Below are 60,948 nucleotides of genomic sequence, written 5' to 3'. Positions count from 1 at the left end.
AATGCCTCAGGCAGCAGATGCTGGGGTGCACAGTGGAAGGCATAACTGCATTTGCTACATAGCATCTCCTGACCCGCCCTCCAAACTAGCTTGCTGCTTCAAGTGTGGCGGAAGACACAACACCTTCATCAGTGTCAAATAAAGATTCAGCTGCCTGTCCAGTCAGCTTCTCTGTGTGGAAAAGCAAGAGTTAAAACCAACAATGCATAGACAAAGATTTCATTGCAATGTTCTGAATGAAAGCTTTGATGCATGAAGGAAGTATCAATGATAAGTGCACCTTCCTGAGTTTGCAGGGAGCCTGAAGTGGAGACAATTCGTGAGTTTGGAAAGGATATGAGGTGAAAGGGTATTGTTCCTGAATGTTCAGCCATTAGGTCCATTTTAAATATTTGTTTATTTTTATTTAACAGGATTTATACACTGTTTAATCATCAAAAGCTCTAGGTGGTTCATCGCTGCTTTTGTAGGCAGTGAGGGGGGCAGGACAGTGATAAGGAGGCAATTATGTACTCCTATTCGCGTGTCATTGTGGTCAGAAGAGGTTCATAAGTCCTTGTTTGCTAATGTGTCCAACAGCATGCCAGGGTATAATTCTCAACAGGGGCAGCATGTCCTGTTCTACTGCCTAAGGTGATCTCTCCCCCCCCCCCGGCCACTGCCCTCGCACTGCTCTACCCCGCTGCTACCTCCCTTACCTGAGAATTGTTGCAGTGCCTGTGAAGCAGTGATGCTACGGCCAATGGTTTCTAGTGAGATCTCATGAGATCTCACTGAAATCTCATGAGATCTCATGCACTCAAGGTCTCATGATATTTTGTTGAGATCTCACAAGATCTTACCAGAAGCCAGCATCACTGCCAGTGCCACTTTTCTGCCCATGATGGAAGAAGCTGGAAGGGTGGGGGCACTGCTTGATGGGCAGGCCAGCCCTGCTTCTCAGACATGTGTCAACTAGAGAGATGAGACGTGAGCACTGAAGATGGGTGGAAATATTTGCACCAGTATTTCAACCCACTTACGACTATTTCTTAGGAGTACTTTGACTTTCTGGTTATCAGAAGATATAAAAATGAAAATAATAGATGCTCTTAAAATACACTGCCTTGTTGAAAAAAATGTTAGTTTGGTACATTCGTAAGTTAGCCTTTGAATTTTCTTAAGTGAATCTCCCCTTGCAGATCCATAACTCTCATTATGCTTTCCTTCTAAAACCTGAATCAACATGTTCGGAAGCACAGCTATGAGAGGATGCAAAGCTCTGTTTTGTGCAAGTCTGGTAGCAGGTAAATTTTGATTTCCCTCTAACTTCCTTTCACTTTTTGTTATGGCTGCTGTGCTGCTAGATCTTTAGTTAGAGGTATGCTGATTCATTTCCTTATCTTACTATCTTGACAGCACTACTTCCTGGTTGTTGGGTTTCTTCTCATTTCCTGCAGATTTGCAGAAGAACAAGAAGAAAAAGATGAAGTGAAGCAAGCCAGAAAGCAAGTGACAGGATAGAAGTACCGGTAGCTGTTTCAAGAGACACAAACGTGCTGCCACTTTTCTCTCTCTTCACGCTGTTATCTATAGAGTGCAATGAAGCCCCATCAGAGACAGGAGAGACACAACTGTCAGAACAACTGCAGAGCAGGTAAAACATTTGCCATCTCTTAGAAACATTGAATCATAGGGTTGGGAGGGACCCAAGGGTCATCTAGTCCAACCCCCTGCTATGCAGGAATCCCAACTAAAGCATCCATGACAGGTGGCCATCCAATCTCTGCTTAAAAACCTCCGAGGAAGGAAAGTTGACAATGTTCCACTGTCAAGCACTTCTTAATGTCAGAAAGTTCTTCCTGATGTTCCATCAGAATCCCCTTTCTTGGACCTTGAATCCACTGGTCTGAGTCCTACCCTCCAGAGCAGGAGAAAACAAGCTTGCTCCATCTTCATGTGACAACCCTTAAGATATTTGAAGATGGCTATCACATCTCCTCTCATTCTCCTCTTTTCCAGGCTAAACATACCCAGCTCCTTCAACCGTTACTCATAAGGCTTGGTTTCCAGAAACCTTGATCATCTTGGTTGCCTTCCTCGGCACACGTTCCAGCTTGTCAACATCCTTCTTAAACTGTGGTGCCCAGAACTGGACACAATATTCCAAGTGTGGTCTGACTAAGGCAGAATAGAGTGGTACTATTACTTCCCTTGATCTGGACACAATACTTCTGTTGATGCAGCCTAGAATAGGGTTAGCTTTTTTGCTGCTGCATCACACTGTTGACTCATGTTAAGCTTGTGGTCCACCAAGACTTCACATGCACTACTAGTAAGCCAGGTGTCTCTCATCTTATATTTGTGCATCTGGGTCTTCCTACTTAAGTGCAGAACCTTACATTTGTCTCTATTGAAATTTATTTTGTTGGTTCACTTTTCCAATATGTTTAGGTCATATTGAATCCCGGTTTTTCTCTTCAGCTTTAGTTACCCCCTCCCAATCTGGCATCATCTGCAAACTTTATGAGCATCCCCTCAATTCCTTCATCCAGGCCCTTCATAAAGACGTTGAACAACAACGGGCCCAGGACAGAACCCTGCAGACCTCACTTGTCACTTTTTCTCAGGAGGGCGAGAAACCATTAATGAGCACTTTTTGGGTTCAGTCAGTCAACTAACTACAAATCCACCTAACAGTTACCTCATCCAACCCAGAGGCAACATGCTTCTTATACCAGTTGCTGGGGATCTCAAGTGGAGAAGGTGCTGTTGTGCTCATGTCTTGCTTGTGAGCTTCTCAATGACATCTGGTTGGCCATGGTGGAAATGAAATGCTGGACTAAATGGGCCATTGGTTAAATCCAGCAGGGCTCTTTTTATGTTCTCATGAGCAAGCAGGCTACAGCAGCCAATACTTTATTTAAAAAAGAGAAAGAAAGATAGTTTAAGGTTTCAGCAGCAGAGAAAATAAAGGAAAGGTCAGGATGGTGCTGGATGGTAGTGCCAGAGTTGCAGAAGTGGAAGAGCAGCTGAACGCCTAGTATCCCTCAGGGAAACAGCAGTGATTGAAAAAGGCAACAGCAGGCAGCTCAATATGGGTGGGTTTGTTTTCATTAGCAACAATCATGATAATATTTCTCTCCATGCTCCACTGCCTTTGTCCTTTTTTCTTCTTTTTTTTCCTAGAGTGAGCATTTGGAGTCAGTGTTTCTGCTATAACTAGGTCAGGGAGCCTAAGTAGGTCACGTTGTCTTTCTAAACGTGGTAAATCTGGAAGTGAAGCGAGGAGGAATGGCCTGTAAACAAAAGACAAAGGGCTGGGCTCATGAGTATATGTGCAGGCAGGAGGGCAAACCCAGAGAGATGTGTCATTGGAGCCTGCCATCATCTACAGCTTGGGATGTTATGGAGAGAATAGGGAAGATGGGAAAGGAGACAGAACATGGAAAGTGCTAAGGTGCCACGTGAGCGAATCAAGGGTAGTCGGGGCAGGAACACCATTTGCAAAGTCTGGGCCGCCTACATTGAGCCATCAAACGGAGATTTCATTCTCCATGCCCAAACTAGTAAGTCAAAGCCAATGGGAAATTGGGATCCAGATGCTGGTCATTGTCCACGGGGCAGTTGTGGAGATTGGGAAGGTACAGGGGGAAGACTGGTACTACTGACACCCAGGTGGGGTGAGCTCAGGGATGGCAGGAGCACAAGAGGTGAATAATTCACATTCAGGTCAGTATATTGGAGAGATAAAGCAGATGTCCAGAAAGGAAGGGTCATGGCTCAGTGGTAGAGAGCCTCTGCTTTGCATGCTTTGCATGCAGAAGGTCCCAGGTGCAGTTACCTGCATTTCCAGGTGGGCTGTGAGAAACCCCAGCCTGAAAATGGGCTGCGAATTAGTGTAGACAATACGTATTGCGCTGTATAGGCCAGTGGTCTGAATTGGTATAAGAAAGCTTCCTATGCATACAGAATAGCCATTGGAATGCTGGAATAAGAACAAAAGGACAGCAGTAGGAGCTTCAGGAGGAACAATGAGAGGACACCTAAAAACTATTATTCTGCAGTATTTATACTGGGAGCAGACAATCAGTGCCCATACTGCAGCCAGTTCTGTAGTGCTTTCTGTTCTCGCATCATATGCCTGTAAAGTAAAGTATGAGTAACATGCAACACTTCATGCAACACTGCATCTGATATGGACAAAGAGCTTGGTAACCAACCAAACTTTCTTTAAGGTTTTCATCAGGCAATCTCTAATGCTCCCAAAACTTTGGAAAACATTTAAAAACAACAGAAACGAGAAGCATTTCAGAACGCAATGTTGTATATGACTCCGAAAATATCCAGTCCAAGGGCTTCTGCTTGTTCCATGCTTTCTAGACATGGCCCGAGTGCTTTTCTGTTCCTCCTGCCACATTCCCCGGGAAAACCTGCTCTTTAGTGCTGATTTGGAGCAAACATCAGTCTGTGAAAAACCCGATTGATATTTTGATATTTGCTACAATTCAGCAGTAGTGAGTGGGTTTTCCCTTGGGAAAGTGGTGGGACAAGTGGAAGTCTGGATAAGTTACTGAAGTCCTGGCAACAATTGGCCTCACTGGGAAACAGGTGTGGGTAGGTGGGAGTATCTAAGGAGAGACCCAGCACTGGAATGTTCATTATACAATATACAGTGTATTGCCATTCTCAGCTAGGGAAAGGGGGAAGAGTCAATTCATATTTAAAGCTGAATCTACCTCATCTGCACTCATAGCTGTCAACGTTTTCCTCTTTTTAAGGGAAATTCCATTATTCCGAATAGGATTCCTCACAAGAAAAAGGAAAAGTTGACAGTTGTGTCTGCACTTTCAGAAACAATAAGCAATTTATTTATTTTTTTGCAATGCAGTTTTCCAGCCATTTAATGTGTACAAAATATGTACGGTATATTAAAGTAAAGCAGGGGTGGGGAAACTTTGGCTCCATGAGATAGATTATTATCAGGATTGGCCTTGCAGGACAAATTTGACAGGTGAGTGGGACCACGTGGTCTCTCAATGATATGATTTCATGTGATTGACAGAGGAATGTGGCTGCCCACCCGGCAAATGCACAGTATTCCAAATTTTCCTCTCGCCCTTTAAGCTCCCAATTGCAACATTTTAAAGGGAATGTGGGGAAACTTGTAAAGGCTTTATGACAGCCCCCATGCTCACATTTCAGCCTGAAATATGAGTGCAGGGACTGCCTTAACATTTTGCAAACATAATTGTGAAGGAAGTGGTTGATTCAAATAGTGTTTTTGAGAAGTACGGTACATTAAGGTAGCAACCCCACTGCCCTTTCAGCTGAAATGGAGTGCTGGGGATGCCTTAAAGCACTTCTCAAACATGATTCTCAAAAGAGGATGAGGCCAATCTTCCTTTGAGTGAGTAGGTGGCAGTGGGTGGGGTGGTCAAGATTCCCCAACCCCACAGCTGCAGTCCACTTACTTAAAGGGTGGGTGCTGTCTGAAGCAGCTACTCACTTCTCCTTGGGAAGTAGAGTGGGATGGATGCTTCAAAAAGCACTCCTGAGAACTGCTTTTAGGCAGCCCCAGTTCTTCTGTTTCAGCTGAAGCAGGATCATGGGCACTGCCTTACATCACTTCTCAAAAGCACTGTTTGAAACAGCTTGTGTGCTTCTTACACCCACTTGGTGAAGTGCACGGGCTGCTTTAAACAGCAATTCTGAGAAGCACTTTAATCCGCTCTCATCAAATGATGAGTGAGGATTGAATCCTGCTGCCTTGACTGTGTGATCCTGCTTGCTGCTGGGAACAGGTCATATAGCCAAGGCAGGATGAAACTGTGTTCTCCTGTTCATGGGCTCGTGTGTGGGTGGATGTAGTTTGGGGAACATGGCTCAAGCAGGTCAAGATAGGATAACATTGCATATAATACTGAAAATAACATTCAAAAATGTATTATATTAGAGAAAACATAAATATTAGGCAAAATAAGCTTTGCAAAAATGTGTAAGACAAAAATTGCATGCAACATTTGTATATTAGGACAAATTCACACTAAAAGGCTGATAAATTTTCATGTGGAATTTTTAAAAAAATCACAAACTGATGTGGAAATGTGGAGAACTGAACTTAAAATTGGAAAAATGACAAACTGAGAGAAAGTGAAATTGATAAGTTTGCCCATTCCTATTCTCAGCTATAAAAAATTCTTTATTTAGAGCACACACATATCCCAGTTTGCATGGCATGTGTACAATGTAGGCATGAACGGTAGTTTGTTTTAACACCAACTGCTGCAGTTTTTTTTATTACTTGTGTTAAGGTTGCGGGGTTTTTTTTGGCTTAGAGACAATACTTTAGAGGTGGATTCTGCTGACCATATGTGTCTAGGCTATCATTGTAAACTGTCAGAAGACGAAGAGCTAGAAGATGAACTAACAATCCAAAAGGAAGAAGGTGACAGGCTTTAACCAAAAAAAAAAAAAATTTTTTTGCATGTCCCACATTATAAGACAAACCATTCATTGTATCTGGAAAATTCATCCCCCACAATGTTTAATGCCTGCTGTTCGTTAGAGCTGACAGTGATTCCTGCCAGAAAGAAAGAGTTGTATGAGTCTGATGTGAAAAAATAGCTGCTTTGACACAAAGGGAGGGGTTTCTCCCACATTTATAGCATTTTTTTGTCTTGTGTCCCCATCTTCTATGTTTATGGCACATTAGGGCCTTGGCAAGTTGAAAATTATGCATAGGCCACCTCCTTTGACTGCCCTGAAGGAGCTCCTAAAACTAATGTTCCATGTAAATGATTCCCGTTGCTCCATCTGTGGCTCCTTGATGCTCCTATCACAATGACAGTTAATGACTCTCCTTTTCTGAGTGGCAAGGGGGCAAAAATGTTGCTTACTGTGCCAACAAATGTTATATTTATGCCCATGCTCTTCTTTTCGTACGACAACTCTAGAATTCTAGATGTCTTGGGGAAATGATTCTAACTTCTCCTTGGCAATGCATGAACCTCAGGTAATGGATTCATCAGCTGGATTCTAAAGCTTTGGGATGCATGCATTGGCCTGCACTGTTGCTGGTAAAAACCAGTGGTCTGCAGTGTTGTACACAAGCAGAATCTAAGAACTTGCACATTTGAGGAGCAAGTTCCCAGTCTCAGTGACCGCTGTAACAATGTTCACCCGAACATGCCCCTTCACACTTTCCTGCTCAGCATAAGAAACCTTTGTCTGAAAAGGTCAGTGCTGGATTAGGGCACCAGTAAAGTAAGGACACAAGAAAGAAAGAAAGAAAGAAAGAAAGAAAGAAAGAAAGAAAGAAAGAAAGAAAGAAAGAAGAAGGAAGGAAGGTAGGTAGGAAGGTAGGAAGGAAGGAAGGAAGGAAGGAAGGAAGGAAGGAAGGGGAAAGGATTTGACATTAAAAAAAATTGAAGCAGTCGCCATGGGAAAAATCAGGACTTTCTTACACACCAGTACATACTTTCCCCACATTTTGTGTTCTTCTTTTGTTGCTTATCCCCGCCTAAACCAGGGGCATCCTACTAATGTAGATTGAAATAATGTGAGAAAATCAGATCCTGCCAAGAGTCGCACATGATATATGTGTAGATGGATTTCATCATACATGTAAGTTTTATGTCATTTTGAAAAGTACATTCTTATTTTCTGGTTTTTGTTTTGAATTACACAAGAGGGGGCACACCATAATCTTTTCCTTACTTAGGGCCTCTAAAGGTCTTAATCCAGCCCTGAAGAAGATATCGTAAAATGCCCATCTGATCAGAAGTTGCATCAGATCACCCTTTACAAGGTGCCTCTAAACGCCTGACATGCCAAAAACACATACGATTTGGGAGATCTTTGATCAGATCATTTAAAATAACAATTTAAAAACAGCTAGGGGTGTTTAGGAATCAAATTGCCTCCTTGGGCAGTGTAGTTTCTGGGGCCTATGCAGTGCCTAGGGGCAGTTCATATAAGCTCTCCAGATATCCAAATAGGTATCCACATGAACTTGACAAATATGTTTGAATATAGCCAGGGCACTGAGGTCATCAGACCCTTGCATAAGCTATGGGAGGTATTTATCCTTCCAGGTTTGAAGTATAAGTCTCTTGGTCAGTATAAGGGCTCATAATGGCCACTTTAAAATTTTGCACTCACCACAAACTCCACTGGGATTGGTTCCACTGAGCAATTCCCAAGTGGAGCCAATCTCTGCTGAAAGTGGAGCTTGCAAGACCTGCTTTCGGCAGGAATCTTTGCAGCCCTGGCTTGGATTCAAACCATTTCTGGGGGTGGGGAGAAAGCATTGGGGGTGCCTATGATACTTCCTTTGATGATGAACCACCTGCCATCATATAACGTCAGATGATCAACAGGTGGATAGCCAAGCCCAGCTGAAAAACTGGTCCACAGAAGGTGGGTCAGTTCTGAATCGAGCCCACTGGTTGGATCCAGTCCGCCACCCTGTCTTATCCTAGGACGGCTAATTTTAGTCAGGGGTCTTTGGTGAGCGACCACCTGCTAACTACATACTTATTAACATTTGAACTCTAAAAGGTGAGTGAAACAAGACAGGGCTGACTGTAGGCAGATGGGTGACAGCTGCCATCCAAAATAATGTACCTTTTGCTTTGGCACTGCCCCTTCAGTTTCTTCCTTGTCCTTTCGTGGGTACAAGCACAGCCAGGTCCTGGTGAGTGACAACACAAGGTTTCCCCCCCCCCTCCAATGGTCAGATGCCTGAATTGCTTTAAAGGTCACATGAATGTGCTACGTGCCCTTGAGGCATCCCTGACTTTTTCAAACTTGAAAATTCCTGAGCCAATTGATTGCTCAGGAGCCAATGTATTGTTTTGTAAACTATATCCCCTTTCATTAAAAACCAAAAAAACCCCACACCAATTTTAGTCAATTGCAGCAATTGTCAAGATTAAGGGGAATAAGGGGTTAAATAATTGTCTTCTGAGCATACACGAACAACCACTGCCTTTGAACGCCCAGCTTAATGAATGCAGAGTGCGCAGGTGCAAAATTTGATGCATACATTTGTAATATCCTTGTCCTGAAGCTCTCCCTGGAATACATCTGGGCATTATGATCTGGGGAAATTGGTATTCTGAATTTGTCATTTTTGAACTTCATCAGGATCACCATGGGGAAGAACATCAGTAAAGAGGAAATTTGTGCTGCCCTTTTCTATACTTCGTAATTGTGGCATTAAGGCTTCAGGCCATTCATTCCATCAGCACTCAATCCACTTCATAAGGAAAGTTGCGCTCACCACTGCCATTGAACAGAAAGGAGAGTTGAAGGCAGAGTTGATAGAGAAATCATTTGATTTCATTCCTGATCACAGTAAGAAATGCTGAAGCTCATATGCCTCCGTCTCCACTGGCGCCGAGCACTCTCAGCCTTAATTAAAGTTAACGAAAGCTGAAAATGCTTGCCCTTTTTTGAAAACTGAGCAACAGCAAAGGTGTCCTGGCTGCTATTAAATATACTACGCTGGTGCCCTTCGGATGCTTTGGGTTACAGCTCCCATCAACCCCAGCTTGTATTTTCAATAGTCAAGGATGATGGGAGTTGTAGTCCAACAATATTTAGAGGGTGCTAAGTTTGGGGTGGCTATTCTTTGTATGAAAACCATAGGCATATCCACCTCACAAGGCTGATTAAGTTTATTTGAAGGTAATAGTTTAACTTCTGTAGTGTTAGAAGGAACCAACAGCTTTATGAGTCAGTTAATTCAACGACAGTAGAAATACAAAAAACAAAACAAAACAAAATATCAGTAGCATAAATTGAGACAACTGATAAAATTAAAACAACATAAGAGCAAGGAGGCTGTTTTGGTAAGAATCTGCTCTGATCAAGGATACATGTTCCAAGAAGCTACAAACACTCCTCATGGTCATACTGAGGCTTGAATGAGATGTCCTTTGAAATGTTGCACCAGCACACCAGCCTTTTAAAGGAATCTGGAAAGACCCATGCAATCAGCTCCACTTATATAATTGTGGGCCTTTATATCGGGGGGTGGGGGGGTGGGAGAGACAAGCTTTGGCCTCCCAGGTGCTGCTGGACCACAACTCCCATTGTCCCTGACCACCAGCGACAACTAGCTGGGAATGGTGGATATTGAGAGTCCAACAACTTCGGGAAGGTGGGGGACATTGCTTAGCCATGCCTTCTTTATATGCTCAGAAGTGCCTGGCACTGCCCAAGAGTTTGAAGAAACCAATAAATATTAAGATTTATAAATGGACAGTGTGGTCTGTTAGGTTTAGTCCTCTACACAGCTCTCTCCCAAACCAGAGCTCTGGCTGCCCTGTGGGAAACCTGACCTGATCTAGTCTCAAATAAATTTGGGGTGGGGCTGATGTTTAACTGGGTTTTGAAAAACCCTATATGGTCAGGAGTAGGGTGTGGGAAGGTGGCACTGCATCTCCCCACCCCCCTCACCACACTGCAGAGAGTAGGAGGGTTCAGTCTTGTTTGGTGTTGCCTGCAGGAAACATGCTGACAAAGCAGACCACAGCAGGTTCATCTCTCTTTCTCTCTCCCCAAAAGTCCTGGGGTTAAGTCTCCTCTTTCAGCCTTTGCAGACTTGGCCAACTCCTTTTCAATCTTGCTGGGATCTGCCTTCCCAACACATTTCCTGAAGGCATCACATGGTGAAGAAGACCCCTGCAGCTAGCCTTCTCAGTGACTGATCCCAGAGTTTGGAACTCCCATCCCAGGCATAGGCAAACTCGGCCCTTCAGTGTAGAGACACTGTGAGGAAATGGGTGGTTTTAAACAATGGCAGAGAGCCAGTGTGGTGTAATGGTTAGACTGTTGGATGGACTATGACCTGGGATACTAGGGTTCAAATCTCTGCTCAAGTTCATTGGGTGTTCATGGGCCATTTACCATACAGTGGTACCTCGGGTTACATATGCTTCAGGTTACATACGCTTCAGGTTACAGACTCCTCTAACCCAGAAATAGTACCTTGGGTTAAGAACTTTGCTTCAGGATGAGAACAGAAATCGTGCTCCAGCGGCGCGGTGGCAGCAGGAGGCCCCATTAGCTAAAGTGGTACCTCAGGTTAAGAACAGTTTCAGGTTAAGAACGGACCTCCGGAACGAATTAAATACTTAACCCGATGTATCACTGTATCTTAGCCTAGCCTACCTCACAGTGGTGTTGTGATGATGGAATGGGGAGAAGAACCATGAATGCCACCTTGCGCTCCTTGGAAGGTAAAGGTGGTATATAAATACAACAAATAAATAAATAAAATTTAAGTGGAGCAAGCAAGCACAGAGGGGGAAATGGTGGCTTTAAACAGCAGCAGAGGTTTGAGTAAAGCAGAGTTGGAGAGACACTGAAAGGAAAATAGTAGCAGTTTTAAACAATGGCAGAGGTTTGAGTAGAGTGAGCAGGATGAACTCTTGAGGCAGACAAAGTGCTGATTTAAAATAAGGATTGAGGGTGAGAAGAGAGTTGGGAAAGGCTCTGTTGTGTTAGCTTTTTGGTGTTAGCTTTTGTATTGTACTCATCTCTGGCATTTCTTCTTGTTACCCTCAGTGTTTCTCTCTTCTGAATCCATTCAGATCTCTCCTGTTGTTTTAATCACCACCTTCTGACTCTCCATGAATCTCCTTTCTCACCACCATGCCACAGCTGCTGCTGCTGTGAAACCTGCCTTCTCTTTTGCTCCCCTAGCTCACCCTGCAAACCCAGGATTGTGATGAGGCGTTACAAATCCTCCAACAGGGGGCTATGAGATGGCACCCTTACATCTTCATTATATGTAAGACTAGCGCTATGGAATCTGCCCATGGAAAAACCCCTCCACCAACATGGTTATCATGTTTAATGGATATTATTATTATTAATAATTAATTATTTATACCTCGCCTGTCTAGTTGGGTTTCCCCAGCCACTCTGGGCGGCTTCCAACAGAATATTAATAAAAAGGCAATAAAACATCAAACATTAAAAACTTCCCTAAATCTGAAGGGCTGCCTTCAGATGTCTTCTAAACATCAAATAGTTATTTCTTTGACATCTGATGGGAGGGTGTTCCACAGGGTGGGTGCCACTACTGAGAAGGCCCTCTGCCTGGTTCCCTGTAACCTCACTTCTCGCAATGAGGGAACCGCCAGAAGGTCCTCGGAGCTGGATCTCAGTGTCTGGGCTGAACGATGCTCCTTCAGGTATACTGGCCTGAGGCCATTTAGGCTTTAAAGGTCAGCACCAACACTTTGAATTGTGCTCAGAAACGTACTGGGAGCCAATGTAGGTCTTTCAGGACCAGTGTTATATGGTCTCAGTGGCCACTCCCAGTCACTAGTCTAGCTGCCGCATTCTGGATTAGTTGTTAAAGAAGTGCCTAGCTATACAGAAAACAATATAGGACAAAAGTTGTTACTGGATACTGCCTGACTTAATTTTATTTATTTATTCAACTTACCTGTTATCCAATAACAATAATTCTCTGGGAAATGCACAAAAAACAATTGAAGCAATTTTAAAACTCCAAAACCCACACAAGTAAAATTCTATACAGCAGCAGTAATGTTAAAAACAATCATTTTAAATCAGAGAAGAAATCTAAAAATCATGGCAAACAGCAATTAACCTAAGGCATAGGAAGTTCCACAGAACTAACTAACCATGTGAAAACACAGTGTGGAGAATTGCTGTGTATATGGCTGTCTGTTGACGTTTTGTGCTTTGAAACATATTTCTATGGCAATGTCAGAGCACAACTGTCAAAGTCCAAGGCCTTGTGCTGTTCATATGTTGCAAGACTGCTTAGTGGTGGCTTCTTGGTGACAGGTTCTGAAACAGGAGAAAGAGGCAATCACTTTTAATATTGATAGACAGGGTCGGGATCAGTAAATTTTGATTGGTCTGGGGAGCAGAAAAGACTCTGATTAGCTGTATATTCAAGCCAGTGAAGAACAGGCAGTTAACTGTCAGTTGGGAGATAACTGTCAGTTGGAAAACAAAGTTGGGGAAGTCAGTTGACGAGGGAGGTGTGAGGCAGAGGCCAGAGAAAGATGAGGTGAAAGTGGAAAGATGAGGCCCGAATATTAAGCTGTTTATTCCCAGTGTGCAAACAATACTTTGCTGGTAAAGATCTGAAAAAAGGAAGCAGGTGGCTGAGTTAGACTAGGAGGCTGCCCAGTGCAAATGTCTTACCACAACCAGATTTTTAAAATTGGCCAAACTGTACAAGCAGCCGGAAGTCCACCTAGAGAAGCAATGGGATCACAAGCAGACTGTCCTTAGTAGCTGCAATGGGTTGTAAGTTAATTCAGCTGTGGTTTAGAGAATTTGGCTTGAGGTAAAAGCTGTTTAGCTGTGGGAGGCAGTGGAAGACAGGAGTGCCTGGAGTGCTCTGGTCCATGGGGTCACGAAGAGTTGGACACGACTAAATGGCTAAACAACAACAAAAAGCTGTTTAGAGGCTGGTGTCGGCAACATTGTCTCTCAGTCTGTAGAAACTGCCATAAAGTGCATGCAAGACACCAGTTTAAATATCAGTGTTGCCTTAAATACACAAAACCCTTTAATAAACAATATTCTCAACAGGTCATACTATATCCAGTGCTGGTGTCCACCTTATGCTTAAGCCTATGAGGAGGATTTTAAAAGGAACGAGCAACTGTGGAAAAGGGTCACCTTGAGGAACTGAATTATTGTGGCAGGGAGTTCCATGGAACCCAAAATATAAAAATTAGAAAGCACGAATACCCAAACTTTATAAAAAGAAAGATAGTTTTCCTGTACATGGTGGGACTCGTCTCTCCCCCCTGATAATGCCAGAGATTTTAAAAGTGGGCCTTAAAAGATCAGTGAAACTGAAGAAACTCTTCTCAGGTACTAAAAGGGGGTGCCAGGCAAAACAGTCTGGAGGGAGCGTTCCATAAATGGGGGTCACTTCTTAAAAAAGCCTTTTGTCTTGTGGCCACCCATTTTATCTCAGCTTGTGAGAATCTTCTGTTGGTGATCTCAGGGTTCAAGTAGATTCGCCATGTTCCCAAGTTGTAAAAAAATCTTTAAAGGTCGGAATCAGCACCTTGAATTGGACAAGAAACATTGCAGGAGCCAATGAAGATGAAAAAATGCTGGCATAATATTATAGTGGTACCTCAGGTTAAGTACTTAATTCGTTCCGGAGGTCCGTACTTAACCTGAAACTGTTCTTAACCTGAAGCACCACTTTAGCTAATGGGGCCTCCTGCTGCTGCCGCGCCGCCGGAGCACGATTTCTGTTCTCATCCTGAAGCAAAGTTCTTCACCTGAAACACTATTTCTGGGTTAGCGGGGTCTGTAACCTGAAGCGTATGTAACCCCAGGTACCACTGTACTGGAGTGTCTAGTTCCACTTAGTACTCTTGAAGCCACATTCTATGCCAAATGAATTTTCTGGACCATTTTTAAAGATAGTCCCCACCTACAATGCTTTGCAACAAACTAACTGTAAAAAGTCTCCACTGTTCTTACATCATTTTACAGGTGCTTCTGGCCTATGATGAAAGCGGATTATGCGTTCTCCCTCTGCATCTCTGCTGCTTTGTTCACTGTCTCTCAACTATGCTTCTAGAGCAAAAGCACCAATTTGCACCACCAATCAAATGTGTTCCCTGAAAGGAAAGGCGCCAATGAGAAAGAACAGTTGCTTCCATTTTGATCCTGATCTCTGTGGAGCAATAATGGAGTAAATAAAATATGTTTCCCCACTCAGAGAAAAAGAGTTGTAAAGTAGAAAGCCAAAGTAAATATACTATACAGGGACAAATAAAAGGTGTCTGTGAGAAACAATTAATTGGCATGTTATTAGCACATGGGGATTTTAGTTCCAAATCTCTTCTTCATGTTTATATAGTCATTCTGATGCTAAACCTCACCTTCAAAAATCACGCCCAGAAGAGCTTAGATGCTAAATGTTACCTTCCATAATGACCAGCCTGGCTGGATGAGGCTCTCCAAATTGATATGCTGCAGAGGTTCACTTCATGGCGATCAGGAGAAGGGCCTTTTCTGTAGCTGCCCCCTTCCTGTGGAACCACTTCCCCCCATGAATTGAGGCAAACATATCCATTAAGGCAACAGTGCTTGCTGAGGCCTTTGCTGACCATTAATCCATGTTGCAGTCTTTAAATTACCTGTTGTTGACCTAGCGGTTACCTGCCATTGACTAGGTTTCAAGTTTGTGGGTGGAATATGACGTTGTGCTATTATAAATGTTCTGTATGCACAAGCATATCAGCTTGCCAGGTGGAATTATCTCCCCTTCCCCCTGTCCATGTGCTGTTCTGGGGATTCTCTCTCCCAAACCAATTTCGGGGGGGGGGGGCGGCACATTAGGCATGTGGAGGGAGGAAAATGGGGGGAAAGACCAATTGCAAAAGTTCTTGTGAATCTTGCTGATAGGGCTCATTAGTTGAACCCTGCCCGCTCTATTTTTCTTTTGGGAGACCACTATATGAAAGGTCAGTATTGTATATAAATATTTTTATAAATATAAAACTGACTGCATATTGGTTAACCCATGTTAAAGAGGTGCAAAGAGTTACATTCGGGGGAACATTGATTCAAGTCTTACTGAGACAGGAATTTGCTAAGAGGTCTCGGGCAATCCATTATCTCAGAGTTTATTTATTATGTATTTATTTATTAAAGGTCTACACCGCCCTTCATCCAAGGGTCACAGGGTGGTTTACAATATAGAAGCACAAAAATACATAATAAACAAAAACAATAGTGCCCCACCAGTTTAAAGGGCCATAGGTTGTTTAATTAGCTGATGCCTGGGAGGAGAGGAATGTTTTCACCTGGTGCCTAAATAGATGCAATGAAGGTGCCAGGCAAGCCTCCCTGTGGAGAGCATTCCGCAAATTGGGAGCCACCACAGAAAAGGCCAGTTCTCATGTTGCCACCCTCTGGACCTCTCAAGCACATGATGAAGGGTCTCAGATGATGATTTCAGGGTCTGTGTTGGTTCATATGTGGAGAGGTGATCCTTGAGGTTCCAGTTCTTCATCCATAAAATGGGAATAAAGACACCTATATCAGGATTATTGTGAGGAAGAAAGAAGTTATATACCAGCCTGTCAAGTAGAAGTGTTGAAATAATACAAAGAGGCAGGTCAGGTTTAGGTTACACAATTGTGGTTAATGTCAGGATACACCCTGGGGCCCAGGCAGCCCCCGGGATGAGATGAAACCTCTCTGGGCGTCCTCCTGGTGTCGCGCAGTTCTGGGATGTCCATAAATCATCAGTCCCGGCATGCTCCAGCGACACGCAGCAAATGTCTACGTGCACACTCAGTAGAGATCAGCAGAAACGAAGTGGAGAATTGTGTGCTCATTGTAAGCTTTTATTCAGCAATATTTACAGGACAGACGGTCAGGGCATTCTCTCACTTCAGCTCTGAGTGAGAACAGAAAGTAAAAAGTACACAAACACAGAAAGCGGAAGAGACAAGGCTAACTTCCGTTCTCAGGCTTTTCCAAGCCTAGAAAATAAACACAGGCAAGTGATGTAACAATCACACACACAGCAACGGAGGACTGATATACTAACAGTTCTATCACATGGAGAGTGATTGAGCTTTTATAAAGGTATGTCATGAGATGTGCCAGATTCTGCAACATATGAACTGTATTGTAGCATAATGAAAGTGTCCGCAATACAATTTGAGGAAAGAAAAGGGAATTACCTAGGATGGTGATTAATTAGAACATCAGCAGTGATAAATATTTATCAATTTTATTCACTGAGTTTCTAAAATCCAATTAAAGCCAAAACCCTGTTGATATTTTGTTCATCACCTTTTCTGTGGCTTTCAACTGCGTAACTTCAGAAATATTAACACAAATGTGACTGCATGGATATAGGTAATCTTCAATTCTAGAGGATTAGACCTTTTCTGAAGTATAAGAGCCCTTCAAATGCTGTGGCAACTTAGGAAAGCTTCAAAGTCACACATTTTCTAAATAGAAAGTAGGTACAGCAATGATTACTATATATAAGGGGTCCAGAGTGGCAATTGCAAACACATACACATTGCATATATGTATGGCTTTTCTGCCTGTAAATATGGTCTCTGTTCACTGGGAAGTGCCGTCCTATGAGCACACATGCACACAGTAAAACACACAAATTTGTGTGGGTGGGTGGATGACTGTTACACATGTTTCTTTATGTGCTTAGCAGAAAGTTCTTAACAGCCCAACTGGCCCTCATAGCCATATACCAGCCATGTATGTTGTCTTGTCAGTGGGACTGATAAACCGCCCATTTTTGCTACCTGGCTGGAACTGCAAAACCAGGGGTTTATCAAGAACAAGCCACATGGCTGGTAGGCAGATTTCAGCTCATATAACTCAAATTTATAACTTCTGAGTTGTCTTTCTTGCTCTTATAGCTTTAGAATGGAATTGTCATCAAGCGGAACCTTCTTTACAGTCTCGGTTTACCACTTGCGTACTTTATGAAGTATCTCCTGCTCTCCGATGTTTTTACTGATTCTTTTAGTAGGTCCTAAGGGTGGAATAACCGGGAATTTGCCAGGGTTTTAATACTGGAAAAGGACTCACCCCTCTGATAGTCCTTCACATCTTACTTTCCACAGATTCTCTAAGCAAGTCAGAAGGATATCAAGAGACCTCTCAGTTTGCACACTCCACCTTTTCCACATGGGGGTCTATTGGGCTAACCTATCTGAGGAACTCCCAAATCCTGGTTCTTGAACTGTCCTTTAGGGTGAGGAAAGAAATATGGCACTTTCTGCCGCCTCTATCAAATCTCTTGACATGGAAGATGCAGCCTGTTCATACTATGTCTGCTTGGGTTATGCTTTTATTTAGGATTAAGAAGAAAGGAGAGATATTCTATTGTGGTCCTCCATGCCAACATTTTAAAAGTCACTTATTTCCTTTTACTTTATTATTAAAAATGAAATTCCATGAAATGTATCTGCAACAATATTTTATAGCTCTATAACTATCCTGACAGTTTCCACAACCTCACCTATAATGCTATATTGGAATTTCCTTTTGCATATAAGCTTTACTATAGACCAGCCATTTTCATCCCCATATAATATTAGAGGTAGGTTGCAATTATCCTCCAGATTCTTTCTAATTTATGATGAATTACCTGTAGTTGGTCTGTCCAGTGAGCACATGTCAGTTCAACATCCACCAGTAAAGCATCTTTACATAGGTCTGGGGGAGACCCCTGCCTGAAACCCTGCAGAGTTGCTGCCAGTCAGTGTAGACAGTACTGAACTAGATAGACCAATGGTCTGGACTTGGTATATGGCAGCTTCCTATGAAACAGTTCACTCCTATGCAAAGTTAAGCACATCTAAGCTCATTGTTTTCAATGAGCTTTGGCATGTCTAACTGCCTAGGGCTGTAAAGGTTCCTGATCTCAAATTATCTCAGCACTGGACTAGCTAGCTTGCTTTAACCTGTTTGAAGAGAATATCCATGGCAACCTGTGTGATGTCATAAGTCTTTGTGCTGGAAACACCAAAGAAGGGCCTTGTCGAGTACACAGGCAACTGAAACAGGTGATGTCAATAAGCTGCCAATAGTTAAACTAAGGAAGGAATATTGCAGGTGAGCTAGATGGACCAGTGGTCTGGCTTAATATAAGTCATGTCCTATGCACCTATGGAACTTCAGCATAAGGACTTGCCAATTTACTTTAATGAAGGGAGAAGCTCCTGTCTCTCCATTCTGTGGCTACAAACGAGGAAGCCCTTGCAGACATAAGCATTTATTGTGTGCACTGGAACCCAGTAAATGGAAATAACTGTGGGACTGTGATGACTGATTCAATTACCTGTTGGTAACCAAAGGGAACATGTTGTTTGTATAAACACACAGGAAGCCTGCTGCTTGGGTTTACTTTTGTCCACAGATGTATTGCTATACCATGATTTAGCTAATATTAAAAATACACACATAGCAAAGTCTTAAAGAGGTCACAGATCAATTATGCCTCAATCTGCTTTCTTCTGAACTAAGTCAGGATGGGCAGGTAACCTGGATATGAGATAGAAATCTATACTAGGGGCTTAGGTTCCTATAGCGAACTAATGCAACAACATACTGCAGAGCCATTTACAATATCTCTGTGATGCAGCCGAGCCAGCATATAATGTGGAGTAAATGTTGTTTAGTAAAAGAATGAACACTGATAAATGTCTGGCCATTAAGGTCAGCCCATGGAGAATGAAACAAGAAACTGCTGTGAAGAGGGAAATAGAGGCGAGGGAGGAGGGAAAAGTTTAAAATTCAGCACCATGGACAGTAGCACTCACATTTTGGTATAATGGAGTTTGCACAAAGCTTAATTTTCAGTCTTACATGCTGAAGCACCATAATACAACAGTTATTTTAAGCCTCTTGGAGCTTTTCTAAACTCTTTGTGTGCCGAGTGCTTGCCACACGCCCACCTGTTTTCAATGATTTGGGCGGGGGGGGGGGGTAGAGAAATGGAAAGAATTCTTTGCAAGAGCACTCAACAAAATGACAGGTTTAATAATCTGCACTTAGATAGCACTTTTCATCCAAGGGTCTCGGAGATCTTTATAAATATTCATGCACTTTATACATATTTTCAGCCAATGTACCCTCCCTTTCCTCCATCCCAAACAAGTAAATATAGCCCGATTCCCCTTTTGCAGATCTGGAAAGGCAGACTCGAAATCCAGGGAAAGCAAAATTTAAAGGGCAACCCTCTGTATATCTACTGAGAAGTATGTCCCATTGAGTTCAGTGGGACACTTGCTCACAGGCAAATGTGTATAGGATTGCATCCTCAGAGTGACAAAGCAATTCTTCTGGAGTCACAAAAAAGGGTCAGCTATAAACAGAAACAGAAATAGGGTGAGAGATAAGAAAATAGACTTTTTCTTTTTACCAGTAGTTGGCAATCATTGGGACATAGGGTCATGTAGTGTGTAATATTGTGGCTTTTGTGTAATGTCAGCAATAAATGCACAGTTTTATCAGTAACTCTTTATAGCAGACTTTAATGTGCAGCTTTGAAATCTTGTAGTTCTAGGTTGCATAGGAAGCTGCTATATACAGGGTCAGATTATTTGTTCATCTAGCTCGGCATCTACTCTGACTGGCAGTGGCTCTACCAGGTTTCAGGCAGAGGTCTTTCTCATTTCTGCTCCCTGATCCTTTTAAACTGCATATATCATGGACTGAACTGGGCATGTTTTGCATGCAAAGTGTGTGCTCTGCCACTAAGCTGCCTTTCCCCATAGCTTCATTGCCTTCCAGTCTCTTTCCCAGCTCAATTCAAAGTGCTTTTCATTATTTTTAAATCCCTAAACAGCTTATAGCCAGGATACTTAAAGGACCATCACCTCCTACATTAGCCTGCTGGTCCACGCAATGAGCTAGGAGACCCTAATATATGCATTGCTGTCATCTGATGTTTCGGAGTTGGGAACACATGAAAGGGTATTCTCTGTTGTTGCACCCTTCCCTGGGGGATCCTTGGTGATTTATGTTTCATCAGGTCATTGACCTGATTGATAATTGACCCTGGCTCCTTTATGCACTGACTGATCCATTTATCTGTTATGCTTATGTTTTCTAAGAGGGCACTGCATAAGCGGTAAGACTGTCACACAATTAAATAGTTGGTTAAACACATTAGTCAAATTGATCAACAGATTAAACGTGTACAAATCTGCATGTGCATAAGTCCCATGATTTGTAAATAAAATGCTTTCTGAATCAATCTACTCAGAAGTAAGCTCAACTGATTTCAATGGGACTACAGGGTAATCTGCAGAACTGCAAGTATGCAAGTGCTCAGAGTGTTGCCTTCCCCTGGTGGTCAGACAGAATAATCACCAACTTTTCTCCTTTCCAGGCTGACTCCTCTACAAGCAAGACAAGGACCAGCAATGGCAGTTGCACACACAAAAGCTCTAAGCCTCCATGCCTGCAACTAAGTCATACTCCCAGTTCTGTCAAGCAACTGAGGAGTGGGCGGAAGAGAGAGGGAAATGGAAGATACCAAGATGAGAGTGGGGGAAATGGAAAAGGCTTCTTCTAAGAAGATATATCTAATTAATTTGGAGAGATTTGTAATCATTTCGAACAAGCAAAAGTAATCATTTAGACCAGATGTTTTGGACTGCAACTCCCATTAGCTCCAACCAGGATGTCTCTGCTCGCTGGGGATGATAGGAATTGTAGTCCAAGACATTTGGAGAGCATCAGGATGGCAAAGCCATTTGATCAATTGATTAAACATCACAGCCCTAATGATAATTTATCCCTTTCCTTTGCTGGTAATATTGTGATTAGGATATATCAATTCAGCACTAAGAAAAACCTGTTTAGACATGCACTCACTGCCTTGTTGACTTAATCCTAGAAATTCCTAAGAACAGATTATTATTAATTAGAAGTTATTGACAGCCTCTTTATTCCAAATGGTATCTTTAAATTAAGCCAGTTTCAGAATACCTAACTCACTGGGCTATATTTTCTATCTCCTTCAGTATCAGGATAAATTCCCAAGGGAGAAATATAATTGTTTCTTGCAATGAACAGGGTAGGAAAGGACGGCACTCAGAGACAGTGGCACTGTTTAATCAGATACAATAGACTTCTAACTTACTATGGAAAAGGTGCACAGCCTTGCACAATTCACTATCTCTAAAACCTTAGTTCCCCATCTGGAAAATGAGAGTAAAAGTGACCTGCATTACTATTTTGTTATAAAGTCAAGCAGGCCATAAGCCACTGGGAAATTGTTCTGCACAAGTCCCCTTCCAAAAACATTGTACGGTGACATTGTGCAGCTCCTATTTATTTCAATGAAATTTGCACAGAGGAGTCCCTGGTGGATTGTGCCCACGGGGTGTGTGTGTTATGCACATTGAAAAGTGTCATGGGCCTGGAAAAGATGTGAAAGCCACATAAATGCATCCTCGGGGCAAAATGGCAGAACAACGAAAGCTTTGATGGATTTATGCTGTGAAACAAACTCTTTAACATTCACTGTTCTTCACAAAAGCTACCCTTCAACGTGGACTTTGTCTCTGCTGCCTTGCCTAAGGCAGGCTGCCCAGCTTTTATCCATTGATGTTCATTGCAGAATCTCAACCCCTTTAAGAAGTGGCAGCGAGCTTGTAAATCCTGCCATCCGATGAGCTGTGCTGTTGCAGTGTGTCAACTCAATGTGTGGAAGGGAAAACAGATGTGCTAAGTAGAGGGTGGGTTTTCTCTCTCCTTGTTTACTGTGTGGTTTATCTCCTCTTCAGTCTTCCTCTTTCTGTTTAAATATTTGATGTCATTTTGTTTATTTCTGTGACAAATGATTTGGGGTTTCATTTCCAGAAACAGAAAAGTGTCAGCAATGCCAGCATTGCTGGGGCATCTGTTCCTTGCTATTAATTAGTCCCTTTCCCTGCTTGCTTGCCTCCTAAAAACAGAGATGCCTACGTCATGTAACTGTCATTTATTTGTAGCAGCAGATCCATTTCCTTGAGACTGTCTCTCTGGCTGCTTTTCAGTGCCTACTTCTGTCCAGTCTCAGTGAAAAGTTTGTGGAATTTGAAGCCACAAGATGTGATGGTGGTCACAAGCTTAAAAATGCACTTCGATAGATGCACAGAGGATAACCAAGCAATCTGCTGGTTGGGAATCTGAAGGCCCTGGGCTTCATCCCAGTCCACCAACAATAGTTCTGTAGCACCCAAACCATTGGAACATAGGAAGCTGCAGTGTACTGAGTGAGAATATTGGTCCACCTAACTCAGTGTCATTTTGTAGCAGCTCTCCAGTATTTCAGACAGGGACTCCCTCCCTGGCTTATGGATATTGAACCTGGGACTTTCTCAAAGCAAAGTAGATGCTCTATCACTTAAGTACAGCCCTTACCCAATTGTTTTTGGGAGGACACAAAAAGCATGTTAGGGGTTGTGATTATGTCCCTACTTCATTCCTTCCCACTGGAATTAATTAGAGGGAAATTACTTACACAAGGGCAGGCTCGTGGCATGTTTTGGGTGACGTCATGGAATGCAGAGCAGGTAGGATTTGATGTAGATGCGCTCCTCCCCTGTGCCATCCATGCCCACTCACAATGCTTCCCTATTTTCAGGGATTTGCAGGGTGGCCTAGCTGGCAGAGCCTTTGTGTAGCATACAGAGTCAATTCTACAGGTGGAATGGGTTTGAACTCCAAAAGTTCTCTGCCTCATCCTAACACCCTTCACTTGATTGAGCACTGAATGTAGGATTGCACCCTAAGGCCATCAATGACTACTAGCCATAATATAGAGCCTCCAGGTTTGGGTGAGGTATAGCCATCAATACAGCTTGCAACAGGAGAAGAAGGCAATTGTCTTCATGTCCAGCTTGTGAACTTTCTAGATGAATCTGACTGGCCAGTATCAGAAACAGGGTGCTGGATTAAATGGACCTTTAGTCCACCCTAGCAGGGTTCTTCTTATGTACAAATGAAAGTCATTACTGTAACTGGCTTTAAATAAGGCTGGAGCAGTGTTTTTTCAAAGGTTGATTTCTTGTTAATGATTAAAGTAATTACCTCAGTTTATGAACACTTCTAGGGCTTTCAGCTGGCAAGTGGTCATCATCTTGAAGATAATAAAACCCAATTTGTTTGCTTATTAAAAGCATTTATATCCTGTCTTTCCATTCCCAAAAGGGCTCTCCAGGCAACTAACAACCACCTTAAAATATACCATAAAATTAAAAAAAAGAAATCCAAAACAGTAGCATTAATACCAAATTATCAGCAACAGGCAAAATGTAAACAATTTAATATAAAATTATCCAGACTAATGCATGTCTGAGTAGCAGCATCTGTCCTCTAAAGCAGGGGTGGCAAACCATTTTACACTCAAGGGCTGAATTCCCTTCTGGAAAGCCTTCCAAAGGCCACACACCACAGGCAATAGTGAGAGTAATGAATGTAAATTTACCTTTGTGCAGTAGGGTAGTTTCTATCCACACGTACAAACCCCTTTCTCCTCATCCAGACAAGTAAGAGGCATTAACAGAGTTCAATGACACATTCTAGCCAGGCAAGAACACTTTGGGTTCCCTACCCCTACTCTAAAGACATCGAGAGAGAACATTAACTAGGCTTCCTGTGGCAAGGAACTGCATAGCTACCTGAAGTATTTCAGATGGTGAAACACAAAGCAGGGCTTCCACTAAGCCACTGACCTAAGCGGTCAGGTCAACTTAAAGTTATCAGCACCAGCATTTATTGACATCAGACAAGAATTCCATTCTATGGCCACATTGACACCACACCTTTAAAGCACTATGCTGCCACTTTAAGCAGTTGTGGCTTCCCCCAAAATAGTTCTGGGAGCTGTAGTTTATTAAGGGTGCTGAGAATAGTTAGGAGATACATTTTCCCTAAAAACCCTAATTCAGGATTGGGGAGCTTGGGTGTCACGGGACACCCAGTGTCACTGGACTACAACTCCCATAACCCCTAGCTATTGGCCATGGTGGCTGGAGTTTATGGGAGTTGTAGTCAAAAATGTCTGGCAGGCCATGTGTTCTCCAACCCTGCACAAAACAGACTGGGTTCTGGTTATGTTAAGGACAATTTTTTCTTATATGAAACTGCCTGACAACCCTGTCCTGCCATTTCTCTGCCCTTCTCAGCATGTAAGCACAAGAGACAGAGCCCTTTCTGCTATGACGCCCAAACAATGGAATAGTTTCCCCAAACAGGTACACCTAGCCCTGCCTTCCTCTTCTTTACAGACAGTGTGTTGCCTCAGCGAGCTCCTTAGAAATGCTGCCATGTCTGAATCTGCTGTAATTTATTATTTTATGTTGTTTTTACGGTGCTTGGACTGTGCATATTGTAACATACCTTGGGTATATTGTGTGCAGAAAGGTGAGATCCAAATCACTGGAAGGAAGGAACAATGGGTGGAGGCAAGGCAGTAGGACAGAGCTAGGTGAGAATCAGTATTACATCTTGTGTAAATGTCCCCCATTTCCCACCCTGGCCTTCAAGACCTTATTCGGCATCCAAACATGCAACCCAAATGTATTTTGTGGACCTTTTGCTTAAGGGGATTATAAAAATACCACTCAGGCCTTTTCAAGTGAGGCATCCTCTACTAACCAAGTGTGAGTTTCTTAGCTCTTTGTGGGGTATGGTAGGAACTATGCTACAAGCAAGCATTAGTCATATGGGATCCCTTCCTACTCTACCTACAGAGCAGATTTTACTGAGGGCTAGTAAAGACAATTGCACGTAAAGAAAAAGAACAAACCTTCTGGCATTAACAGCTGCAGAACTGAGTCAGTGGAATCACACAGAAACACCCTTTTTTAAAAAAAACAAACCACACAGTCCCACACTGTTATATAAGTTGCTGAAGGCTGCAAATGTTAACCAGAAAGTTGAGGGGCTCTAGGATATTACATTAAAATTCAAACTTTTATACTCGTGAGGACAAAGTATCTGATTAGGAGATGCCCATGTAGAAGATTCATTAATGACTAAGGGATTCATTTTACTAGGGTTCATCCACACTTCCACTTGTGCCCTGCCTAGAAAGCACTGGTCCGAGAGGCTTTCCTCTTGATGCACATTTTCTAGGCCTGAGTCCGAGTGGTTTTCCCTTTGCCCCACTCCTTTCCAAAGGAAAATCCATTCTTTAGTGATAGATCATAACAAATGGCCATCTGGGAGGAACCCAAATTGCTGCTTGCTCCAGTTAAGTGCTAAAGAGTGGTTTTCCCCAGAGGAGGACGTGGATGTCGCTGTGGTCTCAACCACTGAGCCGCTTGGGTTTGCCGATCAGAAAGTCGGCAGTTTAAATCCGCACAATGGGGTGACCTCTGTCCCAGCTTCTGATAACCTTGCTGTTTGAAAGCATACCAGTGCAGTGCAAGTAGATAAATAGGTACCGCTGAGGCGGGAAGGTAAACGGTGTTTCCGTGTACTCTGGCACTCATTACCTTGTTCCGTTGCACCAGTAGCAGCTTAGTCATGCTGGCCACATGACCCGGAAAGCTGTGGATAAATGCCAGTTCCCTCGGCCTGAAAAGTGAGATGAGTGCCGAACCCCATAGTTGCCTTTGACTGGACTTTACCGTCCAGCAGTCCTTTCCTTTTCCCTTTTCCCTTTCCCCAGGGGGGGGGGAAGCAGCAGAACAAGAGGAATAAGCACCTACTCTTAATAGCAGACTTGGAGAAGAGCAAGGCCAGAATAGATGATGGAGACCACATGGTTACTAACATACAAGCTATGTGTAATGTAGTCAGTGCCAGCCTTAGCCATTTTGCTGCCTGAGGAAAAGGACAAGACAATGTTCTCCCATTCCACAGAGGAGGCAGTATGTCTCTGAATACCAGTTGCTGGAAATCACAGTGAGAAGACTGCTTAGGTCTTGACTTTGGGCTCCCCATAGGCTGCTGGGAGAACAGAATGCTGGGCTAGGCGAGCCACTGGCCTGATCCAGAAAGGCTGCTCTTACATTCATATACGATTGCACTATATGTGACTATGTGGGCAAATGAGATCAAGAACAGTGAGAGCAAAGAGGAAGGGAAGATGTACAAAGAGGCCAAGTTCCAAAGAGTATCAAAGGAATACAGATATTTAGCAATATTACCATATTGCATGTGTTGCTGGGATGGGGCAGTAAATTGTTCGGCTGCACCATACATGCATTTCAAAGCAAATAATGTTTACACAAGATTCAAAGGCAATGAGACCAAGGACAAAATGAAGGCAAAGGAGGAGGGAAATAATTTTGAGAAGATCAAAGGAACACAATTGTGTCCATCAGAAATTGCAAGACTTAATAAAAATCGGGGATACGTTTGAACACAATATTAGGTCAGTTGTTTTGGCTCAACTTTATAAAAAAACTCATTATTTACTAGGTAAAGATTCATAGCATAAGTGGCTTAAATCTGCCATAAAGGCCATTGCAAGCTGATTTAGGGTGATATTCATTGCTAGTCTTACTTAGATCCCCTGAAATAAGTGGACATGGGCAAATTTAGGTTCATTAATTTCAGTGAGTCTACTCTGAGTAGGACTTAGTTGAATATCACCCATAATATTCCATGTCTGTGGATTTTATGCAAATTTAATAAAGTGTTTTGTTTAACAATGAAGATATCCGGATGCTAACTTCATCCACCCAGTTGGCAGATGGAAAACATAGCAAAGGAAATTTAAACTGGGCTGATTATTCAAAAAACTATCCTTTATGGATGGATGCATTTGTCAGTGTCAGTTTCTCTCGGTTTCTCATTTTTTCAGTCTTAAGTTTTTCCTCTCCTCCAATTTTTGCACACTTCGTTTTTTAAAACATGAAAATTCATGTGGGTGGCATGCAACTAAGCTTTCCTCAAAATAGATCCATCAATGGACATGATTAGGTTCATGAGATTAATTTCAGTGGGTCTACGCTGAGTAAAACTTAGTTGAAGGCTACCTTGTGCTTTTTTTTGTGTGCATTGCTCATTTTTTTGGTATGCATTTTTGCCAGTAATTTCCCTCTAATAAAATGCATCCCTATATGTTATTTTCATCAATGTGCAAAACTTTACATGCACTTTCCCCAGATATATAAGTTGTCATAGGTATGCTCTGACTGAAGAAGTGCACTGCAAAATTCAGAGAAGTGTGAATTTCAAAGGAGGGCGGTGTTCCGATTTGCATATTGGGTCAGGAAGTGTGAACTTGGTAGGTTTGCATTAAAATGCACACTGAACAAATGTATCCCCCCCCCATCTCTAAAACCCATCAGATTCAGCAGGTGACTGTGGAATAGCTCAAGAGGAAAGCCAGATTGTTTAGGGATTTAAAACGGATTCCGCAGCACTGCAGGAAGGAGCTCTGCATGACCATGTAGAACATGGACAAAACCTGAGGAGACAGATCTCCATTTAAGAAAACATGAATGAGGGGCCAGTTGCTCTTTCCTCTGATGCCACTGGTATTAAGGATAGTAAGGCAACTATAGGACCAAACTATATCTGGTTGTTTGTTTGTTTTTTAATTTAAGTGCTCTTCAAACATTTTTCTTTGATGGTTTCAGCTCTTCTGACTGTTCCACCATTTGGCAGGCTCACACTGACTGCTTTACAGATGCTGCAGTGACATTGTCCACGAATGCTTTGTAGACTCTATGGAAACATATCACTAGCCCTCAGCAATGGCAGCCATCAGCCAATCAGATTGTTATTGGAGCCCAATGTTCTCAGCCTTGAGGAGCATCTATTTATTGGACTGTTCCATCTGAGTGAAAGGAGGGGAACACATGTTTCATATTAATCTTCATTTCAACTAAGTTGTTTTAGCTCATGCTTTATTATGGCACTTTGTAACAATGCATCAGTAACAGCAGCCCCGGGGCAGTGCTTGCGTGCAGCAGGCTGAGTGTCTAAACTGCTCTCGAGACAGTCTCTAATCACACACAATGAGGCACTCCCTGGTGCACCATATGAATTTATAATAGCAATTTATATGATGCCCTGAAGCATGATTTGTATTTGGTCTGGGATGCTGGGGTTGGTTTGGGAGGGGAACTGCTTACATTGTCCTCTCTTTCACCACATTTATATGGTGCCTTTAAAGCACAGGGGGCAAAAACCTAAACATACACTCCTGCATTAGTTGGAATTTCGGTCAAGTCTTTTATTTCTAGTGTGTAAGCACCAAACTGGACAAAAAGCTATTTACACAATTAGCAATTGCAAGTAACAGATCTTTAAAAGATAAATGGCAGGTGTGGGGGATGGATCTGGACTGGTATCCTGAAGTGATTGGGGGCTTAATCCTTCCCCCTCCCTTGCTGCACTCCCAGTTCAAATCCAGTTTCCCAGCTCTCCTATTTGCGTTGGAGGAAAAGCTCCCATCTATGCCAATGGGAGCTTATCTTCCAATGGAAATAGCAAGTCCTGGGCAGCCTGATTCAGATCAAGAGCACAGTAGGGCTTAAAGGGGTAAAGCCTTCCCTACTCTGGAATGGTTGCCCTGCACCTACTATTTATAAAGCCATTCTTTTACAATTAGTATTCTTTTAAAATTGGTATCTTCCTAATTTGGCCTTAGGGACATAGGAAGTTGCCCAGGGCTGGCCCACACTTGAGGTGAGGTGAGACAACTGCCTCCTAAGAGAATTAAGATAATTTCAGCAGGTGTAGCTTGGCCTGGGAAGACAAACAAAGTAAACTTTCCATTAGCCTGCACAGGGCTTGCTATGTTTAGGCTAGTTAACAGTGAAATTGTAACTTCAGTAGCTGCTTGAACTTCAGGGCCCAGCGGGGCCCCGGAAGCAACTTTAGTGCAATTGCTTTAAAATATTGGGACTAGTAGATCCAATTTGAGTCACATTGATTTGAATCAAATTGATTAATTTTTAGTTGTATATATTTCAACAATCCCGAAGTTTGAGTCAGTAGCACAGGTGTTATAAAAGTGTGTTGATCCATCATGAAACAATCCCATTGAAGAAGAGAACAGTGGTTGTCCAGACATTGTTGCTGGTTGCGAAGGGGCCCCTATGACAGTTCAGTCTTCAGGGCCCCAGAAATGTAGGTCTGCCACTGGGGAGAGGAGACACCAACTTGTCCTCAGGCAGAAACATGTCCTTGACTGACCCTCTAAAGGTCTTTATCCAAAGAGTGTCCTTTTTGAATGCTTGCAAAGGATGTCAGGATGACCAAGGGGGAAAGAGGACAGGGTTCCAGTGTCTTTGAAATTTGTACTCTTTTCAACTACAGTGGTACCTCGGGTTACATATGCTTCAGGTTACATACGCTTCAGGTTACAGACTCTGCTAACCCAGAAATAGTGCTTCAGGTTAAGAACTTTGCTTCAGGATGAGAACAGAAATCGTGCTCCTGCGGTGCAGCAGCAGCAGGAGGCCCCACTAGCTAAAGTGGTGCTTCAGGTTAAGAACAATTTCAGGCTAAGAACGGACCTCCAGAACAAATTAAGTACTTAACCAGAAGTACCACTGTAGTTTGTAATCCTTTTTGTAAGTACAGGTTATCTCACTGCATAGCTTTACCTGTTGCAATGTGCCCTTCTACACACAGTTACTATAGACACACAAATTCTTATCTCCTTTGCATCACTTCTCATCTAAAGAGTGTCATCTTTTAGAAAAAGCAACATCTGTTCCTTTTCTGCTTGCCATGCTGTTGTTGCGGGCACAGAGCCTCTGTCAGAGAAACTAAAAGCAGCCCTATCTGAAAGCTCAGCTTGCTTGGTTTCAACAGGTTCTCCAGAGATTTGGATTTACTATGGTACCACCAATTAATAAATGATCACTTTCACAGATGTAGTCCCCCCAATTATAATTCTGGGTGAAGCAGCCAGTGATTCCTACTATACAGCTGTTAAAAACCTGTGCACTCTGCCACATGAATTTAGGAATCTTATGTCTCCCAGCCTTGTTCTTTCCATACAATTCCACCACTACCGTCTCTGCTCCAGGCCTGGCCTGAGGCCTTATTGTCCCTCTGGCTTTCTCACACGTTAACCACCCTGCCGGCTTAAAATAGGATTGCCAGGCTCAATATTAGATAGAGCTGCTGGGTCTCCAATATTTCTATGAAAAGAGAACATTCCAGCTGACCAATCCTGGGAGAATCTAGGACTAATCAATCCTCATGCTAAAGAAGCTGCATCTTGCTACTAACTTCTGAGAGGTTGGTGAGAAAAGGAAGTAGGAATCTAACTTGTGGTCCTCTACAGTTTCAGAAGGATGTCTCTCTGGGAGGGTTTCTTTCTTACTGGCCAGATCTCCTGCCAAAAGCTTGCTCATTACTTTCTGACATTTTAGTAGTTCATCATAAAGTACTTGCCTACTGTGGCTTTGTGGTTTTCCCCTCTGAAGCTGAGTCATCCCTATGGGATAGTAGCCACTTTCCATCCCTTGCTAGAATTCTCTAGATCTTGTAGTCCCACAGCCTCCACCCTACCTCTGGGTAAACTGAGAAATCTCTGAACAGAAACAGAACAGAGAACTCTGCTCCATTTGTTGCTGGATTCCAGCTCCATCCCCATCCAATATGACAATGGCCACTGAAGACAGGAGCTGTAATCCAGCAACATCTGGAGCAGAGGCAGATTTAGGGCACCATGATGGGTTCTCCTGCACAGGGTGCCAATCCGAGGGGGTGCCTTCCCGCCTCCTTTCCAAAGCCTACTTAGCATTTGCCCAGCTAGGACCCTGCCAGAGCCCTTGCACCTCCTTCCCAAAGCCCAGCACCTCACTTACCTCGCTTGGGAAGGCAGTGCAAGGGATCTGGGGGCATCAAATTTTGGCCTTGCACAGGGTGCCATATTACCAAGGTCTGCCCCTGCCTGAAGGAGCATATGTTCCCCCAGGTTATCTTCTTGGTCTTCAGTCAAATATGGCCTGACTATGGAGAAAGGAGAAGGCAGGCAGGCACTCTTGGTTGTCTTTTCTTAAAGATGTCAAGTGCTTGGCAACTGAAACTGCCACACATATCTTGTGGTGCCTAAGGTATGTTGCATCCCATGGTGGCAATACTTTAATTTGAGGGTGGCCATAGCTAAGTGGAAGAGCATCTGCTTTCCATGCAGATTCAGTCTCCAGCATCCCCAGGTAGGGCTGGGAGAGACTCCTGCCTGAAACCCTGCAGAGCTGCTACCAGTCAATATAGACAGTTGCTGAGCTAGATGGACCAATGGTCTGGATTTGGTATGTGGCACCTTCCCATGTAGCAGTTCACTCCTGCACTGAGTTAAGCACAGCTAACTCATTTGTTTCAATGGACTTTGCCTCGTCTAACTGATCAGGGCTGTAAAGGTTCCTAGTCCCAAAGGATCTCACATAGCTCTGGGTTAACTAGCTTGCTTCAACCTGTTTGCCAGAGAATATCCATGGCAGCCTTCTGTGATGTCATAAGTCTTTGTGCTGCAAAGACCAAAGGATGGTCTTGCCAAGAACACAGGCAAGTGAAACAGGTGGTGTCGGTTAAGGAAGGGATATTGGAGGAAGCTGTCTTATCCCAAGTCAGACTATACATCCATTCAGCAAATACTATCTACTGGCAGTGGCTCTCCAGGGTCCCAGGTACAGGTATTTCACACCATCTGTACCTCCACCTTTTTTTAATGGAAGTTACCAGGGATTAGGTGGAGGAACTTCTGTGTACAATGTACATGCTGTATCACTCAGCTATGGCCCCAGCCCTCAGTTAATGGAGCATGAGAAGGGAATGTAACATTTTGAGGCTCCTACATAACTTCTCCTGAAGACCATCTGAAATACAGTTGGTCCACCTACTTGGCATCACCCGTGGCATTTTTCCATGAATGAACATTGATCACCTTTTAAACTGCTGAAATATACTCAGAGTCGCAAAGTGATTTCATGCTCTTTATTCAGCTCATAGTGGTGAGGAAGAATGAATGAATGTCCCCTCACAGTATCTGCTTTATATACATTATTTACACAATGGGCTGCACATGATTGGCTAATTCCGGAATTCTACTGTAAGCCAATCAGGTTGTGGATTCACTTCTATCTGGAGCAGGATTGGGTGGTTCCTGCCAACCAATCATACTGCTGCATTGTTCTAGGACCAATCAGACTGCTGCATTCTGAATCCTATTGTTCTAGGACTAATCAGACTGCTGCATTTTGGATCCTATTGTTCTAGGACCAATCAGACTGCTGCAGTTTGGATCCTATTCAACTCAGTACATAACACTGCAAAAATAGAAATCAATCCAGGCTTTAAAATCCAGCCAGCACTGAAGTTGTGGCTGGCATCTGTCTGTGTCAGGAGACAGTGGAGAACTGCTCCTTTGGGAGTGAAGTCGAACTGTTGGAGAGTTACAGCACCTGCTGTGGCTGTGGAGACTGATACGGGAGAGACATATTTTGTTGCAGCTGGGGCAGATGAAGGAGTCTGGTTGTGCTGCTGCAGATGTACATTGCATTTCTTCTATCTGCGTTCCTCCAAGTGGTCACTCATCTTCCGGTCACTGCTGTGGATACACAACCTGACTGATTGTCTCCAGGAGCTGCGGTCGTCTGCAAGGGATTCCCACAGGGTGGGGTTAATGTTGCCAGCCTTCATGTCATGTTTGCAGAAGTATGCCTGCCTCTTTAAGGAACTTCTAAAAGTGCTTGAAGAAGCAGCATGATATGGAGCTGAACAGAAGGATAATAGCGGCAGGAAAGTAGCCGGGGGGAGAAGAAAAGAGATATTAAGGGCCATTTAGAGACTTGTCATCTAATGCTTCTATTGCATCAAGAAAAGCTAAATCCTGCAACCTGTATAAGTTTTGCATTTCTTATAAATGCAGGTTGTTGTTTTTTTAAGTCCACCCCCCCCAGTCCTGCTGGGAGTGGTGGGGATAGATAGAACATTTTATGTAGGTATCTGTTTATTTAACCTTTATTTCCCACTTCTCTTCCAAAATGGAACTCAGGGCAATATACATATGGTTCCTAGGTGGTCACCAATCCAGTTACTGACCAGAGCCACATCTGCTTGGCTTCCACAAGGCATTGGTCTCACATGCCTCCAGTTCATATCCTGGGACATACAGGCAATCTTGCTGGGTGAAAGCGGTGCTTTTTTTTTCACCCCGAGAAAAATAGGTGCTGGAACTCACCATAAAGTTGTTACAGTAAGTCGCAGGGTGACTTGAGGCAGCCCTGAACAGCTCAAATAAGTGCGCCCCTGCCTTCCTCGTTCTCTTAGTTCTCTTAGATAACTAGGGCAGCTCAGAAGGGCCCTTGTGCAAACCTGCATGTGTGGAACAGTAGACACCTGGCTGGAAAGCTTAAAGCCCACTGCCACTACATGGGATATGGATTGAAGAAAAGGAAATACAAATTGCTCCTGCCTTATAGAACTTTGCTCTAAGATGCCCTGAAGTGGCTCTGTTACTAATATAGGCCCTGCATCCCCTGAACTTAGGAGCTCTTAAGCATAAAATCACATTACAGGTAAAAACACATACTAAATCTGCACCCTGTAAAACTCATGTGAGCTGGTGTTGAGAGCAGCAGATCTCTTTCTATGATGTACTGTGTCTCCCAAACTCAGAGATGCTGCGCCAAAACAGGGTCAAGTTAAATGGCTTGAATTCACAGCCGCCTACTGTGATGTCATGAGCACATGATCAAAAGTCCATTGTAAGCACAAGTAAGGGATTATGACAGGCACATATGTACCAGACATATGTTACTTGTATGGAGTGTGGAGTATGCAGGTGTCCAATTTCTTTCTGTGTCCATAAGGTTCTGTGTAGCAGCAAGGCTTATGTCTAAGGGGAGAGGGGGACCTGATTGTCAGTACAGTTATAGGCAGGATAAAGTGACACCATTAAAAGCAGTGAGAAATACAGAGGGTGGTGCCACACCAAGGAAAGTAAAATGGCTGCGCTGGGTGGCAAATTTAGAGACTATTAAAGGCCAACTGCCAGCCATTAAGTACCAAGATGAGAGCCTTCAACTGGGTGCCCAATAAGAGCATGCACCAGGGATGAGAGCCACGTTCCCTCTGAGGTAATTGGTCAGGGGCTACATGACAGCAGCAGTGGGCTGGGCCAGAGCTCCAAGTTAGTGGGGTCAGAGGTAAACCGGGTAGTTTTGAAATTATGCACAGTGGTACCTCAGGTTACATACGCTTCAGGTTACAGACTCCGCTAACCCAGAAATAGTGCTTCAGGTTAAGAACTTTGCTTCAGGATAAGAACAGAAATCGTGCTCCTGCGGTGCAGCAGCAGCAGGAGGCCCCATTAGCTAAAGTGGTGCTTCAGGTTAAGAACAGTTTCAGGTTAAGAACGGACCCCCAGAACGAATTAAGTACTTAACCCGAGGTACCACTGTATGTTATACTTGGGCTGTCCTGCCCCACCAAGAATGCTACTAAGGGAGCACTGTCATCTTTATCTCCTTTGCTGGTACCTCAGTCATTCACAGACTAAATAGCCATGTTCTTTCCAGAAAGCAGAGCAGCTCTGGGCTAAAAGCCCCCTGACAGATATTTTTCTTCTGGTGATTTCTCCTTGTGCTCTCTCCTTTCTCCTTTCCCTCCATATCTCCCCCTGTGCACCCAATAAATTGTTCTAGGGGTTTCTCCAACCCTCTGGATTAGATTTGGGAACAATGTGTGTGGAGGGGGAAGATGTGTGGGGGGGAGCCCCACTATGCAAGCAGGAATCCTTGTGCTGTCAGGACACAGTAGCTGAAAGCAGCCCATAAGGTCCAATGATTGTGAGCCTAATAGGAAATATACACGTGAAGTGGTGTGCTCAGCAATAGCTTTAGCCAGTGGTCAGTTCCGATTACAAATGGACCAATACACCCCTGCAGTATTTTCACATGTGCATTTACATTCTTGCAAGCATATGCAGCATTCAATGCCAGTCGCACTCACACACAAACACACATGCGCGCGCACACCCACCCACCCCATTTCTATAATCAAGATCCTCATGGGTTCATTTTTAGGTGCCGTCTCACATACAGATGCAGGTATATTGATAATCCTTCCTATTATATCCCAAACAAAATGTTGCATTATCAAATAGCATCGTGTGTTTAGCTATTAAACAAATGCAATTGAGTGCGCTAGGAGGAGGTGGAAATGGATTGCAAATCAGGGGTAAAGAGATACAGCCTGTGAGTCGGCCAGAATAATTTCTGAACTGGACCTCCTGCTGGAGTGAAAAATGACGTTTACAGGAGAGAGGCTTAGAACTAATCTTCTGAAATGATGGTAAAGTGAATTCTTTCCAGGCTCTGCTGTGATTGCTCTTTCTCTGTCTCTGTTATTCCTTATTATTGTAATGAGTTCTGCTCTCTGAAGTGGGTAAGGTCACCATCCAGATAAGATCAGTTTCGGCTGCCACAACGGAGATGATCCGATCACAATTTGGACCTGCCACTTCTAAATTCACCTTGGGTATTAGCTTCTGGAAAGGAGATACTAAAAGTGCTAACTTGACAAAAGTGGGTGGGAAGGCAAAAAAAGAAAAGAAAAGAAAAATAAGTATGGACAATAAATAACCCAGCTACCCTTGTTCTGTGACTTGAGCATTATCATTAGAAAACCTAGATATAACAAATAATCTGGAACACCTTGCTTTCCATTTCACAAAGACGTTTGGCAGTGTTAATGCTCTATCAGTGATTCAACGGATAATGTTTTAGAAACAAAAAGGCCAACTTTCAGAATACTAGAGGGAGCCATTTTGTAATGGGACTGGACCAAATGCAACTCAGGACACCATCTGCAGCTCCCACCTCAAAAGATCTGTGACTTGTAGTAGTACCTCATCCCTTCCTTCTGCTGTTTCATTTTCAGCTGTGGAAATGGTTGGTTTCTAGTTCAAGACAAATACAAAGTTCAGCTAGGGATCTGTGAGGACATGCTATTATTTGAGCCATACATGGGGTTCCCAACTTCCCAATCCTGAATTTGTTTTAAGAACACGAGAAGAGCCAGCTGGGTCAGGCCAATAGCCCATCTAGTCCAGCATCCTGGTCTCCCAGTGGCCAACCAGATGCCCATGGGAAACCTGCAAGCAGGGCTTCAGCCCAAGAGCTCTCTCCCCTCCTGAGGTATCCAGAAGGTATCCAGAAGGATTACTGCCTCTGATTGTGGAGGCAGAGCATAGCTTTCACAGGTTGTAGCCGTTGAGAACCTTATCCTCCACAAATTTGTTTTAACCTCTTTTGAAGCCATCTAATTTGGTGGTCATCACTGTCTCCTGTGGGAGCAAATTCCATAGTTTAACAATGTGCTGTGTATTGAAGAAATTATTTAATTCGTCTGTCCCGAATTTTCCAGCATCCAGCTTCATTGAATGGTCATGAGTTCCAGTGTTATGGGAGAGGGAGAAAAACTTTTCTGTATCCAGTTTTTCCATGCCGTGTATTGTTTTCTGAATGTCATGTCATGACTTGTCTTTTTTCTCAACTAAAAAGTCCCATATGCTGCAACCTTTCCTAATAATAATAATAATAATAATAATAATAATAATAATAATTTTTATTTATACCCCACCCTTCCCGGCCAAAGCCAGGCTCAGGGCGGCTAACACCAATAAAATTACAAGAAAAACATAATAGAAAAAAATAAAATAAAGCAATTTAAAATACAGGTTAAAATGCAATTTAAAATGAAGCTTCGTTTTAAAAGTAGCCCATAGGTCAAAACCGTAAGGGGAGGGAAACATAAGGGTCAGACTGAGTCCAAACCAAAGGCCATGTGGAACAGCTCTGTCTTGCAGGCCCTGCGGAAAGATGTCAAATCCCGCAGGGCCCTAGTCTCTTGTGACAGAGATTTCCACCAAGTCGGGGCCAGTACTGAAAAGGCTCTGGTCCTAGTTGAGACCAGTCTAACCACCTTGTGACTTGGAACCTCCAAAGTGTTGTCATTTGTGGGCGGGGCATACTAGGAGAGGTGGTCCCGTAGGTACGTGGGTCCTAGAGGACTAGCTCCATCCCCTTGATTATTTTGATTATTTTGATTGCCCTATTCAGAACTGTTTCCAGCTCTGCAATATCCTTTTTGAAATGAGGCGACCAGAACTGTGTGTTGCACCATAGCTTTGTGAAATGGCATTATGATATTGGCAGTTTCATTTTCAATGCAGGGAAGAGATAACTGGTGCAGTTGAAGGTGATTCACTCTGCATCCATTTTCCACTTGCCAACGTCCCTTTTGTCACCCCGTTCCAGAACTCCCATTAAGACAGAAGGGGGGGGGACTTACAAGAGAGGCACAGGGCTTACAAGAGAGAGAAGTGCATGAGGAGGGTTAAGCATATGCTCCCACGCACCTATTTCCCCCCAACACCTACACACAAATGTCAACTCCTTTACTGGCATTATCTTGGGGGAAAATGGGTTTGGCCACATTTATTTGCTGCAGCAGTGTGCAGTCCCACCCTCTTTTCAATTGGCACCATATTTTCCCTCTTCAATTATTCTTAGGGCTAAGTCCCATAAAGTTTACTTGTAGTTTCGCAGTCAAAAGTAGGAGTAAGATGACGTGAAAACTGTGCGCATCTATATATTTTTATCCCCAGCGTATCCACTGAAAAGTAAACATAGGCTTTTTCAGTCTTATAGTGACCACTCAACTGTTAAGCAGTATGTTAAGGATTTCCCATATGTAGATATATGAATTTCCAAGGAGGAGAAAATAATGTGGGAGGGGAATCCTGGGAATTTCAGGTTTTCATTTAAAAGCTATTTTAACTAAGGGGGTGGGGGAGAGAAAGCAATTTTGTTCCTTTCAGCTCTGTGAAGAAAAGGTTGAAAACATGATGGCAACACTTCTAAGAGGTAGGTAACTAAAACATCCCCAATGAATTATGTCTTCAGAGTCGTGATTTTGAAGGGCTGACTCATTATTTCATTTCAAATGTATCTACTTAGTGATATCCAGGTTTTGGTCATTGACAGAAAGACTCAGAATGTGGGAGAAGGCTTTTCATGGCTAATATGTCAAAAATTGGTTCATTAAAACTGAAATCCTATTCAAGGCAGAGAGTCAAAGAAATGTGGTTGATGTTGAGGGGAGGATGTCATTAAAGTTTGATAGAAGGTTCTCTCCTCTGAACAGAAAACAGACTGTTCCTTAATGCTCTCTGCTTTACAGGAGAAGTGGAAGTTAAGAACAAAAGCCCACGCTTATTGTTCCATTTGGGGAAGTACCGTATTTTTTTGCTCTATAAGACACACCAGACAACAAGACGCACCTAGTTTTTGGAGGAGGAAAACAAGAAAAAATATATATTCTAAATCTCAGAAGCCAGAACAGCAAGAGGGATCGCTGCGCAGTGAAAGCAGCAATCCCTCTTGCTGTTCTGGCTTCTGGGATAGCTGCGCAGCCTGCATTCGCTCCATAAGACTCACACACATTTCATCTTACTTTTTAGGAGGGGAAAAGTGAGTCTTATAGAGCAAAAAATACGGTAATCATGAAGGGACGTAATGGGGAGGAACCTAGAGTGTGTATGTAATGCTTTCTCACTGTTACTAGTAAAGAAAAGTCCCATCCCCCCAACTTCAGTCTCCAGAATGTAAATCTATTAAATAGTGTACATTTAAATTACAATACTATTGATATTTCTGATTTTTTTTTTTTTTGGTTTAACAAAGGTTGTTTCCTTCTTCAGATGAGCTGACTACAGCACTTTTTGTAATGTTCCTCACTTTCTAAAAACACTTCGAAGTCTGCTCTGAGGCAGATGATATGGCTTTGTGAATGGTTCAAGGGCTAGCCAATGAGTTCTTTGAAAAGCCCTGCTCTGAGAAGGTTGGGGGTGGGGCAGTTGCTTCATGACTGATACAACAGCTAGACCAATCAGCACTATGAATACCGGGCTTCTGCTCAACTTTGGAAAATCTGTGTCAAAAATGCTGAGATTCCCTCAAAGCCATGTAACCCCCTTTCTCTGCCATCTCCTTATTGTTATTTTGCACCCACCTTTTAGGGCAAGCTGTCACAAGATACAACAATAGCATAAATAATAGTATCAGATAAAATTATATCTAGGAAGCCAGGAATAAGATAAACGCAAAGCCTGGAGAAAGGAGCTTTAGGGCTTGTTTAAAGGTCACATGAGAAGAGAGTAAGCAGAGTTCTCCAGGGAGGGAATACACAAAGGTCAGCCACCACTGAAAAGGCCCTGTCCTTAGTACCTACCAACTTGATTGGCCTAGAGAACAGGGCACCTGAGGCTGATCTTAGGGCCTGAGCAGGCTTATATGGGGGTGGGCAGTCCTTCCCCCACTGAGCCAGTTCCAAGCCACGTGTGGCTTTAAAATTTAGCACCAGCACTAAGTCTGGAAACAAATACAATTGCCAGTGCAACTTGGTTCAAAAGTTGTGAAACATGAGCAAACCATCTGGTCCCCACAAGCGGAGTATTCTACCTTCTGAAACTTCCACACTGTCTTTCGTTGTAGTACTAAGTAGGGAGAGTTACACTGCTTTAGTCTGGATGCAACCAGTGTTAGTGTGTAACTGAGTCTAAGCCAAGTCTGCTAACTCTAGATAGATTGCATATTGTGAACCAGCCTAAGATGATAAAAGCAATCCTAAGCAGCTGCGTACCTGATTCTTCAAAGGAAGAGAAGCCCTGTGCCCAGCTGGTGGCAAAACTTCTGGCTAGATCAGCAGGGCTCCCCAACCAACAGCATGTCTGTCTTATCTATACTAGATTTTGTTTTATTTGGTCCCACCCATACCACAGAGCTGCCCTCAGGCACCAGTTTATAATTTCCACTGCTCCCTGCGATCAGTAGATGGAAACCTTCCTTCCTTTGTGGAAAATAAATTTACATGGCCCTGTAAGAGTACTGTTTTTCTGTGTAAAAGCAGCGCTGATTTTTCCATGTATTCTTGAAGCTGGCTTTGTGCATAGCAGCACTGATAACAGTCAAAGAGACTAATGAAAACTGCCACATGCAAAAAAAAAAGTGTCATGAAAACAGAAGTGTTTCTTTCCCTTGCTTCCCTGCTTTTAGCCATTAAAAGTGCAAGACTTCTTCTGGAGTATTTTCCCCAGGCTTCTGGTACTGATGACTCCAAACTCTTCTTCCATCTCTGTGTTTACAAGCTGGCAGCAATTTTTGCCTTCTGCACAATGGCAGTGGCTTCCAAATGCTGGGTGGTTAAGAGACCCAGCGCTTGATTTCCTGACACACGTGGTGTGTTGAGGATGGTGCAGCACAAAGGATGCAGTGAGAAGTGGTAACTTTGCGGTCAAGAGATCAGCCTGAGAATTGGGTTCTGAATCCCAATAAATTCCCCCTTCATGTCAACTGGCAGAGATCTGCAGCTCAAAATATTATTTTTAACCCAAAACCCCTCGCTTTATTTTTAAATTTCTTTCCATCTTTTGTTCCCACACAAATGGGCATTTAAGCCCACTCCTCGTCAGAGCTGAACCGTGGGCAACTGTCAAAAGGGAGTTGAGAATCAAGGGTCAGTCATGGTAGAGAACCACTAAAGAGTAAGGAGTATCGTTGCCCAGGCAAAAACTGAGGCTAAACAGCTAGTACTATTTATAGCCGTTCATGGTGTGAGGAGATCCAATGGCAATCCTCAGTGGGCTGGAAATACTGTATCTCTGCTAGGGAATACTTCTGCTAGAGTAGTATTATAACCCTATGGGGCAGCTGTGTGCAGAGCTGTGCTTCCCAGTTCTAGCTTATCCTATAGAACAGGCATGGCCAAACTTGGCCCTCCAGCTGTTTTGGGACTACAACTCCCATCATCCCTAGCTAACAGGACCAGTGGTCGGGGATGATGGGAATTGTAGTCCCAAAACAGCTGGAGGGCCAAGTTTGGCTACGCCTGCTATAGAATGAAGGAAGGACTACTTTCCTGCCTTTGTGTGTGCGGACCCCATAACAACACTTTAGAAACATGTTGCTACGCTGGAGACACTTATATGTTGCTATGCTGGAGACACTTATTCATAAATATTAATATGCAGTGTTCTGAAAAAAACAAAATGGGAAACCTGTTACCCACTTTTGTATATTATCAATAAAGGTGGTTACGTCCCAGAGAATGGCGTCAAATGTTTATTCTCCATTATTCCCTTTTATTTTTCACATCTGTTCACTGCCCACTTCATGTTGCAAAAATAAATAAATAAAAACGTGCCGGTCTTTTGGACAGCAAGACCGTTGGGATAGATCCAAAAATAACAAACGAATAAAGCAGACCACCCTGACTTCGTTGAAGTTTTATGAGGGAGCCTTTTTCTCTAGCACCTGAATTCTTGTTTGCAGATTGTGCCCCTTCCTATTCACCATTTTCAGCTTGCAAAAATCCCTTCTGCATCCTTTCTTGTTGGCAGGCATCTGTTATATGGATAAATCACCAATAAAGTCACTATGGAGTTTTCAGAAGCTCCACCTGTGGGAAGGCTTAGAGCTGCTTTGAAGTGTCATTTAGGGAGGCTGTGTGTCTGATACGCTTCTTGGCGGCAACTGCACATCAACAGTGGGCAAAGCGATCTATCAGTTCTGCAGACTGTAACTCTTATTTATTGAGTAGCATGAGATACCTTGACGCTGTAAACAAAAGAGAAGGTTCTCAGTTCTGTCTTAAGATTCAGGAAAGAGGGACTGGAAGATGTGTTTCCATTTATCTACATGGTAAATGCTTGTCACTAACATCTAGGCAGTGTATGCAGATTGCAGAAAAATACAGGGTCTGTCCACAAGAGACAGCCGATTTGTCATAAAGTTACAGTCAATTTTTGACTGTAAGCCTTAGGTACAGAACTGGGTTCTTCTTTTGTTCTTTATCCCAGGTGCAGACTTGAGTCTGATAAAAGGACGTTTCATTATGTATTTTGCAGAGAAGTGAGTGTGCCTGAGAACTGATTGACACCTGTCGGTGCATTGCTTGAGCTAGTGCCACTTTGAGTACACAACACTTGATGACTTGCATCTGCATTTTGTGAATTGACTGTGATGGTACAAGAGGTCTAAGCCCTGGACTTTGTTCTGTGATGGCTCTTTTGCAAACACAAGTCTCCACTCCATCATCAAATAGCAAACATGCATGTTTAAATTGTTCCCAGGTGGTAGGTGCATGTGGAAATTCACTTCATGGAAGTCTAGGGCAGGCATAGGCAAACTTGGCCCTTTAGATGTTTTGGGACTACAACTCTCATCAGCCCTAGCTAACAGGACCAGTGGTCAGGGATGATGGGAGTTGTAGTCCCAAAACATCTGGAGGGCTGAGTTTGCCCATGCTTGGTCTAGGGTGATCACAAACATTTGACTAAGCCAGAGTTTATTCCAAGCTGCCTTGGCCCTGCACTGAATAGTTAATGGTGCACCCTCCCTGGTCCACAAATGTTCTATGCCTTGAAATTTTTTCAAAAAAAAAAAAGATGTGGGGGGAGGGAAGGGAATGAAACTGCAAGTGGGAGGAAGGAAAAATGAGAAAGAAAACCACAGTGATGAAGGAAAAGTGGAGCTATTTTGCAAGAAATGGAGGGGCAAGGAAGACTCAGATATACAGTTACTATAGGACTGAAAATATTAAAATTCATATGTATTTTATTTTTCATTTTCTTATATTCCCCTATGTACATATATATATTTTAAAAAACCGCTTAGTTCTCAGTAAGAACTCCATATCAGCGCCAAAGCTTAGTTTCCACTTCACAATTCTTCATACTGCACAAAACATCTCCAGCTGCACCCTGCAGGACACTATGGTTGTGCTAAAAATTTAAGGCAAAGGAGTGCTTTGGAGAGGTGCAAAATGTCTCCCTAAGACAGGGACTGTTAACCTTTTTTTGGATAGAGGGTTGCATTCAGAACATCCTCCAGGTGCTAAATGCCAGCAGTGGGTGTGGCCAAAAGTGAGTATGGAGGCATTTGCATAAACATCATAGTGATGCTGGTGTAAGCAGTAATGGATAGGTCTTCAGGCTGGAGGTGCACTGGCTGTACCAGTGGAAAACCAGTGGGATTCTACAATGTGCATTTGTGGCAAATTTCTGTTTTGTTTCAGCAAGACTCCTGCTTGACCTCTTTGAAGGAAGATCATGTGAGCATATGTTTTGTTCCTAGCTATTTTTAAGAGGATGCTGATATTTAGAAGGCTGTAAGTTTTCCCACAGATGGAGGGCACAAGGAGAAGGGGACGACAGAGGACGAGATGGTTGGACAGTGTTCTCGAAGCTACAAACATGAGTCTGACTAAACTGCAGGAGGCAGGAGTGCCTGGCGTGCTCTGGTCCATGGGGTCACGAAGAGTCGGACACGACTAAATGACTAAACAACAACAACAAGTTTTCCCACACAAGGAAAAAAAATGCTTTTTTAAATAAAAAAATAATTAGTCTATAGTATTCTTTACTACTATATGAATTGTAAAAACCCAGTAAGCACCCTGAAGTATAGCAGGCACCAACCTTAATTGCGTTTCAGTGTCTGATAAGGCTTAGGTTGCATGTAGTCTTTGCCATATCTGCTTGGCAGTAAGTCGTATTGAATTCAGTAGGGCTAGGGATGGGGTAGAAATTTAAAAGTGAACCTACCCAATTTCCATTTTCTAAACAGTACAAGAGCTGAAGCACTGCCCTCTTTCAAAAATTCATAGTTTTCTGAATTTTGCAATGCAGTTCTTCAGTCAAGTAATGTGTACAAACAGACATATACTAGGGTAAATGCATATATTAGTGAAAACAATTTACAAAAAACCTTTTACAAATATAAGGGAATATTGCTTTGCAAAAATGTGCATATTAAGCAAAATTGCATACAAATATATGTATATTAAGAGAAATTTACACTAAAGTGCTAGTGAATTTTCATGAGGACATCTTTTTAAATCACAAACCGATGTGGAAATGTGGAGAATCAAATTTAAGATGGGAAAAACAAGAAATCAAGAGAAACTGATTTATCCATCCTTAAATAGGACTTACTTTCAGGTAAATGAAGTGACCTAATTACCTGGGAGTAAGCCCCACACAATTCAGTAGAACTGTCTTCTGTTATAATTGCACTATTACTTCCTTAGCCAAGCATGGGATCCAAAGAAATGCAAACCAATCACATGCAGCTAACAGAGCTGGGGACCCTCAGATAGTTGCCCTCATCCATGCCCCAGAGTGAAGACCTTTTGAAATTGAGGAAACTTTCAAAATAAGTTCGTGATATTGTCGTGCCCTCCTCTACCTATGCCCACCTCTCAGGAGCAAGAGGGAACTTTAATTCTAATCACCAATCCCTTTTATCTGGTAAAGGATTTCTCAAGCCCTACTGGGTCCCTATATGTGCCTTATAGAGTTCCCAGCACTGGGGGTCCAATACCTTAAGCAATCTCCCGACAACTGGTATTCTGGTTTCACCATATAAACACTAATATCACTGGCGTTCTCACAACCTCAGAGCTTAGTCAAACATGAGATGTGGTGTGAAGAAACAAAACTTTATTACAACAGTGAAAGCAGAATGTAGCAGGTACTTTAACAGTGCTTGGATACTTGGTATTTTATAACATGTGCTTATACTTCTATTCCGATCTCTCCTATCCTATCCTACTTCTCAGCTCCCACACCAACCACCCTTTCTTTCCCTCTCCAAAATCCCAACTGTCTTCAGCTGACACACAAGCATCCGTATTCTATCACACCCCACCAATATAAGACAATGTTTCATCCAAATCTCCTGCTCTCGTTTGCACTCACCCTACTTTATATTATAAATATCCCCCCTACACAACATTCACCTTATATCACATAAAATACTAACCTGTACAATTCAGTTACAATGGCAACCATCACAGAGAGGACATGAGGGACTACAAAGGGGTGGGGCAGTAAAAAAATGCCACAGGACATACCCAAGTCTTTAGCCATGCTTCAAATAGCTCTTTGTATCGTAGTAATTTAAAATATTTTAGGGACGGCTTTCTCCCAAATGATGCTGCCCATCTAAAACTAAAAGTCTAGCTCCTTCTCTTGTGTCCGCCATCTTCAGAGTTTAGGCCAGTAAAGAGGAACCTGTGACCTTCCACATATTGTTGAACTCCAGCTCCCAGAAGGCCCAGTCAGCATGGCCAAGGGTAAGGGATGATGGGAGCAGTAGTCCAGCAACATCTGGAGGGCTGCAGATTCCCCATGCCTGTTACAAGGAGACAGGTATGTAGGAAAATACTTTTTTTGGCCATTACAGCTGATCACCTGAACTCTTCCCTGTATGATACATGTTCATTTTGTTCTCTCCTTTGCCTCTTGGAACTGTCTATATTTTTATTTAACAAAATTTATAGACAAAAAAAAAAAAGGAAAAAACTATTTGCAGGTTGCATAAACCTGTTTTTGTTTTGGAGAACTATCAGGATGAGACAGAAAGGTTAGCTGGCACAGTGCTCCTCTTTGCTCTTCTGGTTTAATTCTTTTTATTCTCTGCTTTAGTTTTGTGAATTATTATTTTTATTGCATTTCATTGATTTTTAAGTGTATTTGATATTTGTTCTTGGTATCTGCCTTGGGTGTCCTTACAAACAAACAAACCCTGGAATATTAGGGCTGCAAACAGATATTTTACCTACGAATAAGTTGCATTAAACTCAATGGGAATTACTTTTGAGTAGACAGGAATAGAATTTTCCTATATGTTTAAAATGTAAAATAAAATATAAACGCAGTCTGATCTAAGGTGGGTGGCAACAAAAGCACCATTGCCACACAAATAGATGGCAAAAAAGAAAGAAATGGATCCTCGAATGCATATTTAGGTTAAATGTGGGTCCCAGTTTTGAAATAGTTAATGACTATCTGGTCTACTATTATTTGGCAACCACAAATACAATGCTTGCATGTGAGTTAAAGGAACTGAATGGGAACAGAAAGTGAAACTGCTCGTTCTAATTTCTCAATCCTCTGAAAAGCAAAAGCACCGGGTTGTGCCTTCCTAATGGACTATTAGATCCTCGTTTGTCATTTCCTACAATAGACAGCCGTGTGAAAATAACTACGTGAAAGAAGCACATAAAACATGCAGCAGAAAGGAAGATATTATAGCAGCACGTTTGTTTAACTACTTTTTTTGATCCTTACCACACAAAAAAACACCTTGACATGAAACCCTTCCGTCTTTCCACAAGGCTGTTGTATTCCTAAATGGGAAAGGCTGGCGGTGTGTGATCTATCAGTGGTGAACTTTAAGTGCCTGCCTAGTTCCCAGCATGAGTAAGCCACTCTTAATAGCTGGAGCGCCATTCTTCCCCCAGTTTTTCCTCCTCTGCAAAGACAAAATCCAGACAGTTGTGTTTGCATTTCGTGAGTGTTGGGGGCCCAGTTACGGAGCAGCTTGCAGAACTGATAGATAGATGGATAGAACACACACACACACACACACACACACACACACAAACAAACAAACACACACTATACGTCTCTCTCTCTCTTTTTCTCTCTCTCTCTGTAAAAGAGCCTTGAGCCACATCAGTCAAAAGAACTGAGAGAATGCAACAAAACAAGGCAAACATTTTTATTAAAATTCCTACAGGGTATAGAAAGAGATGAAGGCGAAGGTATCATTCCTTGCCTAACCCACCCTCCGGTGCTATGAGAGCCTGTTCCCTCGCCTCCTGCTTAATTTCTGGAGAAGCCAATTGGCTTAACCCCCCCCCCCGCCTCGATTGACCGTAGCTTTTCCCTAGAGAAGGAGCCGCGCGCGTTATCTGCCTTCCCCAGTTGGAGTTTGCGGCGTGAGAAAGCGGGGCTGGCGAGCACCTGCCTCTTAGTCATCCCTGGGCTTGAGGATGTCCCCAGATTACATCTTCTCAGCTGTTTGCAAAACAGCGCTGGGAGGAGCGCGAGCCCCGAATTACACACAGCCGCGGCTGTCCCTTTAAATGCTGGGGTCTGCGCGCCGGAGAGGGGAGGGGCCGGCTCCGGAGTGCGTGAAATTCCTGGGCTCCTCCGACAGTCTCAGGCAGAGCGCTCCGCTCTACGCATCTCTCCTCGCACGCAACTCGCGGAGAGAGGGGCTGAGGCGCGCCAAAGCTTTCCCTCGCTCCTCGCTGCCTGCATCGCGCGTTCCCTCAGCCTGCTTCGCAGCCCGCGTTTTTGCGCCTCCGACAACGCCCTCCCGGTCCCGCCTCGCGCTTCCCCTCCCACCACACTCTCTTGCTGAGAGAGAGAGGCAAGAGACACCCCTGGATTTCTTAGCGGCCCCCCAAAGAAGGAAACAAACAAAGAGTTGGTTAAACAACCCCACTCGCTTCTCAACTACCAAGGTAAGACTTTTCTCGGTGGCGGCGGGCGGGAGAGAGAAGGAGATGGTTCCCTAGGATGGAATACAACGCCTCGCTCCCCACGACGGACGGAGAATTTCAGCGCGCCCACTCGAGAGATTCCCCCGCTTCGGAAGGTGTTAGGTGCTCCAAGTTCTCACCAGAGAGAGCTGTGAAGAATAGAGTGGGTCTTCGAAAGAAAAGAAAACACCCCCCCCAAGCCTGCCCAAAACGCCTACCCTCAGTATTATAGAGATTTATTATGGTGGACAGGATTTTGTAAAGTTATTTCTCCCCTCATACTGGATTTTCTCATCCCCAGAAAGTAATTTTTACGTGTGCCTGAGCGTGAGGAAAACTGCACATCTTCTCCAAATACCTCCTCCTCTTCTTTTTTAAAGGTGACAAGCACAAACTCCAAACCTTGACCAGTACCTTTAACTCGATTCATTTCGACGATCAGTTGCACTGAGCACTTGGCTTTAAAATAAAATGGTTATTTTGAGGGAAAGAGGCAGTGCTGGGTTAAACTGTGGCAGGGATCTCTTTAAGAAGCCAAAATATTTTTTTTTGTAAGAATATTAGATCTTCTTTAGGTTCTTTCCCCCCATCCCAACCCTGAATATTTTTTATCAGGGGGGTGGAATGAAAAGGGAGTAAGATTTGAAGGATCTCCCCCCCCATACTACTTTGGATCTATTACAAGAATCTTCCTTCCCCGCCTTCCATTTGTTTATATTAATGATTTAGTACTTGTCTTTGCCTGAAAACTTCCACTACGAGCAAGTGCTGTGAGCTTCCAGGCAAGGAGTGACCTTAAAGGTTGGTTGGATGATTTCTTAATGCAAAATAAATAAATTAAAAATGTGTGCGAAATACCCAGGTTTTTTTAAATTAAAAAAATCACCCCCCAACATCCAAACCTTCAGTTATTTTCCAATTTTAAACCATGAAGGACAGTGATGTAATTCCCTTTCCAATGGGTTCCAGCTCTAGTGCTGCGTGCAAGTGTCATGGTCTTTTGTTTACATTTACATTTTATTTTATTTTTATGATGAGGAAACAAAATCTCTGAAATTATTTTGTTTCAACAACACCAAACCAAAGCACATTTTTCTTTCCTCCCACAAAAGTGAATTTTATTCGCTCTGTTGTTTTTTTTGCAATTTTGGTTAAAATAAACTAAAGAATGCGTAGGTAATAAAAGACCTCAAAGGCAGAATAACCAATAAATAAATAAATTCCCGAAACCATTTTTGAAATGCCAGGGTCCCCCTCCTTACCTAACAACCTCTCATTCTTCATTTCTTCTTTGGCCTGAATATTCAGAATTTCGATGAAAATAGCTTCTCCCCCCCTTCCCCCAACCAATTCATTTTTATTCTTCTTCAATTGTAGCATGAGATTTTTTCCAGTGTCAAATGCTCAGATCTCTGAGAGAATTTTTTCCTTCCCCCTATGACCGCTAACCAGTATTTGTGCCATGGTATATTTTGGGGACTGGATTTTGCGGGGGTGAACTCCTAACTAGTCTAGCGAAAAGTCAGAGAGAAGGATGTTATCTGGGTGGGGAAAAGAAGATGCCAAGGAGAGCTTGTCTGTTCACCGTGTAGAATCGGCCATTAAATATACCATGAGACGCCGGGGTGTTGTCGCTCTCATTTTAAGTTAAAATGGTCCACGGTACCCAGTTCTACAAGTTTATCTAAAGGCTGGTGAAAAGCCCCCCCTTTCCCCCCCTCCGCGAGAGATGACGGTTACCATTTTAGTTTGCTGCCTTTCTGTATGTATGTGCTTTTGTGCCCCTTTATTATGGGCATCGATGGAATTATTTTCCATCGCTCTTTCCTCTCTATTGTGGGAAAGGGGAGACGTCTCGGGGTTTTACCTACGAACACCAAAATATCGGTGATACTTAAAACAACTGGGGCTGTATTAATTGATTCAATGAAATATAAACAAGAGTCTTGGCCAGTGAGGTTGCTCTTTCTGGAGCTTTCGGGGTATCTCTTGGTAGAGGAGTATGCTTTGGGAGCAAAATATGTGTATTCCTTATCATCCTTTATATGACAACAACGGGGGGTGGGGTGGGGGGAAACGGAGGGGAAAGGGATGTCTGTGGAACAATGTCACGTCAGTAAATAAATAAATTAAAATTTGAGGCCCCCACATTTGATTTCATCATGTTGGTGATGATGGCTCCTTGATGGAGCTGATATCCGATGATATCACCGTTCTCCATGGCTCTTCTACCCTGGCCTCATTTTACACTGCGTTTCCACTGAACATGTTGGTGTGCTGCTGCTTATATAAGGGCAAGAACGAATTCAAGCGGATTAGTGCTTGGGATTTTGAGATCGGCTATCCAGATTGAGTTGTGGATTTTTCGTTTCCCAATTTTTTTTCATTGTTGTTGGTTTTTTCGGTAAATTTTTATTTATGATTGTCGTTCTTGATGGGTGGGGAAAAGGGTTGGGGGAGGAATGGGAGGGAATCAGAAAAAATCATGGTGCGTGCTGTGGGAGATTGAGGTGATGCGGGGGAGCTGCTTGAATAATGTCTGTGATGTGTCCTCTTCTATTTTTTTTTTTAATAGCCACCATTATCTCTAAAAACACATTATTCTTTAGGCCAGAGCTAAAAAAAAAAAAAAAAAAAGAATGGGAGGGGATATCTTTAGTGAGGGGTTTTGATCAGCGAGTTATTAGACCCACTGCTGCAAAACCAAGATACAGAAATCTGTCTGTAATGCTGGTAGGGGAGACTGGAGAGCAAATAAGGTATATTAAGTGGGGATGGGGGGGGGACGGACAATGGACTGTAATTTTTGGGATTAGACTCAGGGCTGTATGGTCTTCATAAGCCCCTTCCTCATTTTCTACCATTTCCTCCCCTGTTTTTCTATCCACACACCCTTTCTCCTCCTCTTGCCTCCCCCCACCCACCCCCCGTAGGCTTTTCGGCTCTTGACGAGAAAATTCTGTATTACCTCTTGATGGCTCTGCGGCTTTTTTTTTTTTTTGCTTTTTTTTGGGGTGTGTGCATGTGTATTACAACCGTAGCACAATGACCTTTGCTTTGTGCCCCACATATCTGGGCTCCCAATGCATGTGCGGATCACGGTTAATATCCGAGATCTTCACGATAGGCCGTGGTTTTAATTCTATACCTTGCATTTTGAAATTATATCTACGTGTTGGGTTGGGGGAGAGCTGATAGGCGTTGTTCGGGAACTGGAAAATACAGCAAATGCCAAACGCACACCTATGCATTTTGCCGCCTGCTCCTTCTGCTCTGTCCCCCCCCCCCAAGCCCGGGCATGTTGTCATACGATTCGCATGTTGAAAAGGAGGGTATGTAACGAAGGTAGAAGGGGGCTGGAGAAGAGAAGGCGGGTGGGTGTCTTTGTGTTGTGTAGACTCGGCGATGGGTAATAACATTTTTTGGTCAAGTAAATGCCTGGCGATAATGATTCGGTTTAACCACCCGTGAAATACATGCTTGCGACATATTGGAATAAAGGTTACTCCAGGCAGCTGTGGATGAGGAAAGCGTACTCTGGGGAAGATGCAGCCTGCAACACTGGAGAGTATATGGCATGCATGCAGGCACCCAACGGCGCCCTCCCCTCACAAAGGCCAGATACGTGTGTGTCCAAGCTGGAGGGCATTGCAATACAAAGGGAGAGGGATGTGGGAGTCATGTCACATCCAGGACCAAGCTACTGTCTCCAGGCCTGTCCTTGTTCGCTGTCCCTCCAGATACTTCCTCCCCAGCATCTCCGTGCTTCTGATCAGACATAGCAGGGATGTAATTGATCCCGTGTACTTCTGTGCTGAAGGCTGCATACTCATATGAGATCGGAGGGCATCGAATCATGGGTGACATTTGTATGTGTGTTGCAGGAGGGTGCAGAAGAAACTTGCCTTTCACCATTAGAATGTGTGGGGTGGTGGGGGGAGAGAGAAAGAGGGAGAAATGGCTTTTTCTGGTCTCAAGAAAGCATTGCAACCTCCTTCCAGTTACGCCCTATCTTTTTCCTTTTTTCTCTTTTTTTGTCAGCCGCTTTCTAGCCCTGCTGATGTTGTGTGGGTGAAATTTTGCTAGGCAGTGGGTGGAGAGCGTGCCTGGAAGTGTGGGGAAGGGCACAGCAGCGAAGGAAAGCTGGGCGCAAAGGGTTGACACGGTGTCTTGACCCTTTGAAATCCCTTTTCTCCCTTTTTAGAAAAGGCCTTCCTCCTTGAGGCAAACCTGTTTTCTTACCATCATTAGATGGGTGTGTTGTAGTGCGGTTAGCAAATCTGGTAGAAAGGAATGATCTCTAATGGCTTCCGTCATCTCGGCAGACAGTTTCCTCTTTATTTCTGCATGTGGCTGAATTTGGCTGCAGTGTTCAAAGGTCTCCATATTTTCTGCTTTACTAGCTGGTAACAGAAATGGGCTGAATAAGGTGCTCGTAGTGCAATGTCTTCGTCTTCCATTTGCTTTTTCTCGCTCTCCTTTTCCTCGCTGACCTTGAGGAATTCTAGCAAATGAGAACCGCAGAAGCCGAGATGCAAGGCTTATGGGGCATCTGATTTGCACAATTTTCATAGGCAAATACTGGGAAATGACAAAGCTCCTTGGTTTTTTGCTTCTCAGGTGTGCCCAGGTCCAGCCTCTTAGAGCTGAGCTGAGAAAGTTTATTCTTTCGAGCCCATTTAGTAACTGGCAGGTTGTATTGCTGCTCTCACCAAGGCAGTATGTGATAGTGCAGTGACCAGCTAAGCAACAGGTAGGGGGTGCTACACTTGTTAAATTGAAACTCCCACCCTGAGAAAGTAATATCAGTCTCTTGAGTTTTTGGTTATTACTTTCCCATACCCGTGATGGTTCTTTTGTACTCATCCATGGAGCAGAGATTGAACAGTAAGTTTTTTTAAATGAAGATGAAGGGAATGTCAAGTTATGCTGCAACTTTAAAAGTCTCTTTGAAGCTGACAAAATGTTGCATTCCTCCACCTCTCACTGTTTAGTATTTGGATGCAAGATCGAGAAACACTGCTTGGTTTTTTTTGTAATTCGCTTAGCTGTTTGGCTAAAGATTCTTTCCCATTGAACGTGACGATTTCAACATGAAGATCAAAATATGTGAAAATTCTGCTTGGCCTGAATAATTTTCAAGGCATTTTGGGGCAGGGGCAAGGTAATAGCCTTAATTAAATGATGATGATGATGATGATGATTAAAAGGATAACTGTGTCCCAGTGGCCTGTCCCATCTCTGTCCTTGAATCAACTTAATTCTGGTGTGAGATGGGAGCTCAGGTCTCTTGGCCTCTTAGCCCTTGGCCACTTTTGATATTTCTGCCGCAAAACATCCCCATGATTCAAATCCTATGATGTAGAAGGAAGTCCTGTTAAAACGAATGGGACTTTCTTTTGGGGGAAAAAAAAGGTTGTGGATTGAAGTGCTAAATGCTAGTGCCTGAGTTTGGCTTTTCTCTTTTAGATCAGAGGTGGGGAACCTGCAGACCTGTAGTTACTGCTTGACTAGAACTCCTGTCAGCTTCTGCCAGCATAGCCTTTGGCCGGGTCACCTGGGGCTGATGGCAGTTAGAGTCCAAGAATACCTGGAGGGTCATAGGTTCACCACCCCAGGTTTAGATATATTTTCTAGCACCAAATAATGTGCATACTCCACTGGTTCTTTTCATGTAATATATAGCATAGCATTAGCCGGAAAGCAGATTCCAGGGTTTTGTATGACCATGATCAAAATCTGCAAGTGGCTATTCCTTCTCCTTGATTCCTGTAGAATTAAGCTGTATCATTTTGGTGAACATTGGGCTTCCTGTTTGTGCCACCTCTCAGATTCTGGTTTGTGTGTTTCGCTCTCTCTCTGTTTGTGTGTGTCTTAATATAGGGAGTTGTTTTTCCTCATTATTTTTTTCTTCCTCCCCGTCCTCCTGGCAAGCAGCTTTGCATAGTCTACTGCACTTTAGGTGGAAGTTTGGAAGTTGGCAGATGCAGGAGATGCTGTATCAGGGCGTAGAAAGCAACAACCCCAAACAGCCAAGGTCAAAAACTGTCTTAGGGTGAGTTAGCTCTTTTTCATTAAAAAGAACAATTCAGACTCATATGCTTACTCAAGGCACCTTTATGTGCTTAGTCATTTTTAACCAGCAAAAAGAAGTTACTGGAATTACCTCGCGGATCATCCTTGATGCAGAAAGTTGAGGCACTTATAAAAAGTATCTCAAAGATTGTTCTTACTAAGGTCTGGGCAATAACAATATAGTTATTGACACGCAATATGTTTGACGTGCAAAAGGCTTTTGCAACTAAGCCTTGATCTGGAAGGAGTGTTGTCAGTGTACTGAATGTGTTTGGGAGACAAGTGAGCACTCCTTTTCGGTGGCTCCTTTTTCTTCCCCCTGGTTCCAAGTTCAAAGTGCCCCTTATTCCACTTTCCATTTTAAAAATCACTTGCATTTTGAAAATCAACCACAACACAATTTCTGTGGACTGGCTGAGTCCTGAGAGCTGATCTCTGTGTTCAGAGTAATCACATAATACAGTCTTGCTGGGACTCTCCACTTTAGACTGTAAACAGGGTATTGCATAGTTAAATGTTGCCATTTAAAGAAAACAAACATATTGGAGAGAACCATCCTGGCCTGTCATCTGCCACTGAGCTGATTTTCAGGGTTGTTGTTTAAATGGGGGAATATTCAGATGTGCAACTCCCAGTTTAAAGTAATAGCTCCAACAGAGCTGTACCAGGTGATTGCTCTGAATTTGTGAAGGTTGCATTTCAATACAGCAAGCTTAGGGTGGATAAATAGAACTCTGTAATTGTTATTTTGTAAGTGGAGAATGGAGTTGGTCCTAGACATTATTAGGATCTATAAATCGGGTTAGATGTATCTCTTGGTCTTGATTCCTGTCTCTTTGCAATCCCCACTGTAGATTTCTGTCCCCTCTGCCCTAATCTCTTCATCTTGCTGCTCTACCTTTGGGTGTTTCCAAACTGACACTGCTTTCAGGTGGGATTCAATCACATACCCGAAAATTCAGGTCTCACCATTATTGTTTTGGGAGGTCTTGTGCAACAGATCTGCTTCTCCAAGATCAGAGTTTTTGCAATAAGGAAAGTGACAGGAAATTCACTGGGAAGTGCGAGAGAACACCACCTTTGATGCAACATCATCTAGTCTCCCCTCAAGCAAATCTGGATGAATACTCAATAAATAGGTCTTCTGGAAGCATCCTTTTTCTGGGACAGTTAATTGCAGAACATAGTATCTCCATTTCCCCTTGCAGGGCTTGCATGCAGTGCTAGTACTGTGTTTGTCTAGTGGATGAGCTGGTCCTAGGACAATGTGTGCTTGAAGAGAGAGAAGACTGCAGGAGAATGGGATGACTATGCACTGGCAGTTGATACAATGAACTAAGGTGATGTATGGATGTTCATACACTAGGGATATACCCCCCTTTTAACTTTATATTAATATTTTATACCTCTGTGGTATGGTGCTGCAGTACCCAGGCCATCCCTTCCAGTTTCCCTGGCCTGTCTCATCTCCCATCCCTAACTTCATCATGGGAGATACATGGCTGGTTTTCTCTTTCCCACCCAACTGCCTCCTTGCCCCAGTTCTCATCTGTTCTCCTTTGGCCTCAGTCTTGGAGAGAAAAGGATGCTGCCGCCTTCTCTTCCTTAGTATGTTGTTGTGTCTAGTTGTGTCTTCCTTTGCTTCCCATGGGCAGCAGGGGCTCGACCACCAAATCAGGGCAGGGCAATCTTATCCTTTCCTCAAGGATTCAATTTATTCATGTCAACAGGGATCAGCCCAAGAAACCTGTGTGTGTTGCTCCCCTGTGGCAGGTCAAACGCTCTTTGTTTTCTCTTGTTAGCATTGAGGGTGGACTTCCTTGTTCCCGATTCCCACAGCCTCATTGTATTTATATACACTGTGTCCAGGTGGTGGTGTTGCAGCTCAGCTCCTGTCTTTCTCCAGATCCCTTTCCAGTGCCCTTGATGAGGAGGGAAGGCTCATTCTGGAATGCAATTTGCCTGTGTCACTTCTGGCTTTCCTGCTGTCATCCATCATATTACAGGAGCTAATTAACACCAGGAGCCTTCAATCCCCAGGAACAAAGTGGTGGGCTATCTGAATCTCATGGAAGATGCCAGTTTCTCATCTGGTAACTAGCACAGTCTGATACCATGAGAGGATGGAAGACAGGCCCCCTCCATTTTTCCAGCTGCACCGGGATGTGGGCGCATTTTTCGGTTTGGCAGGGAGGGGCATTCGGCTCCCAGAATTGTTCCTTGCAATGCCCTTGATGCTGCCGCAGCATCTCCTGCATCCAAACAAATTTCCAGCAGCAGGATGCGAGCTTTAGGGGTGGGCAAGAATAACAATTGGTGAGGAGTGATAAGTGTAATTTGGGAGCCTGCCATAACCTGGGCCTGCACAATTTCTGCTCCACCAAGCCAAACTCAATCTGATAGCCATATGTGGCAGCCTACCAGAGTCCTGATCTAATCTCCTGTTTCTGATGCATGCATTGGCCTGGGAAAAAAGCAGAGTTCCTCAAGCCCTTCATGGGCCACCATTCATATCTGGTGGGTTGCATTCATCTTGGTGAGATGCAAGTTGTTCGGCGTAAGTCCCTTTGTTGGTGTCTGGCAGTCTGGCCCCAGACAGCTGGTGAAGCCCTCTAGAGGGAGGGAATCAAATGAGCTGTAGATAGGCATTTGTAGCAAAGTTGCCAGCTAACACAAGCAGTCATTCTTTTGACCATGTACACCATCTTGAGCTCCTTGGAATATAGAGGTGCTATATAAATGTAATTAATAATTAGAACAGATAATAAATCTGCAGAGCCTCCTGGACTGGTGGACTTTGCTGATAGAAGTCCAAGTTTCAGGCTCTTCTTTTTAGAGGGAGGGAGGCAATGGAGTTGCAAGTACTTTGGACATGATCACAGGTAAGAGCAAATAGTATGCTACTCATTGTATGGAACTCAACAGTTTGAAAAGCATATTCCAGGTGACTGGGGGTGATGTGGTAGACGCTTTACATTTGGACTTCCAAGATGTTTCTGATAAAATCCTTTGCCAAATGCTCTTGAGTAAAACTTAGCAGTCATGGGTTAAGATGGTGGATCCTCTTATATACTGGAACCTGGGAACTGGGAAAAGAGAGTAGGACTAAATGGATAGTTCTCAACAAGAACTTGTGGAGGAACACAAGAAGTAGTGGTATTGCCATTCATCTGTTTTGGGACTAGGATGAGCAAATATCTCAATTCAAGACAGTCAAAAGGAAGCATTCTTCACACAGCACATAGTCATCTCATGGAATTTGCTGCCACAACATGCAATGACAGCTGCCAATTTGGATGACTTTAAAGGGGGATTAGATAAACTTATGCTGGATAAAGCAATCAATGGTTACACATCATGATTTTATTTAAACTTATACCCCAATGTTCAACATGTTGGGAGGTTTTACCTCATTGTGAAGCAGCAGCTTAAAACCTTCTTCTGTGGGCCTAACACTAGCTGCACCAATTTGGATGTGTCTGTAGATATTATCATTCCAACTTGGCATGACTGTTCCCAAGTGTGAGGAACAGGTTTTTGTCTATGTTTATAAATGGTTGGAGGCCATTTTGAAGCAAGATGGTGAGCAAAGCCATTCCTAAGTGAAAAGATTTTAAACCAAATTTGGCATGAAATCAGTTTGCATGACAGTTCCTGAGATGGAGCAATGGACTTTTGGTTTATATTTGGATACTGTTGGCTGTCATTTTGAAGCAGACCGAACTATTCAAAACTGCACTGATTTGGACCGCAATGCAAATAATGTCGCCCAATTTGACAGTGGTTCCTGAAATGGAGGAGTGGTCTTTGGTCTATATTTGGATACCATTGGACTCCAGTTTGAATCAAGATGGTGGGCTGAACCTGTCAAAACTGAAATGATGTTAACCAAATTTGGCAAGAAATGAAAAGGGTTACACACCAGTTTCCGCCAAAGCCCAAACAAAGCCAGGCCAATTTGCTCTGATCTGGACTTTGCCTGAATTGCGTCAAGACAACCCCTGATCACCCTGGGTTGGGCTGCCTGGAGGAATCTAGGTTTGTTAATGGGTGGGTTGCTGGGAGGAGAGTCAGGCAGCCTCTGCCAAATGCAACCCATGGCTGCTGTAAGAGGGCTTTCAAACAGCCCTGTGCTGCATTTTGACTTTAGATGCATGTTCCCAGCAGGGGAACACGTGTATGCAGTCCATAAGTGCAACTGAACCCTTCACCTGCTAGCTGCAGGGGTTTGCTTTACGAGCATGTTACCCACAGGTAATGTGTTTGGAAAGTAGACCATAGCAGGATTCCAAAGGAAATGGCTGAAACTGCAGAGGTCCCAAGGTGGGAAGAGGAGATTGGGGTGGGGGAGAGGAATAGAGAAGACCTGTCTCCTGTTCCTGTGCTGAGCCAGTGCCAGAAGACAGTTGGTCTCTCACTGTCAGTTATGTGCTTCCCCCTCCATTGATGATGACTGCTGATGCAGGAGCCAGTTGAGGGATGGTCAGAAAGGTGAGTCTGCTAAATGGCAGCCACAGAGTTGCAGGTGTTGGTGGCAAGGACAGCTAGGGCTGAACCACACCTTGGTGGGACACACTGGAGGAAACTATGCAGGAGCAGGGCAGCAGATTGTGGAGGCCATGGAAGCCTGTCGAGCCCATGCAGCAGCACTGTAGGAACTGTGTGCCAAGGGTGCAGCTCTACTGGCTGAAGGGGTCTGCTGGTTTGCCAGCATGTTTCCTACAGGGAATGCATGGGTGAAACAGCACCCAGTAAGATCCAGCCCTTCTGCTCTCTGCGGTTCAATTGGGAAGAGAGGAAAGGGAGAATCAGTGTCTTTCCCCTGCTCCCCCTCTCCTGATCTTATAGGACTTTAAAAACCTTAATTAAACATTGATTCAAGCCTGGATGCAGGTCAGGTTTCCCCCAGGTCAAGGTCCTGGAATGTAGATGTGTGGTGCTGTACACAGCCCTGAAACTAGCAAATTACACTTTCCATTTAAAAAATTCAGTATGTTTTTGTTTCTTAGAATTTGTCAGCAACACCAGGCTATAACTAGCAAAATGTATATATTTATAATAAATTAAATAGTAATAATAATATTGCCATTATTACTTGTACCCTACCCATCTGACTGGGTAGCTCCAGCCACTCTGGGTGGCTTCCAACATATATAAAAACATTATACATTAAAAGGCTTCCCTATACGTATAGGGCTGCCTTCAGATGTCTTCTAAAGTTTATATAGTTACTCATCTCCTTGACATCCGATGGGAGGGTGTTCCACAGGATGAGTTCTACTGCCGAGAATGGCAGTAATCCAAGTGGGGGATAAGCAGGGCATGTACCACTCTAGTGAGATAGTGTGCAGAACTTGCTCAAATGTACCGTACCATCCTAGAATGAATTCTTCATATGACTAAAAAAATGTAAGCAATGAACAGGCATCTGATCTCACTGGCCTGACATTTTGGTGCCTTTGCTAAGACCATTGAAATGACACCCTATTATATTATTATAATTACAGTATTAATATTATTATTTAAATGAAATACAGTGGTACCTCAGGTTAAGTACTTAATTCGTTCTGGAGGTCCGTACTTAACCTGAAACTGTTCTTAACCTGAAGCACCATTTTAGCTAATGGGGCCTCCTGCTGCTGCCGCGCCGCCAGAGCCCGATTTCTGTTCTCATCCTGAAGCAACGTTCTTAACCTGAAGCACTATTTCTGGGTTATCGGAGTCTGTAACCTGAAGCGTATGTAACCTGAGATACCACTGTAACTGATAGTTTGTTGCTTCTTAATTATGTCCAAAGTATGCTGGCTCAGGCAGGCTGCCCAAATGTAGCCAAGTGGCTGAGCTCTACCCTACCACTAGGTGGAATAAAGCAGCCTGCCTCAAGCAGATTTGGGCACTGTTAAAATAGGAATAGCACCTCCTCCAATCTGTTCTGGAAGCTGTGTCTGTAGCAGTTCTTCCTTTCCTTCTCCCTCTCCTTTTTTTTTTTTTTTGACTGTTGTCCTGGAAATAATTGTCATACTTTTCCTGGAAATTTGCCTCCTCCCACCTCCTGAAATTGTACACTATTTCTATTTTTGCTAATGGACAACAGGTTTGCATGCATGCTTCACCCATATTCAAACCAATTAATTTGTGTAAAAGAGGGAGTCTGTAAAGCAAAACTAGTCTGAGTCTTGACTTAACTTATGCTAGAAGGCAGAATAAACTTAGTGACTTGGTGAATGTGCAGAGGTGCCAACTTCCAAGGGATTGTTTTTTAGGAATGGCCCTACCTTCTTGCTCACCCCAGGAAGAGGAAGGCAAGAAGCTGCCACATTGGCAGGATGGGACATGAACCTGTAGTCATCTTTCTCTTGGTAGCAGTGGTGGCAGCAAGGATGATTAGACACAAACCTGCAGGAGGGGTGGGTGGTGGGAGTGCAGACTTCCTCACGCTATGGCAAAATATGTAGATCTGACACCGACGTTTGGATCCTTATGTATCCACAACTGCCCCACCTATGCAGAAGACGTAGGTGTTAGAAAACGCTGAGACTACCTTGAGAGAAAAAAGTAAGGAGGGAGCTCTCTTAAGAAGCCCGATGAAGACAGCATGCTTAGTGGCTGTGGAATGTTGACTGTATACATGACGATGGAAAACTGTCCCAAGTGGAATTAAATGGAGTGCAATGGAAGAGGGCTTTGCTACCTGTCTGGAACCCTGAGCAGGAATACCACAATATTACACTTGTTGCACTGTAAATTTCTTAGTCTGTGTTCTGGCCTTTTGCCCCACAAGCCGGAGGCAACTCTTGTGAGCAAACTGCAATGTTTGGAACCCAAGCTTCTGGTTTTGTTCTAAAGACTGCATAACTCAAGGCCCATCACTTTCTTTTTGTGCCCATTTGTTACGTGGGTGAGGTGGCTATTATTGTTATGTGAAGCAAGCTCAGCTCCTTTGATGGATGGCCCCGCATCAGGAGTAGGCCTGAGGTTGATTGGATTCTTTTTCACACAAATGCACCCTGAACAGTATGTGTCTGTGACCTCAGAGTGTGCCCGCTCAAATTC

At 43.4% G+C, this 60,948-nt stretch overlaps 1 protein-coding gene and 3 long non-coding RNA genes across 30 annotated transcripts in view; 3 read left to right on the top strand and 1 right to left on the bottom strand.

Annotated features, from left to right (window-relative positions):
- The first annotated feature begins 1,067 nt into the window (after window positions 1-1,067).
- On the top strand, window positions 1,068-3,643 carry LOC309535185. The gene is made up of 3 exons (XR_014221077.1): window positions 1,068-1,286; window positions 1,576-1,636; window positions 2,464-3,643. It is a non-coding gene; the product is annotated as an uncharacterized lncRNA (long non-coding RNA).
- A 14,562-nt stretch (window positions 3,644-18,205) lies between these two features.
- LOC309538740 lies at window positions 18,206-28,671 on the top strand. 2 transcript variants are annotated; one of them, XR_014222313.1, is made up of 4 exons: window positions 18,206-18,566; window positions 20,897-22,250; window positions 24,684-24,752; window positions 28,095-28,671. It is a non-coding gene; the product is annotated as an uncharacterized lncRNA (long non-coding RNA). The 2 variants fall into 2 exon arrangements; XR_014222314.1 differs by having other exon boundaries at window positions 18,206-18,615.
- On the bottom strand, window positions 28,032-32,378 carry LOC309538905. Its single transcript, XR_014222483.1, has 3 exons — window positions 31,745-32,378; window positions 30,745-31,009; window positions 28,032-28,294 (listed from the first exon to the last, which is right to left on the bottom strand). It is a non-coding gene; the product is annotated as an uncharacterized lncRNA (long non-coding RNA).
- A 15,104-nt stretch (window positions 32,379-47,482) lies between these two features.
- NRXN3 (neurexin 3) overlaps window positions 47,483-60,948 on the top strand; it is a 1,220,542-nt gene continuing 1,207,076 nt past the window's right edge. For 9 of the 26 annotated variants that reach the window (XM_082232034.1, XM_082232025.1, XM_082232010.1 and 6 more), the window contains exon 1: window positions 47,485-47,802. The gene's annotated coding sequence lies outside the window, so the exon portion shown is untranslated. Of the gene's footprint in view, window positions 47,803-50,054; window positions 50,225-50,558; window positions 50,580-60,948 lie in introns of those variants that run through there. The other 17 variants (XM_082232006.1, XM_082232011.1, XM_082232008.1 and 14 more) reach the window with 7 other exon arrangements.

This window comes from Podarcis vaucheri, assembly GCF_965113315.1.
Source record: "Podarcis vaucheri genome assembly, chromosome: 1".
NCBI classification, from domain to species: domain Eukaryota; kingdom Metazoa; phylum Chordata; class Lepidosauria; order Squamata; family Lacertidae; genus Podarcis; species Podarcis vaucheri.
This window is presented reverse-complemented; position numbering and strand designations above follow the sequence as displayed.